The following is a 71,235-nucleotide window of genomic DNA, read 5'->3' as shown; positions in this document are numbered from 1 at the left end:
TGAGGTCCAAATAAAAAGCTCCTCAAAGCGAGTTAAAAAAGAAACAAGTCCAAATTAACCAGCCTTCCCAGTCTACCAGTTTAAAGCCGATAGAGAGCGATGCTATCATGTTCCTGGGTCGAAGACTCAGTGTTTTGATTTTTGTATTATAATTATTGATCTTTGATTTCATCATGGCTTATGACAACCAATGTTTTGGTTTATGTTTTGTATTTCTTGCTCTCCAGTTGTTCTTGGTTTGTGATTTCGAGTTCTTAGGTTTTGGTTCCTGTGCCCCTCATGTTTAGTGTAGGTTTAGTTCTGTCCTCGTGTTTATTCTCTTGTTCCCTAGTCAGTCGAGTCTCATGTCACTCTTGTCCCTGTACTTCGTGTTCCCTCTGTTCAGTATCAGTCTATGTCTCTGTACCTGTCGTGTGCTTCCTGTTTTATTTTAACAGTCTCTGTTCTCCATTCTGTCTCTGTCCCAATGTTTTCTCTCTTTGCTTGTCCTGGTCCCACATCTCATGTCTAGTCTCCCTGTCTCTATGTTCCCGCTGTAAGGTGTCAGTTATGTCGTAACATTAAGCTTGTGCCTCTGAGTCTGTGACTGTTTGTACGTGCCATATTTCCTCTTTTACTCTGATAGTCTCGTGTGCTATGTCGGTGTGTCTAGTTTGGCTCCCCTTGCCTCGGCATGTTTAATGAGGTTTAGCTGTGTCTTCCCCCGTTTGTTTCCTCGTTCCCTGTGTGTTCTCCTTAGCTCCTTGTTGGATCGTCTGCGTTACTCCTGCGTTCTCTCCTGTGTGTCATTGCTTCCGTCTCAGGTTTTCTAGTTATGTTTCAGGTTAGCTTTGCCAGTATAGGTTTTGTTTGTTCTTTTCTAGTTGTTCTTGCCATTTATTTTTAACATCTGTTCAGCCCTAAATATAGGCTCGTTTTCTGTTACCATCCACATTCATCTCCATTGTCTGCATTTCGGTCCACTCCTCTAACTTCATGTGGTTTGCCTCAAACCATGACAGATGCACCTGTGCTGTTTTCTGTTGATCAGGTTGCAGGAGGTCCACCTCAGGTCACCCCACTGCTTCAGCCCAAGATCTGTGACAGCTGATTAGAAGACGTAACAATGTCTGTGGTTGAGCCACACATTAACACAATAAATTTGAAAAAAACTACTATAATTGTACAAGTCTGTGTGGCGGAGGTGTGGTCCCGGGCGCGGCTGCAGGGGAGGGGTGGTGCGGTGAGCTCAACGGGGCGGTGCTGGAAATACAGGTGAAAACAGCTGATGGCGTTTTGAACTGATGATGCTTTCCTTACCCCTTATAGTGAGACGGGAGAGGAGCGGAGAGAAGGAGAGATCAGCTGTGGCCGACAGCTGTCAGACTGTGTCGGTCGTCACGTACAGAAAGAAATAAAGTTGGTGTCTGAAAGCAAAGATCCGTGCCTGTGTGTAGTGCATTCCACAAGTGGTGCCGAAACCCAGGAAAGCGTGGGGATGTCTGACCCACAGGCGGCGCCGCCCGCCCAGCCTTTGCAGTTCCTGGCGCAAATGCTGGCGGAGATGGCGAAGATGAGCCAGGACCAGGCGGCGGCCCAGCGTGCGCACCTGGCTAAGCTGCAGGAGCAGGCGGACCGGCAGACCCAGGTACTGGAGCGGCTGGTTGGAGCCGCTGCTCCGCCGAAGCCCCCCCCGCTGTCGGTGGCGATGCCCCGGATGGGCGACGGGGACGACCCCCAGGTATTCCTGGAGACTTTTCGTGCCACGGCGGAGGCCTGCCAGTGGCCGCAGGTGGAGTGGGCTCCGCGCTTGCTTCCTCTGCTGTCGGGGGAGGCTCAGACGGCGGCCCTGAGTCTGCCGCCGACCTCGAGGGGCAGCTTCCAGGACGTGAGCCGGGCGGTGGTGGACAGGATGGGACTCGCCCCTGAGGACCATCGCCGGCGGTTCCGGGCCTGTCGGCTGGCCGCGGAGGATCGGCCGTTTGCATGGGCCCGGAAGCTGCACGACACGGCGGTGCGCTGGCTGCAGCCGGGATCGTCAGAGGGAGAGAAGCTGCTGGTGGACAAGGTGGTGCTGGAGCAGTCCGTGGAGGGGTTGCCCGCGGAGACGGCGAGATGGGTCCGGTGCCACCGTCCCGCGAGTCTGGAGGTCGCGGTAACGTTGGCGGAGGACCACCTGGCCGCTAGAGCGGGGGAGCCCGGGGACGGCGGCCGGAGACCGAGCAAACAAGCCCCAGTGCCGGCACCGAGGCGCCGGGTACCTGCGCCAGGGCAGGCAGAGCGGGCGCCGGCGCTGAGCCCCACTAATCCGTTTGCTTCGTTTGTGCCTTCCCAGGGAACAGAAATGAGCAGCGCCGCCCCGGAGCCACGGAGAGCAGCACAGGCGCCGGGGCAGGAGTGCTGGAAGTGCGGGCAACCGGGACACCTGAGGAGGGACTGCCCTCTGATGGAAGTGGGGCAGGTGTTCCGCGTCGCCGGTGCCCCAGCACCCTCTCCCGGTCCAGGAGGGACGTACAGCATTCCGGTAAGGACTCGAGGGGATATACGCCATGCTTTGGTGGACACGGGCTGTACGCAGACCCTCGTGCACCAAAGCTTGGTTCGCCCCGGGGCATTGCTGGAGGCAGAATGGGTGGAGGTGAAGTGCGTTCATGGTGATGTTCACGGGTATCCCATAGTGCCGCTGTTATTAAAGTTTAAGGGCAAAACGCATAGAGTAACGGCCGCGGTTAGCCCGCGCCTGTCGCATCCCCTAATTCTGGGAACGAATTGGCCGGGGTTTCATCATCTGTTAGGGCAGTATGCAGGGATGCGATCACGACCGTTAGTAGCGTGTAGTGTCTGCGCGGCGCTCAGCGGTGACGCGGGGTCGTCCGACACTGACTCCGGGGAGGGGGAGACGGCGGGTCCTTCACGGGAGGCCCCGCCGGCTCCGGAAATTACCCCCACGGGCGATTTCCCACTGGAGCAGTCTCGGGATGACACCCTACGCTCAGCCTTTGACCAAGTGATTGAGATTGATGGTCACGTGGTGCGCCCTGAAGCCGTGCGGACCTACCCACGCTTCATTTTATTACAAGATAGGTTATATCGAGTGAGTCGTGACACTCGCACGGAGGAGACACACACCCAGTTGTTGGTGCCGCAGGGCCGCCGGGAAACGATTTTCCAGGCGGCTCATTATAACCCCATGGCAGGGCATATGGGATACGAAAAAACTCTGGAGCGCATAACGGCCCGATTTTATTGGCCGGGCATCCGAGCGGATGTGCGCCGCTGGTGCGCGTCCTGCCCGGACTGCCAACTTGTTAATCTGCCGGCCATACCAAAAGCGCCTTTGCGCCCGCTCCCACTCATAGAGGTCCCGTTTGAGCGCATTGGCATGGACCTCATCGGGCCGTTTCATCGGAGTGCACGCGGCTACCGCTTTGTATTAGTTCTGGTGGATTATGCAACGCGGTACCCGGAAGCAGTCCCGCTGCGCAACATCTCTGCAAAGAGTGTGGCGCAGGCACTGTTTCAGGTCATCTCCCGAGTCGGAATCCCGAAAGAGATACTGACTGACCAGGGCACGTCGTTCATGTCTCGCACACTGCGGGAACTGTACGAATTACTGGGCATTAAATCTATTCGGACCAGCGTCTACCACCCTCAGACGGATGGGCTGGTGGAGCGGCTGAATAAGACTTTAAAGTCCATGATTCGTAAGTTCATCACCGAAGATGAACGCAATTGGGATCGCTGGCTAGACCCTCTGTTATTTGCAGTGCGAGAGGTGCCCCAGGCCTCCACGGGATTTTCTCCCTTTGAACTGCTGTTCGGCAGGAAGCCGCGTGGGGTGCTCGACCTGATTAAAGAAAGCTGGGAGGAAGGTCCGAGCCCCGCCAAGAATGAGATTCAGTACGTGTTGGACCTGAGAGCGAAACTCCACACTTTGGGGAGGTTGTCACGGGAGAATTTGCTCCAGGCTCAGCAGCGTCAGCAACACCTGTATGACAGAGGGGCTAGACTCAGGCAATTTTCACCGGGAGAAAAAGTGCTTGTGTTATTTATTATTATTATTTATAAAATTATTTATAAATGTATTATTTAATCATTAACAATAATATAAAATTATGCAGAAAAGGAATTACTAATGTAAAAAAAGTGGTTTTATTTATATATGTTTGTCATAGCCTGTCAACAATGTTAAATAGTTGTGCATCACTGGCTGGAGCAGCCAGTCACCGGTCACTACTGACTCACACTGCAAAACAGAATAAATTATTAACGTATTTATTTTAATTTCAATTCAGGTTAGATTTGTTTTGTGCACAACGCAGATTTTCTGTGTGCGGAGACCGTCGTTGTTCGAATGTGTTGTTTAAAAAAAAAAAAAAAAAAACGCAAGAAAGCGATTACGTCACAGAACGTGGTGACGTTTAATTGACATTACATCACAGAACGTGGAGGTGTCATAGTGACAGTCCTTTCATCCTTTGATGTTCAAAAGTCCTTAAATAGACCACGAACGTGTCAAACTGAATTGATTAAGCTATCGTTTTGTTGGAGTGATACAGCACATAAAAAGCAGAAATGAGCTCAAAACCTAAGAAAGACAGAGATGTTAATTTCTCTAAAACAATGGTTAACAAACGTGAAAAAAAAAAAGAAACATATGCCAGATTGTTCGACCAAAGACTGCATCCAATGATTGATCAAGTTGAAAAGCTTAAAACAGAGCTTGAATACTTCAAAAAACAGCATACAGTCCATAAGAAACAGATCGAGGATCTAACAAAAGAAAAAAATGAACTTTGGCAGAATAATAAGATGCTGGGTTTGGTCTTGGAAGAAAGGACAAATATCTCAGAGAGGTTAAACTCGATAAAAGGTGACCATGAAGCTCACATAAAGTTCCGCGCAGAGATGGAGAAAACTCTGGCTGAACTTAAACAAAAGAACAAGGAAGAAGTCAAAGTCCTTCAAGAACTGCTCAAAGCAGAAAAAGAAATGGTGGCACGTCAGGAATTTCACAACTAACAAATTGTTGAATTTTTACTAAAACGCCACCAAGAGGAAAAAAATAAGATGCAGCAATTTTACGATGAAAAGACTAAAAAACTCGAAGACAAAGCTAATGCTGCAGAAACAAAGTTAGTAAAGGTCATTGAAATGTGTGATAACCAAATAGAACAGCTTGAGGACAGAGTAAAAATTAGTACAGGTGTGACCGTCAATGCAGTTAAAGAACGCGAGCAGGAACGTCAATCCGCGCAGTTTTGGATTGAGGGTCTCTTGAGACAAAATACAAAGTTACGGGACGACAATGAATTAATGGATAAAAATGTGAAAGCGTTAACAGACGAGAAAGATCAAATGGGCGAAGTAATAGACGACCAAAAGGCCCAGAATATGGAGATGAACCGCAAATGTCAGAGAAATATTAGGGCTCTGGCCTTGGAAAAGAAAATGAAGGCTATGGTCGAAGATGAAGTTGATTCTTTGAAAAACAAAAATGAAGACCTAAAAAGGGACCTAAGCACAGAGAAGGAAAAACACACAAAGACAGCAGTGGACAGATATAAAGTAATAACGGAACACAAGCAGGCACTGGCTGAAAAGGTGGCGCTCGAAGTGAAACTGCGCTCCACAGTAAAGCAACGGGACAAATTTATAACCAGAGTGAATTGTCTGGAGAAGAAAGAGCGCCACTTCCAAGAGGAATTGTACAAGTGCGTTTTGTCCTTTGAAAAGGCATTTCCACATGCAGTTCACTTCAGAGAAAAAGAAAAGGTGGAATTTAGGGATATGTTCCTCAACTTGAAAAAGAAATGCGTAGACTGTGTGGAAGGCATCCCCTTTATTGGAACAACAAAGGAGGTTAAGTGAACCAGATTATCCAAAAGGCTGGCAAAGAAGAAAAAGAGAGAGGTCATCTAAAATCTAGAGTGAAAGACCTTGAACTCGAGCTTAAATTAGAAAAACAGAAAGGACAAAAGCTCGCATCATTGATCCATAGAAGCACGATGGGGAGATGTTATGAGGAGACTCCGACTTCGTCTCAGATTGATCCTCGTCCACTTCCAGGGAAATCTACATTTATTCAGGTACGTCCAAAACACTCTGGCAGAAGTGCAGGTATGGCTTCCCCAGTGTATCTCCCTGTAGAGTCTCCATCAACACCACCTTTCCTCAATTCTGATGGTGGATTAGCACCAGTTGATTGAATTTTTAGCAGTTAATTTTTAACAAACGGGTATTGACACATTTAATAATTTCATCAAAAATAATCTAACATGCCAGGGGAGATGGGTCGTTCGCGAACGAAATGGCTCTTAGAGCCGGCTCTTCGACGTGAACGACGCGAGCCGGCTCCTTATCGCGAGCCGTCACGTGGTTTGTTTTTTTTTTCTTTCTCTCAACTTCTTAGTGATGGGATTTCCGGCTCTTTTTAGAGATCCGGCTCTTTCGGTTCGGCTCACTAAAAAGAGCCAGCTCTTTCGGCTCCGAACCGGCTCTTCAGGTTGTTTTGTTGCTTTAATTAATTTATTATTAACAATAATATTAAATTATGCACAAAAGGAATTACTAACGTAAAAAAAGTGGTTTTATTTATATATGTTTATATATAAATATATGCGGTGGCCCCTACACGTACAAACTCCAAAACACATTTCTAGCATGAACTGAACTTTCAAAGCAGAGCTACTAGATCACTTAAATTACACAACTGAAAGCATGTTTGTGTATTTATACACAGGCACTCATATATATTCAAATAATTTAAAAACAATGTTCATTTACCTGTTACTACCACACACCAAATCCGGTCGTTGGTACTTGCTGGCTTGTGTAGCCACTAGGTAACAAAAGCTCAACACTGCGCCTGCATTCTGGAGCACTTCTGTTGTCTTTTGTACATGTTTTGAGTTTTTACGTGCTTCTGAGTTTGTACGTGCTTTGGAGTTTTTACGTGCTTCGGAGTTTGTACGTGCACGTGAGCCTTGTGCTTTATGCTGGGCAGAGGGGGGAGGGGCGGTAGTTACACTCAGTAGCACAGGAACAGAGCTGGAGGGAGAGACAGAGAAAGAGAGCCAGGGACAACAACGTCACATTAGAAAGGTATAGTAATCATCCACAACTATTTTCGGTTGCAGATGATAAAGGATTCAGAAAGTTTATTCATGCAGGCCCATATGACAGAGAATATGCATCTTCTTTTTGTTTTCATATTTTAATTTATATTTAATTGTGTTGTGGTTTGCAGTGTTTTGTGTTGTTTCACTTTAAATTTGTAAAAGGAAAAAGCTAAAAATTTAAATAGTTAAAATTTGAAATGTGAATAGTTGATTTTTGTATTATATGATTTATTTATTACATTTTATGTGGAGTGAATAAATAACCTATGGCCACGAGCTGTGGGTAGTGACCGAAAGGACGAGATCGCGGATACAAGCGGCGGAAATGAGCTTCCTCCGAAGGGTGGCTGGCATCTCCCTTAGAGATAGGGTGAGAAGTTCGGCCATCCGGGAGGGGCTCAGAGTAGAGCCGCTGCTGCTCCACATCGAAAGGAGCCAGTTGAGGTGGTTTGGGCATCTGGTAAGGATGCTCCCTGGGCGCCTCCTGGGTGAGGTGTTCCAGGCATGTCCCACCGGGAGGAGGTCCCGGGGCAGACCCAGGACACGCTGGAGAGATTATATCTCTCGGCTGGCCTGGGAACGCCTTGGTGTTCCCCCGGATGAGCTGGAGGAGGTGGCTGGGGAGAGGGAGGTCTGGGCCTCTTTGCTTAGGCTGCTGCCCCCGCGACCCGGCTCCGGACAAAGCGGATGAAGATGGATGGATGGATGAATAAATAAAAGTATATTTACGGTGGCCCCTAGAGACAAAGCACAGACAAACTTCAAATCACGTATAAACTCTAAAACACGTAAAAACACGTACAAACTTTGAAGCACGTAAAAACACGTACAAACTCCGAAGCACGTAAAAACTCCAAAGCACGTACAAACTCAGAAGCACGTAAAAACTCAAAACATGTACAAAAGACAACAGAAGTGCTCCAGGATGCTGGGCGCAGTGTTGAACTTTTGTTACCTAGTGGCTACACAAGCCAGCAAGTACCAACGACCGGATTTGGTGTGTGGTAGTAACAGGTAAATGAACTTTTTTTTTTTTTAAATTATTTGAATATATATGAGTGCCTGTGTATAAATACACAAACAATACACACATGCTTTCAATTGTGTAATTTAAGTGATCTAGTAGCTCTGCTTTGGAAGTTCAGTTCATGCTAGAAATGTGTTTTGGAGTTTGTACGTGTTTTGTCTCTAGGGGCCACCGCATATATTTATATATAAACATATATAAATAAAACCACTTTTTTTACGTTAGTAATTCCTTTTGTGCATAATTTTATATTATTGTTAATAATAAATTAATTAAAGCAACAAAACAACCTGGAGAGCCGGTTCGGACCCGAAAGAGCTGGCTCTTTTTAGTGAGCCGAACCGAAAGAGCCGGATCTCTAAAAAGAGCCGGAAATCCCATCACTAGTGTCCAAGTGTTTTGTGTCCCCCCCCCCCCCCTTTTCATTCCCCCCCCCCCCCCGCCCCGCCCCCAATGGCTCTGCGCCCCCCCCAGGGGACGGGCCCCACACTTTGGGAAGGTCTGCTCTACAGTAAGGTACCTCTCATCAGAGGTCAATGATGAGGGCAGAAGAGGAGAGAGCTGTCATGAAATCTGATCATAACTAATAACAATAATAATAAGATTATCGATGGGAAGCGAGCTCACCTCTCTCGGTGGCGTCAGAGTGCCGTCCACATCAAACAGGCAGAGGACGTTTCTGTCCGGAGAGAAGCCCTGTGCTTTCTCCATGTCTTCTGCTCCCTCACTGTTCTTATCTAGAAATTTTCAGCAGAAATGCTACTGCAAGGTCCACTCTCGTGTAAAGAGGCGCATAAAAATATCAAATTTACATAATGGAGAAAAAAATGCATCCGCTATCAGCTGCAGTGCAAAAACCAACAAAATAAAATATAAAATGAGCTTCCAGCTTTATAAATAAGGATGATTATCTCTCTCAGTGCGAGGCTCTTCTCTCCCGTATCTTTCTTCTGAGCCGCAGTCCTGCTGGTTTGTTTTGGGTCCGCTCGGCTCAGTGAAGCAGCTCTGCTCGCACTTCAGCACACGCTGCGTGTTGTACGTGTTGGATTTTGATGTTTCTGTTCTGCAGCGCTCATTAAATCACCAGCCAATCACAGCCAGGGGGCATACGTGACGTCAGGAGGCGGGGAAGGTTAATTTACTCGCCAGTCAACGGCCGATGGCCTTTCACCTACAAGCGATGAGCAGGAGCTAGGAGTGGTTGGAATAAGGAGGATGTTGTATGTTTGACACTGAGTAAAGCTTTGTTTATGAATGAGAAGAGTCTGAATAACAGGGCTGACTGCAATTGCGGAAGCCCAGCGTGTCTGCTAATGGCAAGACTCAGCAGGATATCATATGATGCAGGTTTTTCTAGAAAAGTAAGCCACAGTATTTCTAAAATAGATCCAGATGAATTAATTCTCAAATTCCTCCAGAGTTTTGTGTTTTTGCAGAGAGTCAGAATTATGATCCAGGGACTTTTTCACAATGGAGCTATAGCCCTTCCTGTTTCGTCTCAATGTATTAACATGCATTTAAAATTTATCTTTGGAATAGAAATTTAAGGCTTTCCATATTAGATCTTTGCATTCTATTTTCTAATTATTATTATTTATTTATTTATTTTTACCAGGGATAATGTTCATTAATAAACATTTCTGGAAATTAGCCACAGGTTAGTTTAAACTAATTTTCATCTGTAGTTCATGGCTACATATTTAAAGCACCTAATCAGTGAAGAATGTATGTAACAAGATTTTCAAAGTTAAGTAAGCTGTACTTTTGTAAAATTTTCTAAAACATTTTCAGTGTTCTATATAGAGACTGAAGCCAGACTGTGACCATGTAGTAATACAATAATTAATATTGTATTAAAAATGTGTTAATTCTGTTCTTATAACCCTATAATAGCAAATAGCATTTTCTTTATATTCATGTCCTCAGGCTTAAACCCTTAAACCCTGGTTTTGATTTGGTCATGGTCTCCTGACCATGGGCAGTTTTGCTACATTTGTTGCAGTTATGTCTTTAAATATTTTCACAATAGCCTCATTTTGCAGTTTTTCCTCTGTAAAAGACAAATTGGTCACTGTGAGTTCAGTATTTTCATCCTACTATAAATCCAGTTCTTATATTTAAAATGATGTATTGGGGGATGTGTCTAAAAATGTTAAATTAATTCATGCTCTGGACAGCTGGTTGTTTGTGGTTTTCCAAATGGGAAGTTGCAGAGTGCCCTCTGGTGGACAAACTATGCAACATCCGTCATAGCATAGTTGTCGGACAGGGACATTAGCCTCATTTTGCATTGTGGTCCACTTTGATCTTAAGCAAGCCAGACCAAATCAGTTCAGTTCAGATCATTTATATCGTGCCAAACACACACAAAGCACCACTAGTAAAATTTCTGTTAATGTACACATTTAATCCCTGAGATATCTTCATAATAGAAAAAGAAGCCTAATTTGAACTGCACATCTCCGTCTTTCTATATGATGAAGAAATGCTGCTCCAGCAAAGAAAGAAATCAGTCAGCATGACTCTGGGGGATTAAGCTGTTCTCAACATGTGTAAAAATGCAGAATAAGATTCTGGGAGCTCATTGCCCAGACTGGGCTGTAAGTATAAATAAGAAGATTTTTATTACTTCACAGAAAAGAAAAATAATAACTTTTCTGTCATTTGATTGTTTTCTATTACTTAATTACTTTGATGTAAGATAAATGTAGCAAAAGCTGTAAAACCTTTGAAAATTCAGTTAGAAGTCCAACATTTTTCCAGCGCTATGCAGCAGGCTTGAAGTCTTTGGGGCCTTATGTTTGACACCCGTGTTGTAGGGCATTTCTCTGACCTTCTCTTTACTTTTTAAATATAATTTTTTCAGCTGTTGTAAGTGGGAGTACTGATATATTGGCAAATTGGCTCCACTATTTATATATCTGTTGGATAGTTGAATTTAAGTTATTCTTAGTTAAACCGGTGTTTTTGTAATAGTGAAGATGGAGAGGTAAGAGGCTGCGTGCCTGATGGAAAGCTTTATTACATTTTATTTGTGTTTGTAATCCAAACAAGGAAAATCTGAATTAAAGACTTACAAACACACCCCCTCAGTGGGAGACGGTCTTATAGGAACAGAGAAAAGTAAAATGCGTCTTCACACACCAGCCAGTGTGGGTAAAATGACAATCTCTCTGACTCAACGGTGTGACCCCCAAACTGTGGGTCCTCCCCGATCCACCAATAAAGCAATTTAAAATAGAGGTGGTCCTAGCTTTTTGGGAAAAACCCTCGCTCAAAACCTACGACCCCGAGTGACCAGAAATGATCTCCTGCCTGACTTACTGGAAAAAGCCCCCTGACTATAACCCCTGGCTCCAATTAGTTACTTTATTACTTAGTTACTTTTAAAAACATACGTAATAAAGCAATAGACCTTTCAGTCCAATTTTCTGCATAATCCAGTATTGTGTGGATGCTATAAAGAGTTAATGTTTCTCTTTAATCTTTATCCTTTATTATTCTTGAAGTTTCCGCTTTCTTTGCTGCTTAACTACTCTCTCAGTTTTCAGCCAATTTTCACCGTTCAAATTTTAAACTGTTCTGCTCTTTCTGCTAATGCCTGCTTGCTGGGCTGAGCCATGTTTTAGCTCAGTGAGATGAGCAGCCGTTCTCAGGGCAGGAGGGTGGGGTTCGAGTCCCGCTCATGGAAACATTTTTTTCAGTTAACAGTTCAATCTTTTCAACTCTTTTCAACACAAATTCCAGATTCTTCAGCTAATTTCAGCACAAATTTAAGCTTCTTTACCTCTTTTCAGTTTCTTCAGCTCTTTTTAGCATAATTTTAACTTTTTCACTACTTTTCAGCACAAATTCAAGCTTCTTCAGATGTTTTCAGCACAAACTTCAGCTTCTTTACCTCTTTTTTTAGCAGAACGTCTGCTAATTCACCTGTTTTCAGCGCAAAGATCTGCTTCTTAACCTCTTTTCAGCAAAAACATTCTGCTGATTCACCTCTTTTCAGTACAATTTTCAGCGTTTTCACCTCTTTTTAGCACAATTTTCAGCCTCTTCTGCTCTTTTCAGGACAATTTTCAGCTTTTTCACATCATTTCACCAGAATTATCAGTCTCTCCACCTCTTTTTTTGTGTGAATGAGTTTGGTTCAGTGAGATGAGTAGTGCAAATTTTTCTAGTATAAAATTGAATCAAGAGAAAAAGTCTCTTTTTAAAATTTGTTTAATTACTTTTAATCTTTTACCTTTATGCACATTACATCAAGCAAAATTAAATTATATGCAACGTTCTCTGACTGGAAGAAATTTGTTTAACAGTTAAACCTATTTTCTGCATATTCCAGCATATAAAATAATTTTTTGTGTGCGTTTACACTTTCACGCTTTCACATAGATGCAAATAAAACAAAGATTCAGCAGCACTAAGTTCTGTCGCTCTTAAATCTTAAATTTTCACCTGTTTAGCAGGAGTGGGACCGGTGGAGGTTTGCCTGGTGCAGCAGTGGTCATGTCAGTTGGGGGATCCGGGGGTTCCTCTGTGAATTTCACATTCCCATTGCAGTGTGCTAGGTACTTGCTCAGATTTCAAGTTTAATTTTTTGCTGTAGAAAGAAGTTTTCTTCCCACGCAGTGTACAGCAGACGCTCATGTTTTTGTCACAATCAAACTGAAAGTAATGTCAGTACTTCCAAGCTTTAAACGCTGCATGGTCGGACACTCTCCCACACGCCATATTATCCATTGTTGATTTGCACACGTCTGTTGCTACCACGGACGTCGCACACTCGTACATCATTGTCATGAGAAACTCTCACAAACAAAATCACGGTTTAGTAACGCAGTGTGCTTATGGGAAAGTAACAGTAATCTAATTACTTTTTTGCAGTAGTAATCCCTTACTTTACTCGTTACTTGAAAAAAATTGAATCAGATTATAGTAACTTGTTACTTGTAACGCGTTACTGCCCATTTCTGCTTACAGTGTACTTGTTTCATTGTTTCCTGCAAAAACCTGACTTGTTGCCTGCAAATTGCATGTAAATACAGGGTATTTGCAACCTTATTCGTGGGTCGTGTTTTAAAGTGTATTTTGACATGCAAACTCCAGAATATTTACATCTTCTCCACAACTTATCGTCGTCATTGAAGCACAGCAGCCACAAGAGGGCAGAAAGAGAGAGCGATAGTAGCAGTCAGAACAGAATATCACAGATTACCTGTGTTAAAATGCAGTATATTTACAAAGCTTTAATGCAGTCATATTCTAACCTAAACACAAGCACAAATGCAAATGCATTCACCAAATGCACAGAGTGTCCAGCATGACTGTCACATCCAGCATCCGTCATGCTGCTCTTTTCAAACAAGATGAACTATTTGTGAGCACCTGTTTGTAGACCTGTGTGAACACCAGTGTGTGAGTGCGCTTGTGTTCATAAGGCACAAGCCTGCAGGCTCTGTTGGGTACGGTGGGCCAGGCCCTGCCAAGCAGCCCCGGGGAGTGAGTCACTACACACCTGAACTCCCAGTCCCGGACACAGAGAACCCACCAATTCACTCACAGGTGGGGGCATCCGCCGCCTGCAGGGAGTGTGGTGGGGGAAAATAGGCCCCCGCACCTATTGGAGCCTGAGATGTTCCTTGAGTGTTGGAGTCTAAGACCTGAGCTGACACATAAACATAGAAAAACAGGCACACACAGACACAAGCATGCATTTCCACCCTCATGTACACATATAGAAATACACGCACACTTGCCCAACGTGGAGTCAAAACGGGTGCACAGACCGTTCTGTGTGCCCACCCAGAGGCCCTATATGTATGTGTCATAAGAGTGTAAATAATGTGAGTGTCTAAGTTGTGCTCAGTTTTATTTTCATTAGGTTTGAAGAAACTTTGTGAGACACAAGTTTTAAACATTGAAAACAGAAATGGACCCAAACTAAAACCTTGAGGCACACCACTGTTAAGGAAGGCAGTGAGAATAGTAGTTGGCAGTGGTATTGGAAAAAGAGATAATAGTCAGATAAGTCTCGAACCAGTTCAGGGCAGTTCCACAAATACAGTAGATCTATATACAAAATTTACATGGTTACCCAAATGTAGAACAAAATTACCCTCATTTAACCCCACTCACCACTATCTCCCGTATCGGTGTATTGGTTTATTTCTTTTACTATATAACACAGACCAAAATGAAGCTGTGTGAGATTTGTTGTCATCAATTATCAATATTGTAATGCTTTTGCAGTGCCTAAACTGAACTAAACTAACCTAGTTTTTCTTAATAGCATGTGATGAAATGTCCAGTTTTGCAACAAGTCCCAGGTTTAATAGTGGAACCATAAACTACTCGCCTGTTTTATCTTTCACAATAACCATAACCATAACTGCACATGAACCTGAATTTCAATATGAGCGATAAAATTCTGTGGAAAAAAACACTGTGCCACCAAATTGAACTCGCTAGTTATAGGCTCCAGATTTATTAGTATGCTGCCAGTCGATATGGTTAATATGGTGTATGAGAAGGGGGGCATTGGGCAATTATTGACTAATCATGAACAAGCTAATAATTAGCTACTGAAATTTTAAGATACCTGTTTATCTTACTCTGACACAAATTTCTGTAATCTCCAGCCCGAGCTGACAGGCGTTTTATAGCCTTTACCTTTGTTTAAAGGACGAGGTTGGTACTTTTATAAACTAAGATTAATTGTTGCCATCAGATACCATGAGAAGAGGAAACCCAATCCTAAATCCAAAGTTGTCTTGTTGCACTAAGCCCATACTGAAGATTTAAATCTTTCTCTGACTAACAATAATATACACTTTTAATGCTTTCTGACCGCCATTAAACAGCCAAGGTGAGATAATAAAACAAAGAGACGTGTTCCTTCTAACATGTTATAATTTCCTGTGGCTGATAAAACTCTGAGTAAAAACATATAGAAAGCCTCTTCAAATGGAACCGCAATGGGACTAATGACTGTGTGGCCCTGTGCCGACTGTGCAATTATGCCGTCATATGTGTGTGTTTGCTTAAGATGTTTACAACCCTGCAAGGTGGCAGCCGGACAGGAGGCTGCGTGATGTACAGGAAGAAATTATATGTTTGTTGGTTTTGTGTAAACAGGGTTAGGCATTATTAATGCCTAATGTTAATGGTATGTAAACACAGCACACAGCTGTGTGAAAGACTTTATTTTTACAGGATGCCATTTATATTCACGTGCACAGAAACAAGTAAATCTGTCTTGAAGCAAAGAGAATGAGTCTGCCTCAAGAAAGATTTAGGAATAGATTTGGGACTGCAGCGGTGGGTGTCTTTGGGGGTTGCTTATTTGGTAAATGCGTACAGAGGATGGAAAGATAATGAAGCGACACATGAAATACTTTGGAATACTATGAAACCAACTATGAAAAAACAAATGCATCCATCAAAAATGTGAGATTTGCATGATGAAATGTTCAGATTCACATCTGGTTAATGTCAATAAATCAAAAGACTTCGCAATATTAAATTTAAGGTATAATCCCCACACACCAGATGAGTTTTATACAGTAAAGAAAGGTCAGTGCTCACTTTTGGATACACAAAGATCCAAACCAATCTTCCAGCTGAAAGTCATCAGTAGGGATGCACCGATACCGATACTGGTATCAGGTATCGGGGCCAATACTGTAAAATGTGTGTGTACTCATACTCGTAAAAGTTAACCGATACCATGAACCGATACCAATTTATTTCATTAATCAGAGGGTGGCTTGTCATTTCTGTTGTAGTTTTTTAGATTGGCCACTAGGGGGACATCCCGCGCTAAACAGGCACAGGGTTAGACGAGTGAGACTGGCGACTCCAGATAAAAAAGAGAAACTGGAGGCTGCTGTAGCTAGGCTAAACAAAATGTCAGCAGTGTGGACCGGAACAGCCAACTTTAACTCAGGTTTTGGAAAAGCGATGAAAAATGTCAAGAGAAAATCCACGGGCAGTTTAAATAACAGAGGCTCTGACTCATTTTATCACTCTGGATGACCAGCCAATGCAGGTCATGGAAAACATAGACTTGCACCGTCTTCTCAGCATACTCGAGCTGTGATATGAAATTCCCAACCACCCATACATCAGGGAGATAATGGTGCCAAAACTTTCTGAAGAGGTAAAGACAAGTCAAAGGAGCTTGCAAAGAAAAGCGTCTGGACTTCTTTAAGTTACTTGAAGACGTTTCACCTCTCATCCGAGAAGCTTCTTCAGTTCTAAGGTCAAATGGTGGAGAGTCCCAGATATAAACCTGGTGGGAGTTTCCCCCCACAGAGGGACAAAAGGACCCCCTGATGATCCTCTAATCGCCTGAGCCAAGGTGTGGAACTGGGTGTGGGTCCCAATCAGCCAGAGTTTCGGGTGAGTTCATTGTGAAACCTGGCCCCACCTTATCATGCGAATTCCTGAGGTCAGATGGCCCAGGGTGTGAGTGGGCGTTAAGGCGTCTGGGAAGGGATCTCAAAACTGGATTATAGATGGCAGAGAGTTGGTGTCGTAAACCACCGCCTCTATTCAAAGATGGTCGCTCACAGTGGACATAGATGGCTTCTTTCACTCCTCTTTCGAACCATCTGTCCTCTCTGTCCAAAATGTGAACATTGGCATCCTCGACTAGACAACTAGACAAGCAGTGTGTGTGCGATGTCAGTCCTCGGTTTAACGGCACAGTGGACTGATGATCCACGGGCTGATGAGGAGTAAATTCATCAATGCCAAATACTTTTGTTATTTTGTTTGTTTGTTTACAATATGGACACTCTGCAATAATTTAAAAGTTTATTTTATTCGCAAACCTAATTTGTATTTATTTTATTCCAAACAGAAGTGTTTTTGAAGTACTGGGTTGAATCCAGTTTTGCCTTCAGAACTGCCTTAATTTTTCATGGCACAAGTTCAATGACATACTGGAAACAATCCTCACAGATTTTGGTCCATGTTAGTAACTCACTGCCCATGATCAATGAATAGTTCCTCTTTTTTAGGCCATTCTTTATAAACCTCGGAGAAGGTTGTATCCAAAAATCCCAGCAGATAAGCAGTTTCTCAAATATTCACATAAGACAGATGATGAATCTGTACTTAAGTAATTTTAATCAATCTAGTCAAATTGGACAAATCCATGTGAAACAGGCACCATTAAGAGTCTATAGTCATAACTTTAGCTTAACTTTATGTGTCAGTTTGCTCAAAATGGCAAAGCTGTGATGAAAAGATAATCATGACAATACATATTCTATTCAATAATACATTTCACTGAAAGTCAAAGATTTAATCAAAAAGTTGGATAACTGGCTAAAGTGAATTCATATTTAATGGTTGTTGAACTCTGTGGTGGAGAAAGTTTTAGTTAGTTGGAAGCAGAAAATACCAAATCAGTGCATTTATCAGGTTATTATGACTTTGCTCTTGACCTTTATCCTGATGTGATAAATAGGTTTTTATGTGATGCTTGTGATAATAATTAAAATACTGTCTTAATTGGGTTCTAATTACACTATTTATAAGCTATACACTAATAGTGTTTTAAATACAGATTATCTTAGTTAGAAGGTAGCTGAGGATTTCAGAAATTACTTGAAACATTGAACAGCACCTCTGAGGATTTAAATGTTTTTTTCTTCGGAAAATGAAATGCAGTGGCACAGGTTTTATGAGCATTTTGCAAAGAATTTTACAGGCTTAATCGACCTGGCTTTTATGGTCGGCAATATTTATCAGCTCCACACAAGCCTTTGCTTTTATGGCCTCCTGTGAGCTTTGACCCCCTCAGCATGAAAGCGTCTCCCCCGCCTCTGCGTAAAGAAGTCTGCAGTGCAGGAAACAAAGCGGTTAGAAAAAAGGCAAAACAGGTGTTTAAGTGGTGCCACTGTGTACTGTTGTGTTCTGTTTCCAGGAGCCAGATTTAATGTGCTGTTGTTAAAAATCTGACATTGTAATTTGTTCTCAAACTTGACGGGATCATCACTGAAAACAAGGAAATAAACTTTTTTTAGATGGTAATAGGGAGGCAGGTCTAAACTTGGTGTTTATAAACAGGGTAAATTATAATCCTGGTCACTTTTTAAAGTAAGGTGTCATTCCAGGTAGAGTGTGTGAGTTTTTCCTGCCCTGCCCTCCCTCTGTCTCCCGGCAGTTGTTCATTAACAAAAGGAGACCAGCCTGTACTAAGGTGGACGATTACTGAACTCGGTCTTTACCAAGAGGAACATAACAGCTGTTATTTCTTTTCTTTTTGGTCTTCAATCTAGATATTTTGAATTTTCTGAAAGTTTTGGGATCTTACACAAAACTTCTCTTACCTGGATTCTTGGCATCGGATCAGGAGAGCGACTTCTTTTTGGTTACTGCAGAGATGTGCTGACTTCTGTTTTTGAACTTTTGTCATCAGTGGGGAAGATATGTCGTGCTCCCAGCATCCTGTTTACCTGAGCAGAGGTCTCTATTTTTGACATCTATACTAGAGCCAAAAATTCAGGGGCAAAAATGAAAGTCTCAGTGATCAGGATGTCCAGTTTACTTTACCTGGGAGTACTTACGCTTGCCATGGTCGCCAGTGACATGATTGATGACTGTTTGAATTCAAACCGTTCTTACTACATGAATATTGTACTGCTGGAGGACAACACTTATGAATGGAGCATGCCACTTGTGAAGGTGGCCGTTGAACAAGCTATTCTAGCTGACAAGCAGGAGAACGATAAGTATGGTATGGACAGATAGATACCCTACAGAAAAAACACACAAAACAAAACACATCAGGCTTGAAGAACAACAAGAAGGGTATCAATATATATAGTAGTATCTTTAAAGTCTCTCTGCGAATGCATTAACCTACACAAAACATACTTTACTGTCAATTTTCACACTTAGCTTAAAAATGAAAAATGAAAAATCTGGACTGCTTGGTTTTTGTTTGCCTAGTCTAAAAGTATGACATTTATGTATGACTATTATCTTATTTTCACATGAAATTGTATTTATCATAGGTTAAAAAGATACAACATATAAATACATTTTTCTCAAGCTGCCTGCAGATAGATATAAAAGATACCTCTTTCTAGGTCCTTTTACTGTGTGTACAAGGCGAGGCTAAAATAGTCGTGTCCTGCTAGGAAACCATTAAAGTAGCTTTTAAAAGTGTTCTGTGTATTTAAATCATTGTTCCAGGAATCTGGCTCACTGGTGTTTGACCAGTGTTTTACTGCTCGTGTGTGTTTACCACGAAAAAGTTAAATACATCATTAACTTGTGGTTTATGTACCAAATCATATGTCACTTTCGCTGTTGTTAAATAGTTCAAGGTTGCTCGTTTTATTACTAAAAGGACTGATGCAAGATTTGCAGTCAATGCCAACAGAAGGACAAAAGATGACTCACAGTTTATCATCTTTGTAGAAGTACCAGTTCTCAGGAATGTTTAATAGCTACCCGTAACAACATTCGACTCTGATCCTGCACTCTGTGGCTGTGCAGCTGTGCTGTTAACGGCGGAGCCAGAGCTGCTCTGGTGGACAAAAGCATTTGTTATGATGCTATTTTAAGTGATTTTTAGCATTTTATTCTGTAGGGGAAAACATATTGACAGATATGATACAAATGAAACTAATTTAGAGATTTAAATATGTTATGTTTAGATATGTTATTTAAACATATCTGCTGTATCTGTCATTAAGGGACCTTTTTTAAAAAAATGTTACTGTTCTTCCTGCTTCTGATGCAAATTCAACCATTAGACCTATTTTTGCCAGTGCATAAGGTCAGACTAATCTAATCTCATTGTTTTCTGACATTCATAACTCTTATCATTTTTTTTCCATGACTCAAGCTTCACTTTGACTGCTAACTTCAATGGGTTCAACACCAACTTGTACAAGCGGCAGGGCTGCGGGAGCAGCACGTGCGAGGGGTCGACAATACTCAAGAAACTAAATGTAAGTGTGGTTACTTGCTTAAACATAGTGGGCACAATCAGACATAACACTTTCTGATGTGATTTTCTTGTTCCTAAAGCCCCTGAGTTTTTTTTAAAGCCTTTGTTTTAGATCTTGTAAATAGGTCTGAGGGGTTTTTGCAGTTCTGCCACTACTGACGGTTTGAGGTTGTTATGCTTAAATTGGCTTGTAACTGGCACACAGCAGGACAGTTCTAGTTGTAAACATGAACTTAACATCATGAATGGACATTTTCATTTCTTGGGGATGCGTGAAAATATTATTTCTGAAACATCATCAGTAGAAAACAAAGAAATCAGTGATGACCTCAGCTCTCTGTAGACTTTTTCCATAAATGTCACCACTGTTATTCGTCATAATTCAAATAATAATAATAGTAATATTTATATTTGATTTATAAAAGAACCTTTCCTCATCCACTATATGAACAAAAGTAATGGGACATCTACATGTTACGCCTAGAGAAGGTGCCATGAATCAGAATCAGAATACTTTATTGATCCCTGGGGGAAATTATTTTTTTGTTACAGTGCTCCATAATAAACAAACATTAACAAGACAGATAATACGCTAACTAAGAGTAGTACAATCAATCAATCAATCAATCAATATATATATATATATATATATATATATATATATATAAATAGCTGAAAAAGAAACATGTGTAGCTGTAGCAGTAAACAGTGTGTTAAGTGGTGCTTTTCGTTACTCTCAGTCTCTCACTGAACATGCTCCTGTGACTGACCAGCATGTCATAGAGTGGGTGGGAGGTGTTATCCAACATTGTCTTTATTTTGGACAACATCCGCCTCTCCGACACCACCTTGAGGGAGTCCAGCTCCATCTCCACAACATTACTGGCCTTACTGATCAGTTTATCGAGTCTGTTGGCATCTGCTACCCTCGGCCTGCTCCCCCAGCATGCAACAGCATAGAGGATCGCACTGGCCACAACAGACTCGTAGAAAATCCTGAGCATTTTCTGGCAGATGTTGAAGGACCTCAGTCGCCTCAAAAAGTAGAGACGACTCTAGCCCTTTCTGTAAAGTGCTGTGGTGTTTTTCGCCCAGTCCAGTTTATTGTCAATGTGTACTCCAAGGTATTTATAGTCCTCCACAGGGCTCCTGGTGGACAGTTTTTATGCTGATATTAATGCCAGAAGGGAACTCTTTTGCTCCCTAAATGCTTCCACTTTGCAATAAAAACACTTACATCTGATCATAGAGGATCTAGGAGGGAAGAAATTCATGAACTGACTTCTTGCAATGATGGCATCCTATTACAGTGGCACGTCTGAATTCAGCGAGCTCTTTAGAACAACCCACTCTTTCATCAGTGATTGTAAAGGCAGACAGCATGACCCAATACCTTTGCCCATTTTGTGTACCACAAAGTCATACAGTATAGACCTCAGGTAAACAATAGTCAGTATATAAGGTCTGCAGCTTGAAGATATTATCTGACAAGTGTCCAGTGTCAGACGAGCAGAGATTTGAGAGGAAGGCTGCAGAAGTGAAAGAGATCAGAGAAATACTGAAATATTTTTTGGAGCCGGTGTTGGGGATGACTTGATGACTTGTGTTTGATGCCACAGACTCACTGATTATGTGAAGATGATACTGCCATCACTTGCAAGAGATTAAACTATGAGCTTTGTTTGGTTTAGATTGGAAGGTAACTGTGTTACTGAGCTAAAGAGGAAGTTTACCAGAGGGTTTGGTGATATAGAAGTTATGATACTTATAAATTAGTGGAATGTCAAGATACAAGTATCACCACAAACACCAGGCTAAATAGAAGCACAGTGCAATGTAGACAAAGCATGCTGCATAGTGAACTCAGTCAGTGCAGCTCTTACTTTTTTGCCTCATTAGGCCAAACAGCTGATACTGCTTCCTCCAGCACAGTCAAGAGCAACAGATTTGTCCAGTTTTACTGGGGACTAATGAAATGGATTTGGGGAAATATTGCAAAATGACAGAGCTAGGAGGAATTGAAGCAAAAAGAATAAATGCAAGTACTAGACTGTGAAGTAACTGCTCTGAAGTTCATTTTCCTTAATGCAGTTGTAACTTTCTTCAGGCTAATGGTGAAGTTGGATGTGTCATGCTGGGGCCTTCCTGCACATATGCCACCTATCAGTTAGTAGAGTAAGTATGAATCTTTTTCTTTTACTTTCATGAGATTTTTTAATTCATGAGTTTTTAATTTTTGCCCGTTTGTTTTTCTCCAGTGAAAACATTGGTCTGCGTTTAACCATTCCCATCATCTCTGCTGGAAGTTTTGGCCTCTCTTGTGACTACAAGCCTAAACTAACCCGAATTCTGCCTCCAGCACGAAAGATCTGTGACTTTTTCCTTATCTTTATGAATGAAACTCTGCCATTCAAGGAGGAGCCGTGGAGCCGATTCTACGTCTATAAGAAGACCAACAATGCATCTGAGGACTGCTTCTGGTGAGCCAAACTCAAGTGATTATGGATAAGATCTGTTGTTTCATTTGCACTCCAGCATAAACCGGCTTTTTGATTTGTTTCATTGCTTTGCCACAGGTATATCAACGCACTGACGGCAGCTACTAACAAGTTTATGCTGGGCACAAACACAGAGACAATTCATGGAGAGGAGGGCCTGAAAAAAATGTTCCAGTCTCCGAAAAGACACAGCAACAGTGAATATAAATATTTTTGTCTGTTTTTGAGAATTTATAGTTTTTTAATAAAGCAGAAAAATGCCTTGGTCCTCTGGGGATTTCATTGTAAGTTGGTTATTTAAGCCGTAGCAGTCGTCAAGACTGAAAGAGCTGAATAACCAGTAGTCTGACTGAAGAAGTGCACTAACACAGCTGAAGAATTTTCCTTCTTGCTTACTGTAAAACTGATTTATTTCTTTCAGTTTTAATCTTGTGTGGGGACACTGATGAGATGGTTTCAGTAAAGGAGCTGGTGGGCCAGATTCCCAAAGACTTCCTGTTTATTCTCCTAGATGTGTACAAGTAAGCCTGGACATGAATTTATTGTTTCACACATGCACTGCTACCACAATGTTTTTATTAAGTGGGAATCAAGAAATCTTAATACTAAGAAGCTATTTTCCTTCATTCAGCCCTGATTATTATTTAAACACCACATCTTCTGCGGGTATGGAAAATGTCTTAGTGGTCACTCTGCCGCAGAGAAACTACACCTCTGGCTCTTCATTCAATGAAACGGTGAGTCGCACCTCAAGCTCAGAAAGAAGACCACATGAAGTAACTGCTCCGTCTTTTACCGTCCATTCTCTCGTGCAGGTAAACGATTATGTGGCAGGATATCATGATGGGACTCTGCTGTTTGGTAAAGCACTCAGAGAGAGGATGCTCAGCATACAAAAATACAACGGGACCGACAACGGCTCTCTGGGTGACAACCCATTTGGAAACATCTCATTTTATGGTGCGTATGACCAGAGATAACACAGCTGGAGGCAGAATGCCGGAGGACTGTGATAAGCAGCATCCGGGAGGACACCATGCCTATTCAAGTAGCTGAAATAAGAAGGATGAGTTAAACATTCTTTTATTTTATGCCCACAAGATTGATGTTGCTTAGATCAAAGTTTGACTGCAGCTGAGGAACAAAGATGGCTTTCACATTAAAACACAACCGCCGTCTCTTTTTTAAATTCTGCTGCTCTGTGTTGAGGTTTTGGATGCTATCATAAAACAAAACCCATAATACCTGAAGATGACTTCAGATGACTTTGAAAGGATAAAGAGATTTTCATTGCTTGTTTTTTCTTCGAGTTAATATTTACTGCAGTTCAGCTCACTGCAATGCGGAGATTGTCCTCCAAGATACAGAGTATGAGATCAAAGTGAGTATTTACAGCCCTTGATCTTTTGTTTTATGGTAACTTTTATTGTTTTCTGGCTAACTCTTACCCTGTCCTCTTACTTGTACCCAAGTAAAAGGGTCAGTCGGTCTTCTGGATTTTTCTTTAGGGTTAAAGGGTACAGGTATGAAAACGATTCCATTATGATTTCTTTTTCTGTACCGACTACAGCAATAATGGGATGCCACAGACTGTATATAAAAGATGGATGAGTCACCATAAGGTCACCTGCTTCTGGGCTCAGTTTTATGAAGCCTGCATGTCAGGGGTTTTGGAAAATGGCTTCTTTTTTTTGTAGCCAGAAGTGATTGTCACCTCTTGATTTCTACATGGAGGTTTGATTTGTTCTACGCTTGTGTGAAAATACACATGCTTTCTGTCATTTCTACAGTCACAAATAAACAGCTTTTCAATTGTTTAATTCACATAACTGTTGTTTGTTATATATAACATTAGGAATCTATCAGGGCACGACAGTGGCACGGTGGTGAGCACTGTTCCCTCACAGCAAGAAGGTCCTGAGTTCAATTCAACCATCAGGGCGGGGTCTTTCTGTTTGCGTGGGTTCTCTACGGGCACTCTGGCTTCCTCCCACAGTCTGAAGACATGTAGTTATGTGAGGGGTTAGGTTAATTGGTAACTCTAAACTGCCCATAGGTGTGAATGGTTGTCTGTCTCTATGCGTTACATGACCTGTCCAGGGTGTACCCTGCCTCTGCCAATCAATTTTATTTACAGCTGTCACATGTTTTATTGTGAAAGGTAGGGCCAGGAAGAATCCCTTTTTGAACATTCATAGAACAATTTAAGTTTCAGGTGTATTATTTTATACATGTATACAATAAATCAAGTTTCCACGTATGAAAGTGTTACCGTCGTCAGCAGTCAAAGCTGCCACATCCTGAACTTTACGTTTTAACAAAATACAAATGGATGAGTAGTTTTGGGGCTTTTAAACATGGGAGTCTATAAGGATTGAGTCACTTTAGGAGACAACCTCCAGTGGCCACTCCAGGAGCAGCAGTTTTTGCCACTTAATCATTACTTTAATTTTTCAAGTAGTGCTTTTGTAATTTTGTGCGATTTATCTGTTAATCCGTTCAGCTGGCAAAAATTTTGATCTGAGTTTATAAAGAATCTCTATGTTTTGTAGTTATTGTGTAAAAAAGAAAAAACAAAGCTTTAAAAGATCAACTTTGACTTTCAGAAATGCAGATTTCTCATGTTGTATGGCTGCAATTAACTAACAGTTAATAAAGGATATAAACAGAATTTATTGATAATGAAATAATTATTTGCAGTTTTTCATGTCAAATTTTTAGGTAACATTGAGTCAAAGCATTTTTTTTAAATGAAACTTTTTGGAAAAGCATAATACAAAATGTTTTATTGTCTTGTTTATATGATTGTGTGTGCAAGCAGGTATGGGAGGACACTATGTGCTTGATGAATATGGGGACAGAGATGTTAACTTCTCAATCATTTACACATCAGCTAACACTGCCAAGGTGAAACCTTTGTTTATTAATCAGTTAACACTGCTGCATTAAAAGTGAATCGCTGTTTTTTTCTTACATTTTTCCTCTCTCTCTTCCTCTATAGTATAGAATTCTGCTATTGTTTGATACATCACTAACTAAAATCATCAATTACACCCAAAACCCCACTCTGCCGTGGGCAGGAAACAAGCTGCCTCCTGACAAGCCAAAGACGCCGGATGGTAAAACACACATGAACTTTTTGCAGAATAATTTACAGAATGATTTAATGCTTTATTCAAGGCAAAGCTCTGAATCTTCGACTCTATTCATGCATGTCTGCTTTCAGAGTTTGACATGCAGGAAATCATTGTGATTGTTCTGAGTCTCAGCGTTGTGGTGGTGACGGGAGTCGCTCTTATCTTCTACAGGTAAACTGCAGATTCATTTCCCAGTTGTGGTAGAAGAGCTGCATTTTAGCACAAGTGCATCACTAGAGCTGAGCTGAAAAAATAAGGCAGTATTTGCCTTATTTAGGTAAAGGAGGACAGGGTAACAGCTCTGTGGCAAATACTGCCTTGTGTTTTTCAACCTGGAACAACAACATATTATTATGCAGTAAACATATACGATCATTTACTGCATGCTTTTTAAAAATATTTTTTTACTGACAGGCAGAACAGGAAAGAACGCTCTCTACAGAAGAAATGGTCTCACATCGAACCTCACCTGATTGGCCCTCTGGATGAGAAGGAAGTGTCTCTGAAGGTAAATGCTTTTAGCAGCAAACTTTAACTCCAGATTTTATTCCCTTGTTGGGTCTGTGTTTCCACAAGCCCCGCTAATTCTAGAGACTTATTCATCATGAAGAAAACAAGACAGTCGATCGATCAATTATTTGCGCAAGGGAGGCCTCGTGTCCACCACGAAAATGACCCCAACTCTGACCTCCTCCTGCTGCCTTTTTATTGAGAGACAGTTCACACAAAACACGTCATAGCAAAGCAACGGCCACTTGGTTCTAAGACAAGGCATTGTATGTATATGTGTGAACTTCTGTAAGAATGTGTGTGTGTGTGTGTGTGTGTGTGTGTGTGTTATGTGAGAATGTGTGTGTGTCAGACTTCCTGCTGACCAAAGGGTCGTAAACGCAGGAAGCTTACATCAAAAAGCACAAGGATGTGTCTGTAATAAAAGACTACAGCCCCCCACCTACAACCCCGAGAATCTGGGGGGAAGGACAGTGGAATTTCTTTCATCAGAGTTGGCAAGCATAGAAATGACAACATTTAACAATTCACTCTAACATCCCTAACTGCTGAAAAAATGCAGCTCTATGACACAAGACACAATAAGGCTATATTTTTTGATAAATTAAATAAGATATGACTACATGAAAATGTTGGAGTATGTGCTAAACTGTTAAAGTTCAATAAAAAGTGAAACTGATGTCCAAGAGTCAGGCAATCCCAGCTGATAACAGATGATCTTAATGCCTCTGCAAGCTGCTTTGCAGCCCATGTTGAACATGATACACCCAGAAGGAAGGTGAATGTTAAGTCATGGATGCCTGCTCTGTTTTGGACCTGTTTGCTCAGTGATTCTTGTGTCAGAACAGGACCATACATCTGCAGCTATCTTATTGAAAATGAAACCTGTTCTTTACACGCACCAGATTTATGACTAAAATGTCCTAAAATGTATGTAAAGCTCAAGGTTTTTATCATTGACGATCAAAAAGCTTTCAGATCTATAGCAGTTCAAGATAAGAATGTGTGTGTTTATGAAACAGACTGATGAAGATAAGAGGAAGGACAGTACATACTTCCGGCAGCGAGGCCGCTACGACAAGAAGGTATCAGCAATCCAAAAAATTGATATCTGATTTTAAAAAGATTCAAAGGGAAATGATCATGTCGGTCCTTTTCTCTGTGTTCTCCAGCCTGTAATCATGAAAGAGCTGAAAACCACAGAGGGAGACTTCACCGAGGACCAGAGGATTGAGCTCAACACTGTGAGATATCTCTGCGTTTTATCTTAGAGGTTAATAAAAGTACATAAAAAAATAATTAACTCTCACTGCCACTGTCTTCATGTTCCAGCTGCTGCGCATTGACTACTACAATCTGACCAAATTTTATGGCACAGTGAAGTTTGAATATGGTGTGTACGGTGTGTTTGAGCTGTGTCAGAGGGGCTCCCTCAGGGTAAGAGCAGACACTGTTTCTACCTTCATATCAGGTCCTGCTGCTGGCATTTCTGTTCGTAAATCAGTTTATCTTATCGTTTAGATTGTTTTCTAATCTGTATAACAATAAAAAAAACAAACACCCATGAGCACAGAAATACACTCACCAGCCACTTCATTAGTTACACCTGCTGTTCCCAACGGTGCTCGACTGGATTGAGATTTGGTGACGTGGAGGCCGTTTGATTACAATGTTCAAAGGACCAATTTGGGATGATTTGAGCTTTGTGTTTGCTGTAGGTCATCTACATCCCGATTTAAAATGTTGTGCATTCAGAGATATCTTGATTGTAATGAGTTGTTTGAGTTACTGCTGCATTCCTGTTAGTGTGAAGCAGTCTGGTCATTCTCCTCGGGTATCAACAAGTTACAACCCAGAGAACGAGACTCTCACTGGATATTTTCTCATTTTCAAACCATTCTCTGTAAACCCTGGAGATAGTTGTGTAGGAATATCCTTTCAGATCCGACATTTCTGAAATACTCAGACCGGCCCAACTGCCACCAACGACCATGTCGTGTTCAAAGTCACTTAAATCACTTTTCTTTCCTATTCCGATTCTCAGTTTTAACTTCAGCAGGTCTTCTTCACGCTGAGTAACTGCCATGTGATTAGCTGATTCAGTATTTGCATTAACAAGCAGTCAAACTGGTGTACCTGGTGAAGTGGCCAGTGAGTGTATGTTGTCATTGTGGTGCAGAAGATCACATTTCAATAACACTTTTATTAATATAATATTATGGTCAAACTTAGCAATAATTTAATAGATATTGTGTTATCATTCAAAAACTTCTTTTAGCACTTGCGCTGACTGCAATGAAAAGTTTCCAATGGCAACAGTTTAAAGACCACATTTGCACACTGCATGCAGAAAAACACAATTTTTGACCCTATGCTGATTTGACTTTTCAGTGCTCAGCGGCACGCATAGTTCACCGTGACTTTGATGTTCACTTGTTGATAAGTTATGGACACACAGTGCTTAAAGAACACTTACAGTGTTTATGAATGCATATGATTCAGACTCTCTCACACACAGACTTGTTTCAGTTTCCAAAAATGCTAAAACCTGAATTTGCTCATGTTTTTTTCCCCCCAGTACATTCTCAGTGACAGGATCTCTTACCCAGATGAAACATTCATGGATATGAAGTTTAAAATATCAGTCATGTATGACATAGCAAAGGTATTGTTTCTTTAAGTTGCCTTTCTGAATATGTGATTTATTAAATGCTTTCTTTTATTTTTAGTTTTATTTTGTCTGTTTTCTTTTGGGTAACTGGTTTGTTTTTAAATACCACATTTAAAGCACCTCCAGCACATATTTTGTTTCAGCAACATATAATTTCAGGATTTTCTTAAGAGAAAAAACAACCGGAACACATGATAAAAAATTGTTGAAATAGCAAATAATAACCACTGCTCTGCTGTATATATTCAATAGGGCATGTCATATCTCCACTCGAGCAATATTGCAGTCCACGGCCGCCTCAAGTCCTCCAACTGTGTTGTCGACAACCGTATGGTGGTCAAGATCACTGACTTTGGCTGCAACACCATGCTAAAACCAGGAAAAGGTAAGCTTTAAAAAAATGTTATCAGTGTGGCTGAGTATTGATCTAAGCTCTGAGATCATCGTTTTCTTCTAAAAGCTCCTGCTGAGTTAGAATCCTGCTCTGAGTGTTTGTGTGAGAGTTTTGAGTGTTTGAAGCTTTTGGAGTGTATTTCTTGATTTTGATTTAATCATATAATTTCTTGATGTTGCTGGTTTTCTTGTTTTATATGCTTGGGTTGTATCATCCTTCTCTAATGAGGGTTGCCAGCATGGGTTAGACTGATGGCTCTCGATGGTCATTGTTGCCTTGCTCTTGCTTTACCTGTTGGTTGAGCTTGGGATGACATGTCTGTGGTCAGGTGAGCACAGTGATGTGGTGGTTAGCACCGTCACATCACAGCATCAGGGTCTGAACCTGTTGGCTGTGGGCATTCTGTGCAGGGTTTGTCTCTTCTCCCTCAGATTGCATGGGTTTGCTCCTGGTATTCTGACTTCCTTGAATAATAATCCTCTCCTCATAAACTGTCCAGGATTTATGTTAATCAGACATAAACATTAGCTTAACTTAAGCAACGATATGACTCGTTTGGCCTCTGACATTACCTTACGGTGATTGCAATGCATGACTAAATCATGACAAGCTTTTCTTGTTAGTTTTTCTCTGACTTCTGAAAGTCAGTGTGAGGAAAAAAGACTGGGAAGGAAAAACAAATTAGTTTTCTGGCAGCAACACACAAAACACACAACAGTTATTATAAAAGGTATAAACTGGGAAAAAAACCTGCTTTTAACTGAATTTTTAACTGAAGAACAATGTGACACTATTGTATTGCTGTGGAACCTCCCGAGACACAAAAGAAATGCAAAATTTCTTTGGGTAAGACTCCTTCCTGTTTTGGAGGGGGCGGGGTCTGATCGACCTTCGTAGCCACATAGCAGAATTTTGCTATTTGGCTGCGACACATAGCAGCAGCATCTCTATCATAAACAACAAACACCTTGGTTTTAAATGGCGTCCATGTTACTTCACAGAGTAGCATAGATGCTATTTTAAAGTTCTCCTTGACCAGCCAGACATAGACTTTTTTCACCAGTGGATTCTCCACACTTGGACAATTGTTTTAAAAAACTAAAGAGATTGCTCTCATTTGTAACGGTTGTAACAGCAACACTGCCGAGGAGCTTCTACTCCACGACCCAGGATGCTCGGCTCTGTTAGTGTTCAAGGGTACCTTGTAACAGCAGTGGCGGGTCTGAGGTCTGCAGGGAAGCAGAAAATGCAGCCAGGCTGGCTCAGGAAACTGGGGTGAGGTCTCAGTAACTTCTGTAGAGGCTGCTGGATAAAGTCAGGATTGTTTGTCCTGTTAGATGTAATCAGGACTCATTCTGCAGGTAAACAGTTAATCTCTTTGCCTGACTTCCCATCATTGCTGAAGGATCACTATTATTATCTTTTCAAACACATCAACTATGAATAGTCAGAGGTGTTGAAGAAGGCTTTGTCTACTGTACCTGTAATAGGCTTCAGGGGCAGCTGGAGGTCCCTGTACAAAGCTCCCATAGAGACACACAGTAAGGATCTCCAATAGAGAGTCACTATCTGTTTCTGTCAGGCTGAGGGAATATTGCACCGCCTGTGGCTTGGCTGTCAAAGACTAGCTAACCTTTTTCTTTGCTCCAGCAGCAGCTCACTGGGTTACGTGTAATTTCAGATAAGTCTTCTTATTTTTTGTTCAAAGTACTGCAAGACAGCGGAGGAAGATATGTCTGACGAACATTCTAATAAGCCAGGCTAAGATGAGCACCGGCTACAAGGGGAAGTCAGAGGAAGGGGGCTGACTTTGTAAATGCTGAACTTATGTTCAGGGTTAGGGTAGCTGCAGATTTAAAAATAGAATTAATATATTTGAAAAATGTGTCTGACATTGAAAGGTGTGATTCTGATTGGTGAAAGTAACTGATGATAAACTGATGTTGCTGGTTTTCTGTCCAATCAGATTTGTGGACCGCCCCGGAGCATCTTCGTAAATTTGGGGTGTCTCCAAAAGGCGATGTCTACAGCTACGCCATCATTGCCCATGAGATTGTTATGAGACAAGCCCCTTTCTACACAGAGTACTGCACTGATGTTAGAGGTAGGCCACCATTATACAGCCATAAACAGCAGAACTGAAAAAATGTGTCTGTCTTTGTCAGTCGGTTTTTGTTGATTTAAAGACCAGTTTACACATACAAGATGCAAAATTCGGCACACTGTGAAACACAGAGGTCACAGAGTAACGTGTGTCCCATGCTTATCTTGTTTAACTGACCGCTGTGCAAACCCACAGAGAAGATCTACAGATTGCAACATCCTATCGGCCACAATGTCTTCAGACCTGACCTGAACTTTGAGGGTGTGTCAGACAGAGAGATTGAGGTAAAAAAAAAAAGCCTTTCAAACGCAAAGGAGCTGTTACAGCAACACAACCTGATTCTTATAGAGTTTATAAAGTTATTTGGATCCATTCAAATGAAGTATATAAAAACACTTTCCTCTTCTTTTTTTCTTGTGTTTTTTATGCGTGTTTTGTGTGTATCTCTGTGTCTATACAGCTGTATACACTGATAAAGAATTGCTGGGAGGAAGACCCAGAACGGAGGCCAGATTTTAAAAGAATCGAGTTAACGCTTGGAAATATTTTCAGGTAGATTCCCATCGTGTGTTTCTTCAGTGTGGCTTCGATTCATTTTTATAACGTGACACATTCTGAACTAACTGCCAAACACCTCACATAAAAGACCCAAGTGAAGAGGTTATCCTCAAAAATACATCTTTCTGTCATATTCTCTTAAATGAAGAGCAGTAAGTAGCAGTAACAGCTGATATGGTGATATAAAACATTTTTGATCTGATGCAGTAACCTCCATAACCAAGCCACAGAGACGTACATGGACAACCTGATCCGTCGTCTGCAGATGTACTCCAGGACTTTGGAGAAGCTCGTGGAGGAGAGAACGGCTTTGTACAAAGCTGAGAGGGACAGAGCGGATCGCCTCAACTTTATGCTTCTTCCTGGGTAGGTTTTACACTCAGCTGACTCAGAGGCATCTGACACCAGGAACTTTCAAGTCTGCATTCTCCTCCTCCTTACAGTGTTTCTGTATATGTTGTGCTGATTATAGTGTTGCACACCACACATGTAAAAATAAGCAGCAGGCAGTGGTTTTGTTTAAAAAAACAAACCCCTCTAAATATCCACCTGTTTAGGGACAAGTTATGCAGATTTAGACTATTTATGAATACTGATATTAATAATGTTATCAAATATAACACATGTATCATAACATCCATCCATCCATCCATTCGCTTCCGCTTATCCTTTTTCAGGGTCGCGGGGGGCGCTGGAGCCTATCCCAGCTGTCATAGGGCGAGAGGCAGGGTACACCCTTGACAGGTCGCCAGTCTGTCGCAGGGCTAACACATAGGGACAGACAACCATTCACACTCACATTCATTCGCACATTCACACCTAGTGACAATTTGGATTATCCAATTAACCTATCCCCACAAGCTGCATGTCTTTGGACGGTGGGGGGAAACCGGAGTACCCGGAGGGAACCCATGCAAACACGGGGAGAACATGCAAACTCCACACAGAAAGACCCCGGCCTGATGTTGGAATTGAACTCAGGACCTTCTTGCTGTGCGGCAACAGTGCTAACCACCGTGTATCATAACATATAAACATAATATAATTATAACAAATTTTCAATCATAATCAGTGATTGATAATTGGAGTATTTTGTAATACAATACCTGGCAAAATCTATAGAATCACCACACTTTATTCTTTTATTTGTTTTTGCAGAAGAAAAAAAAAAGAAGTATTAAAAACACGTAATACTTTGTTGCACAGCATCCAGCCTTTATAATGGTCAGAATTATATTAGGCCTGGGGTTTACTATTGAAAAATCATATTTTCCATCAAACTGCTTCCAACTTATTTTCCAAGGTCAGAAATAGGTTGCTAGGTCAGCTTTGTAGGGAGGAGGCTTGTTGTTGTCCATTTTTTGTTTTTCATTAATTTTTATTTGGATAGAGATACAGACCTTTTCCTTTGATTGCCTTTCAGCAAGAAAAGATTTAGCATTCGTTGCTCTGTAACAAGATGGATTATCATCCTCAAAGTGACTTTGCCATCACAAATCTAATCATGAATTTGATTGTACACTTGTGCATTTACTGTTGAAGTAATGACCGCCGTCTCTTCTGGGCATTCTATCTGACTATGCAGCCTTATAACTGAATAGTCATGACCAGTGTTGGTCAAGGTACTTGAAAAAAGTAATCAGTAACTAATTACTGATTACTTTTCCAAAAAAGTAATCCCGTTACTTTACTGATTACTTATTTTCAAAAGTAATTAATGTAATCAAATGGAAAAGTCTCTTTTTTTTAAACTTGTTTTAACAGTTTTAATCTTTTAACTTTATGCATCAAGTAAAAATTAAATTATATGCACTATTCTTTGACTTGAAGAAATTAGTTTAACATTTAAACCTATTTTCTGCACATTCCAGCACATAAAATAAAATATTTTTTGTGTTTACACTCACTCTTTCAAATAGATGCAAGTAAAACACAGCAGAAAATAAAATCTGTTGCTCTATTTTCACCTTTAAAGCAGGAGTGGGTTAGGCGGAGGTTTACCCTGGTGCAGGTGAGCCGCAGCGGTCAGTTGAAGAATCCGCGAGTTTCTCTGTGAATTTCCCATTACGTCGTTGCGCACTTGGTGCTTGTTACGGACGCTAATGTTTTTGTCACTTTTTATGGAATCAAACTCAAAGTAAGGTCAGTCCTTCCAAGCTTTAAACGCTGCACGCTCATACTCTCTCCCGCACTCGATATATGATCCATTGTTGATCTGCACACAGCTTTTGTCACGAACGTCGCACTCGCTTACGTCATTGTCATGAGACATTCTCGCAAAAAATCACAGTTTTAGTAACGCAGTAACGCAGCGTTCCTACGTGAAAGTAACGGTAATCTAATTACCGTTTTTGCAATAGTAATCCCTTACTTTACTCGTTACTTGCAAAAAGTAATCAGATTACCCATCTCTGGTCATGACTGAGCGCAGAATTTACACTCCAGCGTTTACACTGTGTAGAGGCTGAAAACCCCCATCATGCTGTATTTGGATGTTTACATGTTGTAGTCATGTAACATTAATATATCTGACAGTAATCACATTTTCCGCTCTCTCTGCGTCTCCATAGCCCAGTGGTGCGTTCCCTGAAGGAAACGGGGAGTGTGGAGCCGGAGCTGTTTGAGGAGGTCACCATCTATTTCAGTGATATTGTGGGATTCACCACCCTCTGCTACTACAGCACCCCCATGGAGGTGGTCGATATGCTCAACGAAATCTACAAGAACTTTGACAGCATTCTTGATCACCATGATGTCTACAAGGTAGCTTAGCAGAATAACAGAAACCCAGGCCTCTACTATCAAGGAGGTCACAATTTTTTTTAAGCATTAATCTACAATTTCTAAGAAAGTGCTTAGGGTTAGACATAAATATTTTCTTTTTGAATAAAAACAAAGATTTTATAGATAAGTTACATTTCCATTGTCTCGTAGGTTGAAACAATAGGAGATGCTTACATGGTTGCATCCGGTTTGCCCAAACGTAATGGCAACAGGCATGCATTGGACATTGCCCACATGGCCCTGGACATCCTATCATTTGTGGGGACGTTTGAGCTGGAGCACCTGCCTGGGATTCCTCTATGGATCTGTATTGGTGTACATTCAGGTACCAGAGATTCACAATGATTTTACTATGTTATCATCTGAATTTTGCAAAAGTTGGGATGCTGTGTGAAATCTAAATAAAGTTCAATGATCTACAAACTTCATAAAGGCACAAATGATGCTCACAACAGAGAATAAAAAATACATCAAATGTTTAAATTGAATAAATGTAACATTTTATGAAATCTCCTGGCAACAGCAGCAACATAGGTGATGGGACAACAAAAAGCTGGAAAAAAGAGGAGAAAATATAAAATGTCTTACCAGTAAAGATTGGCAGAGGTTCACAGATCTGCAAAGATTTTGTGTCTCAATTTTATAATAATGGTCCTCAAAGAGAAATTGTGAAGACTTCGACAAAGTGATCATCTCTACCCTCGATAATATGATCACAGATTGAGATATCTGCAGTAATCTCTCTGTGCAAGGGCCAAGACTGAAAATCAATACAAAGATACTTGTGATCTTCGGACTCTCAGGCAGCGCTGCACTAAACACAGACATGATTCTGTCACTGCATGGGCTCAGCAACACTTCCAAAAATCATTGTCTGTAAGTACAGCCGACCGTGCCATCTACAAATACAAACTCTATCATGTAAAAAGGAAGCCAAACATTAACATGATGCAGGAACACTTCTGTCTATGCTAAGCCAAAACTCATTTAACATGGACTGAGACAAAGTGAAAAAGTCTTTTGTAGTCAGATGAATCCAAAAATTCTTTCTTTTTTTAAAATTTTTTTGCAAACATGGATGTACCACTGTCGTGATCGGAGGCAATAAGATGCAGGGTTCTCAAGCACGAACCGCTTTTATTGAATTGTAGCAGCAGTGTACGCGGCTACATCCATTTTTTGGGAAAACATATACACACCAGTATTCTAGCGACCTCTAGTGGCTGCCCCCATGGTAGCCTTACTAGGACAACATAAACAGATTTCACAACAACCACATCCTCCAGATTAAATGGTAAATGGCCTGTATTTGTATAGCGCTTTTCTAGTCCCTAAGGACCCCAAAGCGCTTTACACAACCTGTCATCCACCCATTCACACACTGATGATGGCAAGCTACATTGTAGCCACAGCCACCCTGGGGCGCACTGACAGAGGATTAAAGACGGTAGGCATCATCCAGCTGTTCAGCAGCAAGCACTCAGTTCATAATTGTCTATCTCTGATGGTATAGGGGTGCATTAGTGGAAATATCAGTTTGCTCATCCCAGAAGTCCAGCATAATTTCATGTTTGTTTATGTTCTCCTAAAAATTCTATAAACCATTAAGTTTAGACCTCTCTGTGTGTAGCCCTCAAACTTGGTTTTCCTTTGTCTGTCATAGAGCTGCTGACATCTAGTGGCCAAATAATATATGTATAGGTTAATGTTAATTATAAGCTAATAAAAAACTAAATACATTTTTTAAAGGAAGCATAAATTGAATCCTGTTATGTAATTGTGTCCAGGACCATGTGCAGCAGGAGTGGTGGGGAACAAGATGCCTCGCTACTGTCTCTTTGGAGATACGGTTAACATGGCTTCACGGATGGAGTCCACAGGCCTGCGTAAGACAACCACACACATTTTACACACTCACAACACTGGCAGTTTAGGCTCTTAGCTTGAGTTGGCACAAAGGGAGGGCAGATGCAAGCACAGAGTCCGATGGCTGCTTTTCACATCATCTTTCCAGCTCTGAGAATTCATGTCAGCCAGTCTACCATCAACATCCTGCAGAGGACGGACTGCAAGTTTGAGTATGAAAAACGAGGAGAGACGTATCTGAAGGTGAGCTGGGTGGTGTTGGGCTTTTTAACTTACTTAAAAAGATCACATGTAGATATTTACTTTAAATGCCATACCACACAAACTGAGGTCACGAGTGTGTGTGAGTATTTGTGTTTGTCTGCGTCTGCACCTCACCCACAGGGTAAAGGAAAAATGATGACATACTGGTTAACAGGCGTGACCGGGGGAAGTTACAACCTGCCGACACCACCGAGCGCGTGAGTAAAGTCCTATCAATAAAGAATTTTTACACAAACTGTTGAAGAACTCTGGACTGTGGTATACCCTGAACACAATACATAAACAGTATTATGATTTAATAAATAATGTATGTTCTTTATATTATTAGATTACCACCTACTTTAAAGTGCTTCATTTGTTAATTAATAGACTAATTAACTGTAAATTTTAAAAAAGTTACTACATGAGGATGAATTACGCGGATGTTGGCGTAATACATGCTGCCACTCAGATAACTGCTTTTCCAGCTTTGCTTGTTTTAGCGAGACTCCAGACTACCCTGTGGACATGTTACAGTAAAAGAGTCAAACTGGTCAGCCTGAAGTTCAGACCTGGCACTCACTGAAAGTATTTTTCATATTATGAAAGAAAAAATATCACAAAGAAGGCTCCAAATTGTTGAAAACATTTGTCATCATTCATCTGCTTCGTAGGTAGTGAAATAACTAGCTTGTCAGTCAGCTGTCCAATGACTTTTGAGCCTCTGTAATGCAATAGTTTTTGTTAAACCCCTTCTATTAAAGCTGCAACTCTGCACTTCAGTCACATTTAAAATATTTGATCTGACAAAATTACATAATTGTGGCACAATCCAAAAAACCTATGGCTCTAAGGGATGGTTCAAAGCTTGTCCGATGTTATGCACACTGAGTTCATAAAGAGCAATATTTTAAGTTTCCCCCTTTTAATGTAGTTTTCTTTTAGACAGATTGAATATTAGATAAAATATATTGTAGGCTTTCTAGCATTTGTTTTTCAGTTTATATTTTACTGTTCCACATTTTTTTTCAGAATCAGTGTGATACCTAATTTTAGTTTTACATCATTACACAATAATCTAATGTTACTGTCTCAGGGAGAACTTCCAGTCGCTTCAGAAGGATCTGGCAGAGATGATCGTGTTAAGTCTGGAGAAGCGTGGAGGGGACAGCTTCAAAAAGAGGAAGACCCTGTCCACCAAAATCCGCCGGAGGGAGACCAACAGCAGCGCGCAGAGCGACAGCCTGCCAGAGTACTTCCACCTAGCTGTCACTGAGAACCCGAGCACCTACCTGTGATCATAGAAGAGCTTTCAGCACAAGATGTAGACTTTGTACAAGTTTGTCAAGTTAGATTCAGGACTGCTGGGTTTCTTTGGACAGCTTTGTTCATTCATCGGTTGGAGAAACAACGCCGGAGCAGCAGCACTTCTCTTCATCCCCAACAGCCTAACGCCTTGAGATCAACTCGCCTTACCGATCCTTTAAAGATGTTAAGTAGTTACTGTTGTGGTACAAAGAGTGGCATATTTATATACAAATGTTTCTCCATAAGCGATCCAGATAACGTGGACGAGGATACCCAGTGCACTCTTCTTTACTTTGAGACATCCTTCTGTTTATGTTTCAATGTTGCCTGCAGGAAGCTCACTGATTGAGCAACACGTGATAAAGAAAATATATATTTATCGTGTAAATATCTTTTTCTGCTTCAAAGACAGTGGAACTCTATCCAAACAGTACATCAAGACTATTTTGCACTATAATGATGCTACCTTTCCGTTTTCACAGCATCAGAAATATTTCTGTGTTGATTTTTAGTTTGTTTTATTAAAACATGTTTGAAATACGACACAAGAATTAAAGCAGTTCCTGTACTTTTCCTGTACAACGGCAAAAACAACAAACTATACAGTCACCTGCTACACTATTTCTTTCACACAAGCAGTGCAGAGGAATAAAAACAGCTGTAGAAAATCGTAATCTTATTTTTAAAAAACCCATAAAAACATGGTAGAAACACAGAAATCTCAGTATACTGAGTACAACGTGCAGTATAAATGCAGTGAATATACGTTTTTAAGAACACAGTTGTGTTTTCATCTCTTTAGAGAATATTACTTCGACCTTCGACCAGTACTCATGAAAGCTGTACCCCAACCTGAAGCCAAGTCTTCACTCTAAGGTTTAATGAACTTGCTTTTTGCCCACAAAAGGGAGAGGTGTGGCCACAATGTTAGTGAGCAAACAAATGTGTTTCCCCACAGCGTGCTCAAAGAGTACGACCACACACCCGCAGCCTTACATGGTTTTAGTTGTAACTAAAGCAGTGCCACCCAGCTCTGTGGCAGGAAGTGGGATCCTGTGCTCTGCCATTGTGCTGCATGCAGGCGAGTCTCCGCCCACCTCTGCTCCACCACGCATCATGAGGTCCCTGCAAGCTGTGAAGCCATTCTCCCACTCTGAGCCTGTTTGGCTCCCAGAGTGCACGTGAGAGCAGGGTGATGGGGCCTCTGCCGCTCTCTGAAATATCTCAGCTTGACCGTTTCTTTCTGAGGGCAGAGGGTGCAGTTTGGCAGGTGGCTGCGCTTTCTAAAGAAGTTCCTGTCTTGGCATGCCATCCTCTGTGACACAAACAACAGAAAAACTGTCACTGAACGTTCACGCTGAAAGACTCCGCAGCCATTCGTAACATTATACCCCCCTTATTTCCTCAATTGATCAATAAGGTGCTTTTTTATATATTAAAGCTAATCATGTTTTTCTTTAAATTAAAGGTTCATAACATGCTTTAAAATAATTACACGAATGTCTATCAAAACAGTTAACGAGGTCATGAGATTGATGAGTATATAAATCCTCTGTATGAAAAAGAGGACTTCTTCTGACTGGTTGCCCCTCAAAAACAGAAGGTTTGCACAGAAAGTGGGCGGGACTTCTCACAGGCAGGGATGAATATATTGCCCCTTTAAAGGCTGTACCATTAAAAAAATTGGCAGAAATTTTTATTTTTTTTAGTTGATTGTTCAGTGAACCTCCTGACAATTTAAATTAAATATTAATTTGCATATATGATTTTTAATTTACATCCTATTTGCTAAATTCCTAATTTTTCATCTCTTAGAGAAAACTTTACTGTGACTTAAAAAAAGAAGAAGCTCAGTACGAGCTGTTTTTCTACGGAGCCCCGCAGGGGACATGGGAGAAAAAAAAATTAAGACGGACTTAATGCGAGATCTCGCAAAACAAACTCGCAAAAGTTTTAGCCGCATTCTTCAGAGGCCGCCAGCTTGAAGCCGACCGGGAGGTCGAGGCACGATGTGCCGGGAAAGCGGTGTTCCTCCCGGCTGTAGTAGGTCTCGACCCCCCATTAGCTTCGAGCTAGTGGATGTCAGATCTCCGAAAACGTCGGAGCACTTTTGCAAATATGTGATGTCTTGTAAACCGAGCAGGTATCTGACGTTTACACAACAAATTTCATAGTTATCCATAGTTGGAATTCAACTTTGCGAGATCTCGAGTTAGTTTTGCGAGATCCCGCAAAAGTCCGTCTTAATTTCTTTTTCTCCCATGTCCCCTGCGGGGCTCCGTAGTTATCAAAGTAAAGATTGGGAAAAATGTAGGCGTGCAACTAAAATGTTTGAACTACTGCACTGCATTGTGTGCAGAACAAAAAGCAGCTAAGCTAGTAATGTTTTTACATTTCATATTTCCTGTGGTAAGAGGTGTGAGTCGACAGATTATTCACTGACGCAAAGGATGCCCAAGTGACTTGAGCTTCTCCTCAGCCCTTTCTTTGTTTTTCCTCTTTTTTAAAATTAAGTTAAGGCTGAATAAGAGCTGCATTCCAGGAGATTGAAAAAAAAAATGGCCACAGTCATGTTGGTGTATTTACGAAACACAAAAACTCGTGTGTCTGATTCAGGCCTTTAAAAGCAGCTGCTGTTGGCTGTCAGACTGTCAGTTTTAGTTTCACAGGTTTTGTGTTTTCACAAAGTAAATCTGTAGCATTCAAATGTTCAGCCTCGGGCTATGCAGTGCTGTGAGAAAGTAATTGCACCCCTTTCTGATTTCTTAGTTTTTTTGCATGTTTGTCACAGCTGCGTATTTTGGATTATCAAACACATTTTAGTATTTGACGAAGAAAACCTGAGTAAATACAAAATGCTGTTATTATAATGGATTCATTTATCAAGGGAAAAAATCTATCCAAACATGCATGGTCCTGTATGAAAAAGTCATTTCCCCGAAACCTAATAACAGGCTGTGCCGCCTTTGGCAGCAACAACTGCAATGAAGCGTTTGTGATAACTGCCAATGAGTCTTTCCCATCACTGTGGAGGAATTTTGGCCCACTCTTCTTTGCAGACTTGTTTTAATTCAGACACACTGGAGGGTTTTCAGGCATGAATGCCAAAAGATCTCAATTGGATTTAAGCTCTTTGACTAGGCCACTCCAAAACATTTATTTTAGATTTCTGGAGTCCTTCAGAGGGGACTTGCTGGTGTGTTTCAGATGATTGTCCTGCTGTATAACCCAAGTGCACTTGAGCTTCAGGCCATGAGCTGATGGTCGAACATTGTCCTTCAGTATTTACTGCTATACAGCAGATTCCATGGTTCCATTGATTACAGCAAGTTATCCATGTCCTGAAGCAGCAAACAGCCCCAGACTGTCACACTACGAACACCATAATTGACTGTTGTTATGATGTTGTCTTTATGAACTCCTGAGTTAGTTAATGCCAGGCATAACGGGACTCAAATCTTTAAAAAAAATCATTTTTTGTCTCATCAGTCCACAGAATATTTTCCCAGAAGTTTTGGGGATCATCAAGAAGTTTTTTGGCAAATATGAGACGAGTCCTTTTGTTCTTTTTGGTCAGCCGTGGTTTTCATCTTGGAATTATTCCATGGATGCCATTTTTTGCCCAGTATCTTTCTTATTGTTGAATCATGAACTTCCCCTAACTAAGGAAAGTGAGGCCTGCAGTTCTTTAGATGCTGTTCTGGGTTATTTCGTGACCTCTTGGATGAGTGATGGATGCGCTCTTGGAGTAATTTTGGTGGGCCAGCCAATCCTGGGAAGGTTCACCACTGCACTGGGAAGGTTCACCGTTTTCTCTATTTGTGGGTAATGGTTCTCACCGGGGTTCAGCAGAGTTCCAAAGTTTTCAAAATTGCTTTGTTGTGTTGATAGACCTCTCTGCATTGAATCATACTTGTTATTAATCTGTGGCTCTCTTCCACAGCATGTCTTTTATTCTGTCTTCCTTCTCTCTCCCCAATTGGTCATGGTAGATGGCCCCGTCCCTCCCTGAGTCTGGTTCTGCTGGAGGTTTCTTCCTGTTAAAAGGGAGTTTTTGGTGCTGGATAAATAAAATTGAATAGAATCTGTAACCATTTTCGAGACAAATAGATATCGATGACTTTGTCTCTCAGAATTTTTTTAGATGGTGGCATGCTGTGCTGGTTTGAGATCTTTCAGCCTACTTCACTTTGTCATACCGGTTCTATTTAATTTTTTGAGCAAACAATTACTTTTTTCACATTTTTCACATATGGTTTGGATAACTTTTTCCCCTTAAGAAGGGAAATACTCATTTAATGTTAACATTTGTTAGTTGACCTGAAACATATAAATATAACCAAGCAAAAACACACAAAAAATAAGGAAGGGGCCAAATACTTTTTCACAGCCCTGTACAAACTCTGCATGGAAGAGTCTGTTTATGTGTTTTCAATGTTGTGTGGGGGGTGCCTACGTTTTCTTGCCCAACCAGCGGATGTGTGCTGAAACCAGAATAGATGGTAAGGGAGCGGGACTGACCCTTGGGACAAGTGAGAAGAAGAGAACAGAAACTGTGGAGTTTCTACTGTGCTGAACGTCACATTTCATCACCTGCCCTTCTGCAGCCCTGTTTCCTCCACCCGACTGTCAGCTCTGCGTGTCAGATCTCCTCTTTTTAAGTAAACCGACTTCTCTCCACAGCTTCAAAAACCACGTTGTCTCGTAAAATATGTATCTTAGGAAAAGACCTCTTATAACTTCACTAGATCACTAGATGTATTAAAGTATCTGATGTATATTTTGCTATTTAGTCTAATGAGCGGAATTTAAACAACTATAAAAGCCGCTTTCAGCTTCCTCCTTTTTCACAAGCGGTGGTCATAGCGGGGAGGTCTGCGTGTTTGATTTTGGTAGATTTTTACAGCGAATGCCCTTCCTGACACTACCACAAAGGGATTTGTGTCTCCTCCTGTGATCGAACCAGGGATCTTTCACTTGTTAGGCAAACTTATAAACCGTAACACTCTAAGTGACACAAACCATCAAAAGCTTGTTGTCCTTACCGGAGGTGCTGCTGCGTCTGGTCTGTCGCTTGTATATGATAAACCAAAGAGTCAAAGCCAAGATGGTGGGGTCCATCTTGGCTTTGACTCTTTGTCAAAGCCAAGATGGCTTTGACAAAGCCATCTTGGCTTTGTCAAAGCCAAGGAGGTGCAGCAGCACCTCCTTACCGGAGGTGCTGCTGCGTCTGGTCTGTCGCTTGTATATGATAAACCAAAGAGTCAAAGCCAAGATGGACCCCACCACGACCACGACCACAGAAATCCACAGAGTCGGACTCAGCACCGCCATCGAGGTGGGCTTGACAGTGGTGTTTATGGCTTTGAGCTGGTTCACGACAGTCAGGGGCGGCTCTGTGAGGGAGGAGGACAGCCACACGCTGACTACCTCAACAGTTAAACAGTTTGCATTCTGACATGTAAGAAAAGTTTCAGAAAGAAAAAGGATGAACTCAAGTCTGACTCGCTCACTCATTTTATAAGCGGCTGTACAAGAAAAAAGAAGACGATAACTGTGATATATTAGGTAGTCAGGTAAAATTCAAGTCTACATGATAAAGTTGTAAAGACATGCTGAATCCACAACTGAGACATACTCCAAGACAGAGGCAGGACGCTGAGAGAACAAACTTGTGTCCAAGAGGCAGAAAAAAATGATTAGAATTCAGTGAAACTCACCTTTTGGTGGATCGGGGTTAGATCTCATTAGTGACTTGCTGGGCACACACATGTGGACTAAGTTGTCAAACTTTTCTCCCTCAGGACAAGACTTCTAATTGTATAGGAATTTCTTTCACCTAGATATTAATGACATTATTTATTGTATTAACATGTCTGACACTCATACTTAAGACAAATGGTAGGGGGTGTAGTAAGGATGTTGGGGAAACAGGAACTCCAGAGGACCAGTCTTTTGTCTCTTGAGGACTCTGGGAAGTAGCAAGGGAGTGTGAACCTTAAGGTGTGAAACAGCTGTGTACTGCCTTTGTTCCTGGAGAAGGTATTTAACTGAGAGCCATGCTAGGCTCAGTGAGACTCTGCTGACCGTCTGTCTCGCGGCCATGGGGGCTCCACAAGCTTGTTTGTATGTTGTGTGCATGGATTAAAGAATGTTAGCTACCGCTCACCGCTCGTCTGCAGGCTTTATTTAAGTGGAAAACTTCCACAACAAAATGGCGCTGCGAGCAGGGTGGTCCGTGTGGTCGCTGAACAACGGCTGATCACCCCTGAGGGAAAAGGTACCTTTGTCCTACCAGCTGTTGAAGCGAAGGAAATGGAGGAGTCACGGAGCCGTGTGTTTCAGTCACCACCGAGATCATCGATTTTGAGGGGACTTCTGCAGATGGGTAAGTTGTAGCTAACTTGTATACAGTCATGGAGAGTTTTTTGTCTGGCCGAGGGGGAGAACGCTGGCCACTCCGGAGTTCGAGTCTCCGGAGGGAAAATCCTGGCGGTTTGAGGCCCCAGGCTTGTGTTGGGTACGGCTCATCACAAGGACAGTGGCTCGCGCACGTTGTTGGGGAGAAGCCGGCCCAGACCTGTGTTCGGTCCAAGTACGCCACAGGAACGGCGGTTCGGGTACACTGTCGGGGAAAATCCTGGGGTTAGAGTCCCCAGGCTTGTGTTCGGTTCCGGTGTTGTGCAAAAGAAAGGCTGCCAGAGTAATTGCAAAAACACCGGTCCATCACAGGGAACGGTGGTTCGAGTCCACCGTTGATAATCACGTCTGCACAATACAGTGTGTGGAGTGACGGTATTTTAGCACTTTTCTGCCGGTAAGGGAAGAAGGCCATTGCAGGGGACGCTCTGAATGTAAAGGGAAGCTGGATCCAGTAAAGCGGTAGGCCTTCCACCAGGCGGCCAGAGACAAAACTCAATACGTGACTGTATGGTAAGAATTGAGTAAATGTGTAGTGTGTAAGATTGCAGAGAATGGTTGTATGGGAAAAGTTGATGTGTGTGTAAAAACAGTGAAAAATTGGGTTACAAAATGTTGAAAATGGGGAACAAAAACAAGAAAAAAAAAAAAGAGAGAGAGAGAGAGGAGTGTAGAAATGTGTGTAACAGTTGTTTCCAACTAGAGGGAGAAGGTGGTACTGCAGGCCACCAGCTCCCCTAGGGTGGACACAAGAAAATTTCTTTTTTTAGCAGAATTGTTGATAAAAATAAAAAAATAGAGGGTTTGGTGTTTTTCAACGTAGAACAACTACACTCTCTCTGGGTTTTTAAGAAAGGGGAATTCAGAACCAGAGAGAGGAGACGTGTTGTTTTAAGCAATGAGAAGAATGATCAAAATGTCTCAGTGTGTCACTTGCAGGTGAAGAGCAGACCCGGATCAATTTTCCACGTGCAGCAGTCGGAAGAAAATCATAGGTTAACACCATTAGAAACACTCAAGCCAAGTTTTGGCTAAATTGTTTTACAGCTTAACTTCCATGTGTTTGTCACCCTGAGAACACAAGCTCCAAGAATCTCTCCCTGAAGACAAGAAATGCAGTTCCAGAACAACGAGATGGATCTCAAGAGCTCACAGCAGCATCCTGAGCAGTGAAGAAAAGGTCCAGCAGCAACAGCTGTGCAAGACAGCGACAGCAAGGAGAAAAATGGCATCATCATGACTGGATGGATGGATGTGCATTTCCAAGGAGCTGCAACTTCACTGTGTGAATGGACTTTTGAAAAGACTGCTTGAGTTGGACATTTGCCACTTTCAGCGCAAAAATGGCAAAATGAGACAGTGGAAGACACAGGACAAAGCTGAAAGACAACTGACTCTCACTGGACTGCTGCAAGGGGGAGAGATGAGATGAGACCACAGTCAAAGGAGAAGGGGACAACATGGAGGAATGCTGTTGTAGTGTGATAATGAAATTTGGGTTTAGGAAACTGGGAAGGAAAAAAACGACTGCCTTGCGTGGAGAATTGAAAAGTGGCTGGAGCACCGCAAAAGGAGAGGTACACAAAAATTACACAAACAGAAAAATGCATTAATCCTACTAACACAAACACACATGCAATGAAGCTCATGAAGACCAAATAGCATTTTAAGCATTTCTGTTACCATCATCTTGTCTGGTTCACTTAGTAGGTTAAGAAGTGATACATAGACTAGTGAACTAGTTGTCATGATCCTGGGTCCTTTTGACCCAGCATTTTGTGTTTTCTATTAGTGATTTTGGTTCTGTTCCTCCTGTTTAGTGTATTCTGTTCTGCCATCTATTCCTGTGTTAAGTCCACGTTTCCTAGTCTGTGTCTTTGTGTGTGTGTTCCTGTTTTATTGTGAAGGTCTGCGTCTTATGTAAGTGTTTTCAGTTTGCCTCCCTAGTCTCGTCACGTTTATCACTCCCAGCTGTGTCCCCCACCTGTGTGTAATCTCCCTGTGTTCTCTGAGTGTTTTTAAGTCGTGTCTTCTGTCATAGTCGTTGCTGGTTCGTCTGTGTTGTTTCCCCTCGGTCTCCCTGCATCTCTCCATCCGTCTCTCTGTGTGTTTTTCCCCGGACTTCCCTGCTTCCACGTTTCTGGTTTGTTTTGTTAGTTTGCACAGTTTAGGCTTTCTGTTACAGCTTCCCCCGCGCCATTGCGGTTGTATTTTCCTTTTGTAAATAAATACTCATCTGCACCTGAGCTGCCGCTTCTGGGTCCTAAATAACTACCACACGGCTTGCCCCGGCAGACCGTGACAGTACGAACCAGCCAACATGGACCCTGCGGCACTCGATCCGTCCGAGGAGCTCCAGGATGACATCTGCTACAACGTGGAAATTCTCCTCGGGCTGTGGCTGGAGAACCCTCCATACGAGCTTCGCCGCACCGTTGAAGAGCGGCTACAACGGCTCTTTTCCGGCCTCCCATGGCTTTTGAAATCACTTCCCCCGACCATGCAGGCGTTTCTCCAGCACACTCCCCACCTTCTCTCAGCCACTCCTGCCTCGCTGCCCGACTCGTCGGATGTGGTCCTGCCCGGCCCGTCGGAGCCGTCTGCGGGGGGGAGGCGCCGATCGCGCCGCCGGCGCGCCACCCCACAGCCGGACGTTCGGACTTCTAATTCGCCGGCTGTGGTGAGTGGGGACTCTTTTCCGTTTTTGGACTGTGTAACTGTTCATTCAGGGGCTGTGTTCTGCGCGGTAGATGATGAGATGATGATGAGATAGCCTTTATTTGTCAGTTGCAGGTCTTTTGCCCACAACCGAGATGACAGACCTTGCCGACCGTACATACAATACACAAACATCACATTGGGGAGACAGGTCAGGCTAGGTAGCGAGGAAAAAAAACATCGAAATGTGTAACACAAAAGGATAATACAGGAATGCACAGATATCAACACACCATAGCACAATAAACACAGACAAGCAACATGGGAAAGAGTTCCAGTGTGTACATCTGATCTGGGACCGCTGCAATCTTTCGACTGCGCCTCCAACTGACCCGATGTCCACATCAGAGGGGAGGTAAGCGTTGGAGGTGGCGTTGGATCCGGGGTAGGGAGGGTGATGCGTCAGTGAGTGCTTATCAGTATCAGTACATGTATGTGTGTGCGTGTCGATAGTTCAGCTGAGACAGTGTCCTTCGCCCTGCCAGGCTAAGTAAACAGTCTTCCAGCCAACCCAGGTGGCCTTGCATGGAATGGGAAGGAACAGACTAAACACAGTCGTTATCAGGGTGTTTTGTTCAGCTCCGGCCTTGTAGCTGGCGCCGAGAGGGTATCCGCATAAGTGATGTTATTTTTTTACTTTAGTGCGAACAGCTCATATGAATTTCAAAGCAGTTCTACAGTCCAACACTGGTCCCATTGGAGAGCCGCGAGCTTCGCCATACTTGCTTTCTGTGATGTTGTCATTTCTTGTGCTCAAGGAGCCGATTTCTGAGAACTCACGGCAGTGTGCCTCCCCGAGATGTCATCCAATTTTGCGCCCAGAGATGTTATTCCGGGCTAGCCCTTCCGAGATGTAATCCAGTCTGCAGTCAGAGATCTTATTCTGAGTATTCACAGCAGCCGTAGCCTCTCCAAGATCTTATCCGTGCTGACTCAATGAGCCCATTTTGAGAAACTCACGCCTCTCCCATCGTTCCAATCCCAGCGGGCAGCCTTGTGGGGGTTTGAACAGCCGGTTCCGCTTTCTTAATTCTTCGATAAGTCAGGGCCAAGCCAGTTCCGATCCGCCAGAACCCTGTTACCATGGTTCCGAATAGGTAGATATCTTCAGCACTCAGGCTCACCCAAGCCCAAACTTCTCGTTGAGAAAGGGGTGTCAACTGCATTTAGGGACCAGTTGATCCAATCCATAATTCCTCTTTTAGGTTTTAGAGAACAGACTGTGAGAGAATGTTCCAGGGAAAATACAAAAAAACCCCACGAGACTAGACAAGGACATAGGACAGAGGAGAAAAGTGCGTCCGCCTCCTCCGAGAGCCAAAGATGGTGTGAACAGCTTGCCGCCTGCCCAGCAGCCGCTGTCAGCTCAGCCAGCCGCCCAGCAGCCGCTGTCAGCTCAGCCAGCCGCCCGGCAGCCGCTGTCAGCTCAGCCAGCCGCCCGGCAGCCGCTGTCAGCTCAGCCAGCCGCCCGGCAGCCGCTGTCAGCTCAGCCAGCTGCCCGGCAGCCACTGTCAGTTCGGTCTCCAGTGCCACCTGTAGTTCACGCTCCAGCGCCCCCAGTAGTTCACGCTCCAGCGCCCCCAGTAGTTCACGCTCCAGCGCCCCCAGTAGTTCACGCTCCAGCGCCCCCAGTATCTCCAGTAGTTCACGCTCCAGCGCCTCTAGTATCTCCAGTAGTTCACGCTCCAGCGCCCCCAGTATCTCCAGTAGTTCACGCTCCAGCGCCCCCAGTAGTTCACGCTCCAGCGCCCCCAGTAGTTCACGCTCCAGCGCCCCCAGTATCTCCAGTAGTTCACGCTCCAGCGCCTTCAGTAGTACCAGTTACACTCGTTCACTCCATGCAGGGAGAAAGTCTTATTGCCACTGAGGGTGCTTTTCATGGTTTAGCTGCCATTGGCACAGTTTGCCGCTCCAGGGCTTCCCCAGAGGCTAGGTCTCCGTTCCCAGCTGACTCTGGACCCCTGAGGTTTGAGCAGCCACCTGAGAGCTGTGCCGTGTCAGCGTTGCCTGGGCAGAGCCAGTGCTCAGTGAATTGCCGGTCACCTTTGTGTCAGCTAGTAGCCTCCATGACTGCTGGCTTAGTGATGGCTTCAGCTGGAGGGTCCGAGGGACCGCTCCGGCCTTTGTCTCCTGTCTCCGCTGGAGGGTCCGAGGGACCGCTCCGGCCTTTGTCTCCTGTCTCCGCTGGAGGGTCCGAGGGACCCGTCCAGCCTGCTGCGCCTCCGGCTTCCACGCCGCCTCCGGCTTCCACGCCACCGCCTGCTGCGCTTCCGCCTCCGGCTTCCACGCCACCTCCGGCTTCCACGCCGCCGCCTGCTGCGCCTCCGGCTTCCACGCCACCTCCGGCTTCCACGCCGCCGCCTGCTGCGCCTCCGGCTTCCACGCCGCCTCCGGCTTCCACGCCGCCGCCTGCTGCGCTTCCGCCTCCGGCTTCCACGCCGCCTCCGGCTCCCACGCCGCCGCCTGCAGTGCTTCCGCCTCCGGCTTCCACGCCGCCGCCTGCTGCGCTTCCGCCTCCGGCTTCCACGCCGCTGCCTGCAGCGCTTCCGCCTCCGGCTTCCATGCCGCCTCCGGCTTCCACGCCGCCGCCTGCTGCGCTTCCGCCTCCGGCTTCCACGCCGCCGCCTGCAGCGCTTCCGCCTCCGGCTTCCATGCCGCCTCCGGCTTCCACGCCGCCGCCTGCTGCGCTTCCGCCTCCGGCTTCCACGCCGCCGCCTGCAGCGCTTCTGCCTCCGGCTCCCACGCCGCCTCCGGCTCACACGCCGCCGCCTGCAGTGCTTCCGCCTCCGGCGTCCACGCCGCCTCCGGCTCACACGCCGCCGCCTGCGGCCTCATCGTCCACGCCGCCGCCTGCAGTGCTTCCGCCTCCGGCGTCCACGCCGCCTCCGGCTCACACGCCGCCGCCTCTGGCTCCCACGCCGCCGCCTGCAGTGCTTCCGCCTCCGGCGTCCACGCCGCCTCCGGCTCACACGTCGCCGCCTGCGGCCTCATCATCCACGCCGCCGCCTGCAGTGCTTCCGCCTCCGGCGTCCACGCCGCCTCCGGCTCACACGCCGCCGCCTCTGGCTCCCACGCCGCCGCCTGCAGTGCTTCCGCCTCCGGCGTCCACGCCGCCTCCGGCTCACACGCCGCCGCCTGCGGCCTCATCATCCACGCCGCCTGCGGCCTCATCATCCACGCCGCCTGCGGCCTCTTCACCCCCGTCTGGTCCAGCCTCCGAGTCTTCGCCCTCGTCTGGTCCAGCCGCAGCCTCTTCAGCCTCTTCGCCCCCGTCTGGTCCAGCTGCAGCCTCTTCGCCCTCGTCTGGTCCAGCTTCCGAGTCTTCGCCTTCGTCTGGTCCGGCTGCATCCTCTTCGCCCTCGTCTGGTCCGGCCTCATCTGGGGCTGCGGCTAACCGGCCACTTTCCTGGCCACTGGCCGGACCCCTTCGCCGTCTTAAGCGGCCCCCAGACTCCCTTTGCCTGAGTCGCCACTGTTGCCTTCCGCACGGTCGGCCCCCTGAACCGCGTCCACGTCGGCGCCACTGCCTTCCGCGCGGCCGGCCTCCGGACCCCCGTCACCTGGGTCGCCGCCGTTGCCGTCCGCACGGTCGGCCCCCTGAACTGCTTTCACGTCGCCGCCGTGGCCCTCCTCGCGGCCGGCCTCCGGACCCCCGTTGCCTGGGTCGCCACCGTTGCCGTCTGCACGGTCGGCCCCCTGAACTGCGTCCACGTCGCCGCCGTGGCATTCCTCGCGGCCGGCCTCCGGACCCCCGTCGCCTGGGTCGCCACCGTTGCCGTCTGCACAGTCGGCCCCCTGAACTGCTTCCATGTCGCCGCCGTGGCCTTCCTCGCGGCCGGCCTCCGGACCCCCGTCGTCTGTGTCGCCGCCGTTGCCTTCCGCACGGTCGGCCTCCTGAACTGTTTGGACTCCTGTGCTGTCGGTCCCCTGGCCGGCCCCCTGAACTCTTTTGTTTTGGACACTGTTTTCTTGGGCGCCGGTGTGTTCTTTTGTTGTTGCTTTTTGGTGCTGGCTCGTGTTTTGTTTTTTGTTTTTTTTTTGTCCCTCTTGTGCGCCTGTTCTGTTTTGCTCCGAGCCCTCCGTCCTGGACCCCCGCCGCCCGCCCTGGTTGGGTTGTTTTCTGCTTTTTGGTGTTTTTTGTTTTCTTGTTGGGCTGTCTGGTGCCAGCCTTTGAGGGGGGGGGGGGGGGGTACTGTCATGATCCTGGGTCCTTTTGACCCAGCATTTTGTGTTTTCTATTAGTGATTTTGGTTCTGTTCCTCCTGTTTAGTGTATTCTGTTCTGCCATCTATTCCTGTGTTAAGTCCACGTTTCCTAGTCTGTGTCTTTGCGTGTGTGTTCCTGTTTTATTGTGAAGGTCTGCGTCTTATGTAAGTGTTTTCAGTTTGCCTCCCTAGTCTCGTCACGTTTATCACTCCCAGCTGTGTCCCCCACCTGTGTGTAATCTCCCTGTGTTCTCTGAGTGTTTTTAAGTCGTGTCTTCTGTCATAGTCGTTGCTGGTTCGTCTGTGTTGTTTCCCCTCGGTCTCCCTGCGTCTCTCCATCCGTCTCTCTGTGTGTTTTTCCCCGGACTTCCCTGCTTCCACGTTTCTGGTTTGTTTTGTTAGTTTGCACAGTTTAGGCTTTCTGTTACAGCTTCCCCCGCGCCATTGCGGTTGTATTTTCCTTTTGTAAATAAATACTCATCTGCACCTGAGCTGCCGCTTCTGGGTCCTAAATAACTACCACACGGCTTGCCCCGGCAGACCGTGACACTAGTATTATTTTTGGGGAAGGATGATTGAATCAGCGGTGAACAGAATGCTGCGGGAGGGTCAGATGAGTGGAGACTAATAGATTATTGAGTTTCTGGTTTCTGATGTGTGAGGGAGGTCTTATCATGACACACATCTGGGTACATGGGGAAAACAAAAACTCATTTTCTAATAGAATATTGCTGTTGTGTGAGGTGTGTGACTGGTGGATCAAAGTTTTGGGGATTTACTTGGCTGATGCATTTTCTTTTGGTACCACTTTGAACCTGCTAATTAGTTGTGTTGATCTATCATTCTAAGAAAGTACGCTTAGGCAACTTCTAAAAGAGGCCTTCATATTTTTTGATTTTTAACAGTGCACTGAGATTTTTGTTTGGCAATTTTCTCTTTTTCAAGCAGGCCTGCAAGATCGGAATCGAAAGCACTATACAACATGTTGAACAATCGCAAGTGAGCTTCTCCAAAATTAAAATGGGCTCGGGAGAAAGCCACTTATTTGGGACAATCAGAAAACAAGTCCCTGGCAAAAAGGATTCAGCGAGGTAATCCAGTCTAAATTCTTTTTTATTTTTTGAACTGACGTCATTGCTGGCAGTAGAAACTTATTGCGTCACGAGAGGTTCTACTGGTGGCAAATAAAAATGGGAACTGACTATGCAAGATTGCACCTCCACCTTGACCTGACAAAAGGGTGGATGTATGTATGTTTCTTTGTTACAGGAGCAGAAAGGTGACAGCAACATCCTGGGTTGCATGGGCTTTTGAGCCGTGCTGACTTAACCTTTTAATTGCCACTTTCTGTGTCTTTGTGAATTTACCAGCGGTGTGTTATTCATGACCTTGTATTGTTTACAGTGCAGAGGTCACTGTGAGAAAGTATGCATACAGACGCGCTGCGCTAACATCTATATCACTTTTTCCACAGCAGAGGGCTAATCATATGATCTAATCACATGATTTACAGCAGGACACACCACTGGCTAATGTTTTTTCTTACAACAGGGCCTGGAGTGAAGCTACTCTAGGGGAGAAGCCCTGAGAATTTTTAAGAGACAATGCACAACTTTATTGTGCATGTCTAATTGTGCTAAGCTAACATAGGGCAAAAGAGGGTTTTCCGGGGAAGTTTTCATTTTTAAATTGCAGGAACCGTGACATGAGGGATATGGAAGGATTGACTGAGGCGCAGATGCAAACTATGACTAGGAGAGAACGCTTCAAGAGGACCACTGAGAAGCAGGGACCATCTGCAGGACAACAGACAAATGACACTGGGCTTCCAAAGGATTGTCATGAGGAGATTTTGAACAGCAAAATCTTAAAAATAAAATGAAAGAGTTTCGTCGTTGACGCTGAGGAAGACAACTAAGGTGTACGACGTGCTCTGCCTTAAATCTACAGCCGCGTTGGAACAGAAATCGAGGGATGGAGAGAGCGTGCCAAGCTCCAAAAGTAACAGCGCAAGGAAGATCAGCGTTGGAATTATGACTCTGTAAATGGCACAGACACCAGGAGCCATGACTGTGACTGAGACTGACCACCTAATGCTGTTTCACTTTGCCATGCAAAGTACTTTGACACTCTGGAGAAGACCTTTCCTCTGTATCATTGTTGTTTCCATTTGCATGTGAGAGCTTAGATTGTGGGGAAGATTAAAGATGAACAAAGGGTGGTGGGAGAACTGTGAAGTGAGGATACACAGTGTGAAACTCCTTTAAGTGTACAATAATGTTGATGTGATATACAGAATGTCAGGAAAGAAATTCTGGTTTTAATGTGATTCTTGATTTTAGTATCAAAGGGTGGGATTGTATAGGAATTTCTTTCACCTAGATATTAATGACATTATTTTATTGTATTAACATGTCTGACACTCATACTGTAAGACAAATGGTAGGGGGTGTAGCAAGGATGTTGGGGGGGGAAACAGGAACTCCAGAGGACCAGTCTTTTGTCTCTTGAGGACTCTGGGAAGTAGCAAGGGAGTGTGAACCTTAAGGTGTGAAACAGCTGTGTACTGCCTTTGTTCCTGGAGAAGGTATTTAACTGAGAGCCATGCTAGGCTCAGTGAGACTCTGCTGACCGTCTGTCTTGCGGCCATGGGGGCTCCACAAGCTTGTTTGTATGTTGTGTGCATGGATTAAAGAATGTTAGCTACCGCTCACCGCTCGTCTGCAGGCTTTAATTAAGTGGAAAACTTCCACAACAGTCTGCCCCGGGGCCTCCTCCCAGTGGGACATGCCCGGAACACCTCACCCAGGAGGCATCCTTGTCAGATGCCGACAACCTCAACTGGCTCCTTTCGATGTGAAGGAGCAGCGGCTCTACTCTGAGCCCCTGTTGTGGTGAAACACAGAAAATACAGGATCAGTCTCCTGCCCTTCTTCAGCCACTTTGGCCAAGCTATCTCAAAGTACGTTAAAGTAGAAAGTACAGATATTTGTTTTAAAATGTCAGGAGTAAAAGTAGAAGTTGTCAAGAACTACTCAAGTAAAGTACAAATACCTGAAAATTCTACTTAAGTACATTTCCCACCTCTGTAAGTTCCTCAAAATCTCTTGGTTGACCTCGTCACAGTGTTGCACACTGTCTTTCGCCTCCCTTGTGGCTAGATGTGCGACCCTACTAAGATGGAGGGGTGCTCTTTTGCCCACCCATGCTCAATGGTTGAGGGACCTTATGTACAGGGGTGCACATAAGTGGTCCGCAGGTGCGCGTGCACTGTCAAAATAAAACATATCTTAATGTACATAAGATTTCCTGGAGGAGACATTTGTTTAGAACTGGGGGGTCCAAACAGCTGCGTTCCTTCATCCCCAAACCTTGAAGTCAGAAGAGGTGGAGGTTCAATCTCACACGGTTGTTGGGCGATTGTCCCAGTCCCAGTTTTTCTGTTTGCCCTCGGCATCACCCGGACCTGCCGGTTAGTGTGTGATTTCCTAGCGTAGCTGTAATGGGAGATTACTGAGTGTCTTTGAGCAAAATGTTTCTCGAGGTTTAAGTTTAAGGTTGTTTCACCTTGCAGTGTTTCTCCTCTGCAGACCCTCTTGCAAACATGAGACTCTAAGACTGATCCGCAACTTGTAACACCACTCACTGTGTTGCGACTTTCATCCGTAAATAAAGCCGCGGCCGGCTGAGTTGGTTGTGTCCCTGTGACGCGCCTCCAATAATCCATAATGAGTCGTACTTGTACTTTGCGCATTTATTTTAAGAACGAAACAAAAACAAATGTTTGCGCTTTCAATCAATTAACAAATAGCGCATGGATTAACTGATGTGCCAAAAAATGACGGTCAACAGAAAAGTTTGCCCACAAACCACTCACCCAACAACACCTGCTGCGAACACCGAGATCAGGTAAATAGACTGTGACCACACCCACATGCCATCACCGGAGACACAGGTAAGGCTATACACCTGTGCCACCATAACAAAAAGGCAAAACATAAACATTGACTTTGGCTCTTACACACTGATACTCACTTTTAGATGCATATGAATAAAAGAAGGAGTAATATAAAAGTGACATGCTGAATGCTGCCACTCTAAATGAGAGCCGTTAACTTGCTCCTTGGTTTTTACAGTAAAAAGGGGCTCGTTTGTCTATTTTCTTAACATTTAGTCTTGTTCAAATGATCTAAAGCTCATCACAAATAAAAGCACCCTCTTTCATTGCTCTAGCTTTTCTCTGAAGTGTGAGTCCACACAAGGATGTGAAGCATTAAGCACAACAAGGAAAGTGAGTGAATCAACTGTGTGATGCATGCTTGGATGAGTTACTATGCATTAGAGTCAGGCCAGCTCCTTATGTCCTCGAAGCCACAGTTGCCCCTTGACGACAGCTAGGCAGCTAGACTTCTTCACCTCCGCCCAATAGTTATGTGACCTACAAATACAAGCCGAGGAGGGTCACCGCACTGTTCATACATTTGTGTTTTATTCTGATAGTTAAAAACTACCAAATGAAAACACCTGAAAATTAAGATCTATCAATATTATATAGTATGATCAATATTATCTGTGATTTGGCTTTTTAAAACTACATTTCTTCACTTTCACTGATGACTTGACTTTTCATAGATGTCTGTAACCAGAGTTTTAGCAGCAAGCAGCAAATCAGATGATATTGCTTATGAAGGCATTGTGTGGCAGCATGTTTGTTTTGTGCTCAGGTGTGCTCTGTGTGGTCACACTTGTGCTTCTGAAATCACTTTCTTTTGTTCATGAAATTGAACATGAACTGATGTTATTTCATAATGCCGATTCTCCTCTCATTAAACTTGAGTTTGTTAAAGAAAACAGTGGAAATCATCTGCAGTTTTTTAATCACCAAGTTTAAAACTTCTTGATCTTTACAATGTAAAGAGCAAAGTAATAAAGATGGCATTGAGTCACTGCTTTGTGTTTCCTTTGTTAAAGTCTGCACTTAATGTCCATCTTTTAATTCAACAGGACAAACCCAAGTTACAAAATGTTATAGTGTCAGTCACTCCTTATTTCTTTGGAATTTTCTAGAAAAATTGGAAATGGATGCAGCGATTTATTGAAACAGCCAAACATACATGGACATTTGTGCTCAGAGCAATTAGTATACTGAATAATTAGATGCTCTGATATGTTTTTATCATTGTATTGAAGTTTTGTAATGACATTTTTTGTACATGTATATGTGGGTTGATATGAAGTCACTTGATTGATATATAACTTGGTGAATCAAAGAGAATTGTCCATTAATAATAAATTGTGGATAATAAAGTTATTCTAAATAAAAATAAATGTGGGGTGGCTCAAGATTTTTGCACAGTACTGTAGGTTTCTGTTGGAATCTTGCATTTCTTCCTGTATTGTGCTACCAGTGTATCTGTTTATGTCTGTGTATAGGAAAATTATGCCTAAATCTCAAAATTAGGTCTTTCCTTGTGCAAGAGCTCCTTCGTGAAAAGGTAGGACTACAACTGGATTTATTTATTTATTTTTAAGTGGGCTGTAAGAATACAGGAACATTAACTTGGCTCTTTTAATAAGCCAGGAGTCAAACAGACAAATACATTCGATCAAATCTACAAATACACTTATTTTAACCCCGTTTTCAAACATCAAAATGAATAAAGCAAGTAAAATGTGGCACCACTATTATATAAAACATTAACTTACTTACCTCATTTTAATGGACAAATTGTTGTCCATGAAGAAATATGGACAAAGGTACACCTCCCCCTGGTGGGCCTTATCTGGTATTGCAAGTTTTGCATTTGTAATTCAGTTTAAAATTGCATTTAAAAAAGAAAAGTAAGTAAGAAAGCTGTGACATTTAAAAATGATTAATTTTATGATCTACTTGTGATCCTGAATTCTGATCCTGAATTCTCAGCAGTTTTTTTCTGTAATTTCTGTGTCACTGTTGGAGTAAATATTTTTTTATACATAAATGATCTCCGTACCTGAGGGACCTCTGATAATATGAAAAAGATTGTGTGTGTAAGATTGTGTCATATGTTACATGAGCTATATTTCCACTATAGTGTGCCCACTATATGACGCCCTAATAGTGACTTCATTATTGGATCACAGTTATTGTTGTTTTTGATGTGTATGCGGGTGTATATAATGCATAATCATAATATGTTTGCTATAGATTATTAATCTGAAGTCGAGACACAGCCTGGCATTTTGAATTATTAAAAGTTCACTGATAAACTTAGGTCTTGATTTAATTTGCATTTAATCTTTACTTCCATAACCTTTAAAGCTACATGATTGTGGAGCTTTGCGCCATTGTAGCGATTAAACACATACAAAATATTACATCAATATTTTATACTTAGAACATGCAAATGCAAAGTACCCATCCTCAATTATCCAAATCTCATTTTTATGATTACACACAAATCTTTGAGACCTTAGGCCTTTCGGGGATTTATTTTAACACGACAAACAGAATCAGAACTTGTTCTCAGCAAGCTATTTACTTAAAATATACTCTTCTTCAGATGAAGACTGTTAAAGTCTAGATTCTATTTGATTGAAAAACAAAACAAAACACACAACTCCACCCCCCCCCCCCCCCAACAACAACAACAAAGCAAAACAAGACAGCAAGACAATCTGAAACACTTTATTTAAAACTGCACTATAACAGTGATGAATCTTAAGCAAATTTAAACACCACGCTTTAAATGAAACAAGCACATTAGAAATGACCTCCACAGTGGCTGTCTTGCTGGAATGACCTGACCCAGAAACAACCGGTCTTAAGTTGGTTCTTTTGGAGCTGCAAGCTTTAGCGAGATATTTAAAAAAGACAAAAACAAAAAAACAACGCAACAGAAAATTAATATACTCAACACGGCCCCTCTTGGTGTATTATCATTTTCCCACTGTTTTTCTCCCCTATAATGGCAACTCAAGGTGATGGATGGGAAAATGACAGATTATTTTACATGAAGGCGACTCCAAAAAGATAATGTTGCTTCAAGGTTCTGAAAGAAAAATCATAAGTCCAAAAATACAAGTAAGGGTTAGCCAGAACATCCTCTACATCCACAGTGGGTGCATTCAATGATCCTTCCCTGCAGGGAAAAAAGACACAGCAGAGGTCAGACGGGTATTTATAACTCCAAATTCTTGCTTATTAAAATACATAAATATCATCAAGTCTCCTGACATATCTTTTTTTATTTTAAAGATTTACATAAAGACTACACCTCACAAAAAACATGGAGTCAAGTAGGATATTTATCTGGGCTTTTATATTGGTTCAAACATCTTGCACAATATATTCCCATAACTTGTTTTTTGTGTAATTTTCTGTAAAACTAAGCAAAAATGTTTTTTAATAGAAGCAGATCATAAGCTACTTCTTTCTGTCACAAATGAAAGAAAAACGAGAGGATCATCCTTTCAGCATCTTTTCATACTGGCTATTTTATATACAGTGGCTTGCAAAAGTATTCGCCCCCTTACACTTTTCCATATTTTGTCACATTACAGCCACACCAATGGATCAATTTTATTGGAATTCTACGTGAAAGACCAACACAAAGTGATGCACACGTGAGAAGTGGAACGAAAATCATACATGATTCCAAACATTTTTTACAAATAAATAACTGCAAAGTGGGGTGTGCGTAATTATTCAGCCCACTGAGTCAATACTTTGTAGAACCACCTTTTGCTGCAATTACAGATGCCAGTCTTTTAGGGTATGTCTCTACCAGCTTTGCACATCTAGAGACTGAAATCTTTGCCCATTCTTCTTTGCAGCTCGAGCTCAGTCAGATTAGATGGACAGCGTTTGTAAACAGCAGTTTTCAGATCTTGTAAATGTAACTCGTTACTACCCACCTCTGGTTTCACGCCACATCAGCCACGCCGCTTTGCTAGCTAAAACACCGGTGTCGGCACATAAGGACGCTGTCATAGCCTGTCAACGACGTTAAATAGTTGTGCATCACTGGCTGGAGCAGCCAGTCACCGGTCACTACTGACTCACACTGCAAAACAGAATAAATTATTAACGTATTTATTTTAATTTCAATTCAGGTTAGATTTGTTTTGTGCACAACGCATATTTTCTGTGTACGGAGACCGTTGTTGTTTTTTAAAAAAAAGAAAAGAAAAGAAAAAAAAAAAAAAAAACCACGCAAGAAAGCGATTACGTCACAGAACGTGGTGACGTTTAATTGACATTACATCACAGAACGTGGAGGTGTCATAGTGACAGTCCTTTCATCCGTTGATGTTCAAAAGTCCTTAAATAGACCACGAACGTGTCAAACTGAATTGATTAAGCTATCGTTTTGTTGGAGTGATACAGCACATAAAAAGCAGAAATGAGCTCAAAACCTAAGAAAGACAGAGATGTTAATTTCTCTAAAACAATGGTTAACAAAAGTGAAAAAGAAAAAGAAACATATGCCAGATTGTTCGACCAAAGACTGCATCCAATGATTGATCAAGTTGAAAAGCTTAAAACAGAGCTTGAATACTTCAAAAAACAGCATACAGTCCATAAGAAACAGATCGAGGATCTAACAAAAGAAAAAAATGAACTTTGGCAGAATAATGAGATGCTGGGTTTGGTCTTGGAAGAAAGGACAAATATCTCAGAGAGGTTAAACTCGATAAAAGATGACCACGAAGCTCACATAAAGTTCCGCGCAGAGATGGAGAAAACTCTGGCTGAACTTAAACAAAAGAACGAGGAAGAAGTCAAAGCCCTGCAAGAACTGCTCAAAGCAGAAAAAGAAATGGTGGCACGTCAGGAATTTCACAACAAACAAATTGTTGAATTTTTACTAAAACGCCACCAAGAGGAAAAAAATAAGATGCAGCAACTTTACGATGAAAAGACTAAAAAACTCGAAGACAAAGCTAATGCTGCAGAAACAAAGTTAGTAAAGGTCATTGAAATGTTTGATAACCAAATAGAACAGTTTGAGGACAGAGTAAAAATTAGTACAGGTGTGACCGTCAATGCAGTTAAAGAACGCGAGCAGGAACGTAAATCCTCGCAGTTTTGGATTGAGGGTTATCGGAAACAAAATAGAAAGTTACGGAACGACAATGAATTAATGGATAAAAATGTGAAAGCGTTAACAGACGAGAACGATCGAATGGGCAAAGTAATAGACGACCAAAAGGCCCAGAATATGGAGATGAACTGCAAATGTCAGAGAAATATTAGGGCTCTGGCCTTGGAAAAGAAAATGAAGGCTATGGTCGAAGATGAAGCTGATTCTTTGAAAAACAAAAATGAAGACCTAAAAAGGGACCTAAGCACAGAGAAGGAAAAACACACAAAAACAGCAGTGGACGGAGATAAACTAATAACGGAACACAAGCAGGCACTGGCTGAAAAGGTGGCGCTCGAAGTAAAACTGCGCTCCACAGTAAAGCAACGAGACAAATTTATAACCAAAGTGAATTGTCTGGAGAAGAAAGAGCGCCACTTCCAAGAGGAATTGTACAAGTGCGTTTTGTCCTTTGAAAAGGCATTTCCACGTGCAGTTCACTTCAGAGAAAAAGAAAAGGTGGAATTTAGGGAAATGTTCCTCAACTTGAAAAAGAAATACGTAGACGGTGTGGAAGGCATCCCCTTTGTTGGAATAACGAAGGAGTTTCTTGAAAAACAGCTGAACTGTCTACGTACCAGATGCAAGGCTCAAGATGCAGCTTTACTAGATAAAACACGGGAGCTGAAATCATTTGAAAGGAAGTACAAGGATATGGTAAAGTCTTCCGAATACGCTTTATTCAAACAAAGACAGGAGCTCATTGGACCAGTGAACCAGATTATCCAAAAGGCTGGCAATGAAGAAAAAGAGATAGGTCATCTAAAATCTAGAGTGAAAGACCTTGAACTCGAGCTTAAATTAGAGAAACAGAAAGGACAAAAGCTCGCATCATTGATCCATAGAAGCACGATGGGGAGATGTTATGAGGAGACTCCGACTCCGTCTCAGATTGATCCTCGTCCACTTCCAGGGAAATCTACATTTATTCAGGTACGTCCAAAACACTCTGGCAGAAGTGCAGGTATGGCTTCCCCAGTGTATCTCCCTGTAGAGTCTCCATCAACACCACCTTTCCTCAATTCTGATGGTGGATTAGCACCAGTTGATTGAATTTTTAGCAGTTAATTTTTAACAAACGGGTATTGACGCATTTAATAATTTCATCAAAAATAATCTAACAGGCCAGGGGTGGCCAACTCCAGGCCTCGAGAGCTGGTGTCCTGCAGGCTTTAGATAACATCCTGGATCAACACACCTGAATCAAATGATCAGTTCATTACCAGAGGCCTGGTAATGAACTGGTCATTTAGTCATGTAAATCAGCTGTGTTGGATCAAGGACGCATCTAAAACCTGCAGGACAGCGGCTCTCAAGGCCTGGAGTTGGCCACCCCTGTAATAGGCCATTAGAAGTATACTTCATTTTGTCTCCCTATATCATGGGTGGGCAATCTCAGTCCACGAGGGCCGGTGTCCCTGCAGATTTTAGATCTCACCTTGGGTCAACACACCTGAATCACATGATTAGTTCGTTACCAGGCCTCTGGAGAACTTCAGGACATGTTGAGGAGCTAATTTAGCCATTTAAATCAGCTGTGTTGGTTCGAGGACACATCTAAAACCTGCAGGGACACTGGCCCTCTTGGACTGAGATTGCCCACCCCCCCCCCAACCGGTCGCAGCAGATGGCCGCCCCTGCTTGAGCCTGGTTCTGCTGGAGGTTTCTTCCTAAAGGGAGTTTTTCCTCCCCACTGTCGCCCAGTGCTTGCTCAAAGGGGATCATTGGATTGTTGGGGTTTTCTGGCTTTTACTGTAGTGTTTTCACCTTACAGTATAAAGCAGCTTGAGGAGACTGTTGTTTTGCCATGATGCAATATAGTATTAAATATTACTGAATTTTAAATACATCTATTATAGCATCAAAGTAAAACAACAAAAAAAAAGTATACTTCAATGAAATTAATCAAAATGTCTAATCTAGCAAAAAAAGAAAAGAAAAAAGGTTTCACCTTTAAATAAAAATCCAAATCACAAACACATTCTGATTTTTGTTGTGTGTTTTTTTTTTGTTTTTTTTCCTTTTGTGTTGTCAAGTATAAAATTTTTGCACTCTGTCATGGTCTCGGTGTCTGCCCGGCCGGCTCCGCAAGGCTACATATGTTTATCGTGTTGCTGCTTTCTTCCACTCGTCATTCTGCCTGGGCGGAGCTCAGGCCCACGCACCTGTCTGCAATTACGCTGCAACGTGTCCTGTCTGTATGGAGACTGAGAGCTGCCAGATTAATAATGTAGAACATGTATGTTCCGTGTGAGACAAAGGTATCTTTACGAAAACAGCAATGTACAAGCTGCTTATGTTCGACACTTTTAATAATTTTAGCTAGTTTTGATTAGTGTTTAGATGAAGTAGTTTATCTGTGCATTAATAAATTAGAAATGTGCAGTTTACACGAAATAAACACACGTAGGATGACCTTATTTTGATTTCCAAAAAAAGAGGACACTCGACCCAGTCATGATAAACTTTAATAATACTGTTTTCTTGAAGAAAATAAGATAATTTTAACACATTTAAACGATGCCTTCTCGTTGCGGTTAATGCAGACCTTCCCAAAGTGTGGAGCCCGCCCAATAGGGGGTGGGGGGTGGCGCAGAGCCATTGCAGGGGGGGCGGACAACAACGCTTGGACACTGGTAGCACGGGGCGCCTACACAAATGCAAAGCAGGAGATGAAGCATCGCTGAATATGTTTCCAAACCAACTTCATTCTAAGCCGAAGACTAGAAAATATGGTGAAGCATATCTTCCCTTTGGTTTCACCTGCACAAGTGCCGAGGTAGGTCTCCCCTGCAGAATTGGCTTTCCCTTCGTCAGGAGCAGCACTGGGCTGTTCAAATCACGGACAAACAGTATCCCACATTCATGATTTTTAGTTCACAAACACATCTCATAATGACTAACTACTCCTGACATTTTGGAGATGTTAGCTCTTTATACAGTAAACCATAGCTGGACTGGCCATCGGGCATACCGGGCAATGGTGATTTTTCATTTTTATGGGCCAATGGGTTTTTTTATTTTGTTTTTTTAAACACTAAAAGGTGGTGGATTGGCCAGATGAAGGGAGATGTGTAAAAATAACTCAGTTGTTTGGTGGTGGCTATTGCGGAGCTTCCACAGATTCAATAACATTAGCAAGTGATGGAGGCCAACTCCACCTAAACCAAGTTTAGGTGGAGTTTATTTTCGTTATGCTGACTTTTTACAGTCTGTTACAATAACTCGTACTGCGTACTACCTAGCATGATGGATTTTATATACTGCTGGGCGGTTGCTATGATATTATTGATGTTGAACTTGTTTTATCTTATTTTATTTATAAGGTTAGTTATTAGAGTTTCCAACCGTCCCGTAAAAAACGGAATCGTTTAGTATTCAGAGAAAATATTGTACATTTTGTATTGAGGTGAAAAGGAACACAGTTTGTCCCGGACTTCAGCTACAATGAAAAAGACACAAAGCTGAATTTATTCTGCGTCTTTGCTGCACAGCTGCCTCTTCTTCTCTCATTCTCTCCCCTCCCTCTCCTGTTTCTACTTCAATCATGAAACGAATCAATGATCAGCTGATCGGCTTTTCTCTCTTGTTTGTTTTTCACCCAATTTGCGCCAGAAAGAAGAAACCAGCGGATGTCGCGCTAAACAACAGCAGCACGTTTAAGCTTGATCAGCTGTTGTTAGAATTTATTTAATATTAATTTCTAGTATCAGCTGATGTTTGCTGGAGCCACAGCTGTAAAAGCTGCTGGTCATGATATCGGTTTGGATATGTGGTGAGAGGGAAACATGAGGATGAAACCAGGAGACGTCCTTACTGAATCATCAGAGCTGAACAGGTGATGGAGAAACAGTTTTACCTTTCAGGTGACATGAATGAGTTGAAGGGAAGTTATGAACTGTTTCTGAGAGACTAACAACACCAGGATCCTTTTCTAAGTAGCTGACAGCTGGTAACTGTGCAGGGGCAGCTCTAGCAAAGTTTTGCCATGTAGGGCATTAACAGGGAGAGGGGGGCACAAAGAAATACTTTACTTTGTTATGTCATTTAAAAACTTTGAATAAATAATTATCTGAATCTTACAACAAACGTTTTCATCTGATGTAAAATGTATAGAAATCCATTATTGTACATAGTAATTTTTTTGAGGGTCCCAACATAATTTTGTCAGAAGTAGCTAAGTACTGTATATGATGCCAGTATTTTCCCACATTTTCTAGATACTGTACCAGTACTGTGTGTAAAATGCCATCAAAAAGTCAATTAAGTTTTATTCTTTCTCACCTGTCTTTTGATCTCCTTTCACTTTTTAAAGGTTGCCATGTTAGAAAAAATATTTTGCCCTGTCATGCTGTTTATTGATGTGGCAAATGAATGGTTTATGAAAATATATCTAAATCTGTCATCAGTAATCAGTAATGATCATGTCTCACCTCTAGTCTCTTCTGTCTTAATTTCAGGTTTTCACCATGTGTTGTAGATAGTTCAGGAGGCTAACTCGACCAAGCAGTCTACTTTTGGGTACTGTTTAGAGTACCAGAATAGGGAGGATGGTGTAGGTTTAAGTTTATTAGATTGATACATATATATACCAACAAGACAGTGTACATCCCTGTGACAACAGCGTTTGCTTTCATTCAAAGGCTTTATGGTTTTTCCTATAATACCTGGTGGGCCGGCCTCTACTCAAAATGCCCGGGCTAATTTTTTGTCCCAGTCCAGCCCTGCAGTAAAGTTACAGAGGGATACAAATAACATCAGGCTGATCCTGCCACAATTTGTTCCCCCTGTCTAAATCACGGACAAACAGTATCGTACAGCTGTTTATGTTTTTAAACCCATTTTACACAGAGGGGCATTTTTTGAAAAATGTATGGATAGCAATAATGATTATTATTATACAGGAAAAAAACAACTACACGTAAGATAATTTCACCGTGACGCCTGTGCCTTTCTAAATGGTGGGACAGTAACTGCGTGTGTATATATTCAAAAATACCCGTGTAGGTGTGGACGCAGCGTAAAAGAGTTAGTAGTTTATTTTCTCACTACCTGAAATTTATTGCAGATTACTTGTATTTGCTTAATTGTTTACTAAATGTTTGAGGCGTGAAATAAACCGCAATGGAGCAAAATATGGGTGTGTGTGGTTGGAGGATGTGTTTGTGCGTGCGCGTGTATGTGAGCGCGCGCGGGGGAGGGGACGCGAACATTTTTCTTGTAGAACAAAGGGGGCCCAGCAAAACAAAGTTTGGGAACCACTGCCCTAATATATGTTTATATCAATAAAGCTGGATTGAATGCAGTACGTGCAGAGAGCTGTGCTACAGAGCAGAGGTTTAGTGAGATATCCTGAGGGTTAACCTGGATTTACAGATTTGCAGAGGGGGTTCACATAAACACGGTTATGTGCCTCACATCTAGGCTGTATCCTTGGCTGTATCCCAATTCAGGGTCTGCAGCCTTAAAGGCTGCATATTAAGGCCGATTACGTCACAGCGGCGCGCCGAAGGCTGTCCCAATTTAAAGGTTGCTCAAAATGCAGCCCTCAAATGCGTCCTTCATTTCCCTGAATTTTAAGGGTGTGGTGGTGTAGACTTCGTGGCCCAACATATCCCACAATTCATAGCGCGGCAGTCGGTGTGGATAATTTTGCCGCAGACGGTAGAGGCAGAGCGGCCGGAGAGTAAACTGTTAAAAGTAAATACTGAATATTATGTCACTTATTTATGTGCGAATGTTTAATAATGAAGAACATTAAAACATTACTGTTGGCCACTTGTTGGCAAAGTTATGTGACATTAGCCATGTTTGTACTTTCAGCGTTTACTTGGTTTTAAAGCCTTTAAAATATACGCCGTTCAATAGTCGACCTTAATCTTACAGAGAATGTGATGATTTTGTGGATAATTAAAGTCAGTCATATATCCACAAACACAACAGGCTGAAAGTCAGTGATGCTGCTCGGTTTGCAGTCCTGAATATCACGGCACAAGCAGGATCCACTACACTGTTAATGTTAGCTATGTTATATTGCTGCCTCTGTTCGGCGGTGTCGAGCCAAACGGACTTTAACGTGTGTTTGAACGAGCTGACAGTTCACTCCTTAAGCTGAAAGAAAGATGCTTTAATCACAGGAGTCACACATGTGTCCACTGTACCATCTGGGAACTCTTCTTGTTTCGTAATAACACAAACACTAAATCCTCCTTCTCTTGTGCTGTTTTGTAGCAGTGTGTACACCTGAGACTGTCACCTGTGTGTCTGTCCTGCACTCTCTCTCTGTTTCTTTCTCTCTGATTGTGGAATAAAAGTATGAACATTTATTTATAAGTTACACTTGTGTTTGAACCCTGCAGCTCATCACACATTTGATTTCCATGTGTGACAACTGCAAGTGTCCAGAGTGAGGACAGACTGAGGGACCCACTGCTGCACATCATCTGTGAGGAATGTGTGTGAGGAAGAGGAGGAGGAAGAGCCAGCAGCAGCTGACAGATGGAGAGAATAGACAGACTGTTCCCTGTTTGTGAAGGACTGCTAGGGAAGTTTAGAATAACTAATTGTCTGTCCTGAATCAGTCTTATTAGGTGATGTTCAAATAATTTGATCATTCCAGTGTTTTCAGTGTGGGAGAAAGTACTCAGGGCCTTCAAGTTACACACTATGAAAGGCAGCAACAAGTTTAATATTCAGAAACCTAAAGTATGTATCAGCAGCAGAATGGAGCTAAAAATAAATGTTTGTTTCAGTTCTATGAAGCTTTGAGTATTTTGGATTAGTAGCACTGCTGTGTTTGTTGCATCATATTGCTGTAATTGTTTATATGCTTTATATATTCTGAGGTAAGTTGATCTATAGTGTTACATCATATTCTATAAGGATGTTATGTGTTTGGATACTTTCTGCCCAGTTTGACCCATTTAGCAGAAGTCAGCCTGTTTAAGGCTCTGATATCTATTCTGTATGACTTAAAGCAGTTATGACATGGTCTGATTTTCTCACCCAATAAAGGAATATTTAATATATCAGTCTACTCTTCATTCTATCAGAAACAGTTTTCACAGCTCGTACATTTTTTTTACACATATATATGTAAGCACTGAGCCAAATTTAGTAATGCCAACATATTAAGCGAACAACATTTGTCTCTTATATATGATACACCTGTATATAAACTGTCAGAGATACTTGTCTTTGAATGAAGATTTAAGGTGATAGCAAATATAAATAACTGCAACTTGAATCTTTACAGAAGCTCAGTATTTGACACAGAGTTCAAGTTCACTGCTGTAATAACTAATAATGATTAATATAATATCTATAATATTGGCCATATTATATTTACATTACCAAAGTGAGATGACTTTAGTCTCATGAGCAACATAATCAACAGTCTCTTTAATCTGTGTCACTAGTTGAAATTCCAATGATGACCAGGAGATGGAGACATTACAAAAGGAATACTGTTTGCTAAGTGTCAGCTCATATGTCACCTTTTATTGCAGAATGAGAAGAACAAATTGTTACCCCTGTACTCGTTAGTGTGAGCTCCCCCGTTGATGTAGTGCAAGTCAGTCTGTTCATCAGAGGAGAAGTACAAAAACTGTCAGCCCCTGGCAGCTTCCAGTAACAGTGATAAAGCCGTGGACCCTCTGGTTAACCTCAAGAGTAAGTAACACTCTGACTTGAGCTTCATCCATTCTGGCTTTCGTCTTTCCTTCTTTAAATCTTCACAGGATCAGAGTTAAAACCACAATTTGTTTTTTTTCCAGGTTTCTCCAGATTTTAAAGCAGGAGTTACAGCTTTGTCAAACATCCTCAAGATACCGCGTCATGACGACTACCTGGTTATGCTTAAGGTGAGAGTGCTCTAAAGGGAGCTTTAATACTGTAGCAAAGCTCAGAGAAAGAAAAATTTGGTCAATAATCGGTATAGTTGGTGAAGTTTGTGTTTGCTTCACAATAAAAGCCCTTAAAATGCCTTTCATGTGAGCTGGCAACACGAGTAAAGCCCTAATTTGTTCTTTGAATGCAGATTAATGGTCAGATTGATAACAGAGACAAAAGTTGGTATTCTGATTCAAGAGAGACTTTCTCCAGAAGCCACCGCTAAAGCAACAATAGAGAGGTAAACTGAAAACATCCATCCATCCATCCATTCATCTATCTTCTTCCGCTTATCCGGGACCAGTTTACAAGGGCAGCAGCCTAAGCAGAGAAGTCCAGACCTCCCTCTCCCCAGCCACCTCCACAAAGGTGTTTCCAGGCCAGCTGAGAGATATAATCTCTGCAGCGTGTCCTGGGTCTGCCCCGGGGCCTCCTCCCAGTGGGACATGCCCGGAACACCTCACCCAGGAGGCATCCTTGTCAGATGCCGAACCACCTCAACTGGCTCCTTTCGATGTGAAGGAGCAGCGGCTCTACTCTGAGCCCCTGTTGTGGTGAAACACAGAAAATACAGGATCAGTCTCCTGCCCTTCTTCAGCCACTTTGGCCAAGCTATCTCAAAGTACGTTAAAGTAGAAAGTACAGATATTTGTTTTAAAATGTCAGGAGTAAAAGTAGAAGTTGTCAAGAACTACTCAAGTAAAGTACAAATACCTGAAAATTCTACTTAAGTACATTTCCCACCTCTGTAAGTTCCTGAAAATCTCTTGGTTGACCTCGTCACAGTGTTGCACACTGTCTTTCACCTCCCTTGTGGCTAGATGTGCGACCCTACTAAGATGGAGGGGTGCTCTTTTGCCCACCCATGTTCAATGGTTGAGGGACCTTATGTACAGGGGTGCACATAAGTGGTCCGCAGGTGCGCGTGCACTGTCAAAATAAAACATATCTTAATGTACATAAGATTTCCTGGAGGAGACATTTGTTTAGAACTGGGGGGTCCAAACAGCTGCGTTCCTTCATCCCCAAACCTTGAAGTCAGAAGAGGTGGAGGTTCAATCTCACATGGTTGTTGGGCGATTGTCCCAGTCCCAGTTTTTCTGTTTGCCCTCGGCATCACCCGGACCTGCCGGTTAGTGTGTGATTTCCTAGCGTAGCTGTAATGGGAGATTACTGAGTGTCTTTGAGCAAAATGTTTCTCGAGGTTTAAGTTTAAGGTTGTTTCACCTTGCAGTGTTTCTCCTCTGCAGACCCTCTTGCAAACATGAGACTCTAAGACTGATCCGCAACTTGTAACACCACTCACTGTGTTGCGACTTTCATCCGTAAATAAAGCCGCGGCCGGCTGAGTTGGTTGTGTCCCTGTGACGCGCCTCCAATAATCCATAATGAGTCGTAGGGGAGACCGGGGATAGTTGTAACGTGGGTCAGTTGTAACGCTTCCAGTATCTCCAATCAGGGCTAAGTTTCAAATGATGCGACTCATCCTGTGCATGCCCAATTCATTTCTGCTATCACATGTGAAAAATCAGCACATTTGGTCAAACACAGACAATTTAACATGAAAAAAAGTAATTTGTATACCAAAAAGTAAGTTTTTCTACTTTATTTCAATTTCTAATAGCATTATCTGCTTTGCAGTTATACTCATCAAACTTAAATTATGTTATTTGTATGTCTACGGGGATATATTCTGTGTAGGTCTTTAGTGCTAATGTCTTAGCCGTTGGCTGTAATGTTAGCTAGTTCGTGGCTATAGGAGTCTGGGTCAGTTGTAACAGCAACAGTCTGGGTTAGTTGTAACTATAATGCAGATGTTAAACTTACCACACTATTACTTTAACTTATATTAAACAAGTTTGGGCAACGAAATCAGCAGAGAGAGGTTCACTGGACGCCTTTGTATATGCGGTTAATGCCATTGGCAACACAATTCCTCCACTGTTTGTGTTCCCACACATACGTTATGCAGACCACTGTGTCAGAGATGGACCAGTAGGAAGTACTGGTAGTGGAAATAAATCAGGATGGGTGCAAGAAACAGATTTCCTCATCTTTCTGAAGCACTTTGCAAACCACACCAAGGTAAGCCATGATAAAAAGTAATGGAATTGCGATGCTGGTGAACAACTACATTTTTTCAGCTTCATTGTTATGTTCATTGGTGCGAGAGTTGTAGGTTATAATGCCCACTGAGCCAATGAGGCCAAACTCAAGGAAGACCAACCAAAATTAATGAAATATTCAGTTGCAGAAAATTCCATAATTTGTCTTTTTTGGGGGGTTGGAATATGTTCAAAAGCTAGATTTCTGCATTCTGTCACACACACACACGTAGCTACATAAATGGCTCTAAGTGCATTCATGTGTTGAATAAACAAAGATTACATGTTAATGTTTCGTTAGTACCCTTATTTCATTGTGTTACATTTCACCCCAGGATATGTTACAACTAACCCAGACTATGGGGTTAATTGTAACATTTCACTCTTTGTGTTTGGGACCATACCATGCAATGGGTAATTGTGCTGCAGAGAAAATAGCTGCACTATTTAATAGCCGAGACATGTAAATACTTTGCAATCCACTACCTTAAAAGAGCTCTAATTTACAGACAGAAATGTCAAAAATGTTACAACTATCCCCGGTCTCCCCTACTTGTACTTTGCGCATTTATTTTAAGAACGAAACAAAAACAAATGTTTGCGC

At 42.7% G+C, this 71,235-nt stretch overlaps 4 protein-coding genes and 1 long non-coding RNA gene across 5 annotated transcripts in view; 4 read left to right on the top strand and 1 right to left on the bottom strand.

Annotated features, from left to right (window-relative positions):
* Positions 1–1,281, top strand: part of LOC146490376 (uncharacterized protein C2orf81 homolog) — a 2,163-nt gene extending 882 nt beyond the window's left edge. Inside the window, exon 3 of the mRNA XM_085153264.1 lies at positions 1,031–1,281. Within this exon, the coding sequence (XP_085009390.1) occupies positions 1,031–1,090 (60 nt within the window). The 3' untranslated portion in view covers positions 1,091–1,281. The remainder of the gene's footprint in view (positions 1–1,030) is intronic.
* Positions 1,280–5,850, top strand: LOC146490375 (uncharacterized; the record flags this gene model as incomplete). Its single annotated transcript, XM_085153262.1, has 3 exons — positions 1,280–4,015; positions 4,876–4,981; positions 5,153–5,850. Coding segments are annotated over 3 exons (3,540 nt in total), but the record flags the coding sequence as incomplete, so codon positions are not given.
* An 11,391-nt stretch (positions 5,851–17,241) lies between these two features.
* On the top strand, positions 17,242–38,329 carry LOC146490374 (guanylyl cyclase C-like). The gene is made up of 27 exons (XM_085153263.1): positions 17,242–18,878; positions 19,991–20,096; positions 22,203–22,270; positions 22,354–22,575; positions 22,672–22,790; positions 23,015–23,114; positions 23,225–23,330; positions 23,409–23,553; positions 25,415–25,500; positions 25,595–25,712; positions 25,820–25,901; positions 26,145–26,238; positions 27,263–27,325; positions 27,413–27,484; positions 27,573–27,677; positions 28,819–28,905; positions 29,164–29,296; positions 31,272–31,409; positions 31,605–31,693; positions 31,870–31,961; positions 32,175–32,333; positions 34,538–34,730; positions 34,902–35,076; positions 36,539–36,637; positions 36,766–36,860; positions 37,002–37,078; positions 37,957–38,329. The coding sequence occupies exons 1-27, from the start codon at positions 18,649–18,651 to the stop codon at positions 38,156–38,158; spliced, it is 3,255 nt and encodes a 1,084-aa protein (XP_085009389.1). The 5' UTR covers positions 17,242–18,648; the 3' UTR covers positions 38,159–38,329.
* A 19,833-nt stretch (positions 38,330–58,162) lies between these two features.
* LOC146490373 (uncharacterized) lies at positions 58,163–59,624 on the bottom strand. Its single transcript, XR_014872783.1, has 2 exons — positions 59,408–59,624; positions 58,163–58,632 (listed from the first exon to the last, which is right to left on the bottom strand). It is a non-coding gene; the product is annotated as an uncharacterized LOC146490373 (long non-coding RNA).
* Positions 59,625–59,743: 119 nt separating this feature from the next.
* Positions 59,744–62,617, top strand: LOC146490372 (uncharacterized). The gene has a single exon (XM_085153265.1). It carries the CDS (start codon positions 59,896–59,898, stop codon positions 61,687–61,689), a length of 1,794 nt encoding a protein of 597 aa, XP_085009391.1. The 5' UTR covers positions 59,744–59,895; the 3' UTR covers positions 61,690–62,617.
* The last annotated feature ends 8,618 nt before the right edge of the window (positions 62,618–71,235 follow it).

Source organism: Neolamprologus multifasciatus, unplaced genomic scaffold (assembly GCF_963576455.1).
Source record: "Neolamprologus multifasciatus unplaced genomic scaffold, fNeoMul1.2 chr04_unloc_1, whole genome shotgun sequence".
Classification (NCBI taxonomy): Eukaryota; Metazoa; Chordata; class Actinopteri; order Cichliformes; family Cichlidae; genus Neolamprologus; species Neolamprologus multifasciatus.
This window is presented reverse-complemented; position numbering and strand designations above follow the sequence as displayed.

What these genes read in the sequence shown, in the direction of transcription:
- LOC146490374 (XM_085153263.1), top strand. Translation starts at nt 18,649, where the DNA reads ATGAAAGTCTCAGTGATCAGGATGTCCAGTTTACTTTACCTGGGAGTA. An exon ending in TCATGTATGACATAGCAAAG is followed by an intron (nt 28,906 to 29,163) that starts GTATTGTTTCTT and finishes TATATTCAATAG; the next exon opens with GGCATGTCATATCTCCACTC. An exon ending in CATGCTAAAACCAGGAAAAG is followed by an intron (nt 29,297 to 31,271) that starts GTAAGCTTTAAA and finishes CTGTCCAATCAG; the next exon opens with ATTTGTGGACCGCCCCGGAG.
- LOC146490372 (XM_085153265.1), top strand. Translation starts at nt 59,896, where the DNA reads ATGAGCTCAAAACCTAAGAAAGACAGAGATGTTAATTTCTCTAAAACA.